Below are 72089 nucleotides of genomic sequence, written 5' to 3' on the forward strand. Positions count from 1 at the left end.
GACTGGAGACAAGACTATCTCTTTTGCTGGTTGTTTCACTCAGTACTTTTTTGCCATCCTTCTGGGAGGAACTGAATTTTACCTTTTAGCTGCCATGTCCTATGATCGCTATGTTGCCATTTGCAAACCCCTACATTACACAACTATAATGAGCAGAAGACTCTGCATTCAACTTGTCCTGTGTTCTTGGTTTTCTGGTGTTTTAGTTGTCATTGTGCCGCATACAATGACTCTGCAGCTGCCTTTCTGTTCATCCAACATCATCAACCATTATTACTGTGACTACATTATCTTACTAAAATTATCTTGTTCAGACACACACTTCATAGAAGTGATTGCCTTTGTCACCTCTGCGGTTACCCTCATCTTCACATTGATGCTAGTAATTCTTTCCTACACATACGTCATCAAGACAATTCTGAGAATCCCCTCTGTTCAACAAAGAAAAAAAGCCTTTTCTACATGTTTCTCTCACATGATCGTGGTCTCACTTTCTTACGGAAGCTGTATCTTTATGTATATAAATCCCTCTGTTAAGGATGCAGCGACTTTTAATAAGGAAGTGGCTGTTTTAAACACTTCAGTTGCCCCTCTGTTGAACCCTTTCATCTACACCCTAAGGAACAAGCAAGTGAAAATAGCCTTCAAAGATATGGTCAGGAAGATAATTTTTTCAAGAAAGTGAAACTGTCTGAGGTTTATTATTACAATAAATAATAAATGTTTGGATGTCCGTAGATGTGCATTATTATAATTTAAAAATATTTCCTATATGACATCATTAATATCCTATCTGAGCATGGAGACAGTAAAACTACTTATTTAAGTAAGCTGATTTTCTCATCACTTTATTGTTCATAAAAATTTAGAGGGGTGTGTGTAGGTATGTGTATGTGTGTCCTCTAAGAATTTCATACTTTTTTCTTCATTTGTACTTTACTTCTAAAGAAAAGATTGGAGAGAAATTCAGAATTGCAAAAATGACTTCTAATAATTTGTTTTTTTACAACTGAAATTTTCTTATCTTATCCATTGCCATATGGTCTTCAATATCTACACTTGTAACTGAATAATTAAATACAAATCCCAAAGAAATTTACTTTAGTTTGTTAATAACAGCTTAAGTAATATATTAGTGAATTGATGCAAAGTTGGTTCTTTTCAAATTATAATATTCATACTTAAACTTAGTCTTTCCACAACGATCACTTAATGAGAACATGGGCATATTCGGTTTTTAAGGGGAGAAGCTCTGAAGAAGAGAAAATCGATATGTCTTTGTTTCATTATTGATGGGAAAGTGCTTCAGGATGATTTGTACACAGATTAAACTCTTTGAATGAATCCATGAAAGAGGTAAAGGGATGATTCGAACTTAAGCTAATTAGAAATAGGTCCTTATAGTAAATTGCATATGATTTAGTGTCATGCCTAGTGACTGTTCTGGCTCTCATTTACAAGAATATGAAGTAAAACTACATTAAGATTGTCCACGGTGTTAATGATATTGTAGCCTTAAGTTATATTCTTTCTAAACTTCATACTAAACTTTAAGAGTTTATAATTTGATATCCTTGGGCAGGCTTTCCATCACAAGTAAAAGCTGACATTTTCTGAACGTTTCTTGTCCATATGAATTTTTCAAAATGAATGACACAGATTTCTAGCATAGTTAATTTTAAAATTTAAAGAGACTATAGATATTTCTACTCCAATACTTTCAAGATACAGATGAAGAAAACTGAGTCCTAAAGACGTTAACCAGCTTCTATTAAAGCCTGTAGTTAATTAGTGCCACATTTCTACTCTTGATTCTTTATTCATCTGTCTAATGATGGCGAATCTACTAAGTAGCAGAGATCCTGAAAGGGTACCCGGGAAACCATGAAGGAGAAAGATGATTGAAAATGTACAACTTGTCAGTTTCTATACACCTAGTTATAATTATATCAAAAAACACCTCAATGCCTAAAACATAATTGATGTTAACAAGTAAATGTTTGTTACTTTGTTAGTTATTTAGATCCACAGATCTTTGATTCATTAGTTCACTCGTTTGAACTAAAATAGCTGACAATCTGGAGCAGAGAGAAAAAAAGTTAAAGTCTACTAAAGATCAAGGTCAGGGAATCCTAGGACATCCAAAGGGATAATAAGAGGGAATAATAATTCAGTCCTTCATTCAACTAGAGCACGAGTTGAGTTCAGGCTGGGTTGCAGGTTTATTGTTGTTTTTTTTTATTGTTTCTTTCTTTCTTTGTTTTACAGTTTTGTCGAGTTAAAATTCGTGCACAATAAAGCCCAACCAAAAAAGTTTATAATTTGAGGAGATTTGACATAGGTAACCACCTGTGAAATCACTGCAAAATTCAGGATAATAAACTCCAAAAGTTTCCTTAGGCACTCTGGCAATACATTCTTGGACACTTTGTAATGTTTCAACTTGGCTAAGCTGAACTATTTTTCTAGGATTTCCCTTCCATCTGTGTTTCCTGTAAGGGTGAACCACAGGGGAGGATATTTGGAGGGTGGAGTGAAGCGGAAGTCATTTTGTAACTCACACATGTTGTTGCTTATCTGCTGGTTATTTTGTTGGTCTGAGGGAGCTGCCAGGCTTGTAATTATTCCATTTTTGCCTGGATCTTTTTTCAGCTTCTTCAACTCCAGATCCAGGTGTGTATATTGAGCTCCTTGACACAGTGCCTTGGCTTCCGTAGGATACCAGGAAACCTGAGTTCAGAGGCAACAAGAGCTAATACAGGTTTCAGTCCTTCCTCATGTGGTTCTCCCTGTGCTAGACACAGACATTACACTCACAAAACTGGACTCAAAATGGATCGTGGACCTAAATGTACACTGCGAAACTCTAAACCTCCTAAAAGATAACATAGGAGAAAAACTAGATGACTTTGGGTTTGGCACTGATCTTTCAGAAATGACACCGAAGGCAGAATCCATTAAAGAAATAATGGATAAACCAGACTTAATTTAAAGTAAAAACTTCTGCTTTGCAAAAGACAATGGCAAGAGAATGAGAAGACAAACCACAGATTGGGAGAAAAATATTTGCAAAAGACACATCTGATAAATGACTGTTACCCCAGATACATTAAAAAAAAATCAAAAACCTCTTAGAATTCGGCAATATGACAACAAACAAACTAGTTAAAAGATGGGCTAAAGATCTTAACAGACACTTCATTGAAGATGATATGCAGATGAAAAATAAGCACATCAAAAGATGACCCACGGCATATATCATCAGGGAAATCGAAATTAAAATAACAATGAGAAACTAATACACGCATATTGGAATGACCGAAATTCAGAACACTGACAACTCCAAATTCTGCTGAGGATGTGGAGCAACAGGATCGTTTATTTCTTGCTGGTAGAATGCAAAATAGTACAGCCACCTTGGAAGACAGTTTGATGGTTTCTTACAGAATTAAACACTCTCTCCATACGATCCAGCAATCACCCATCTTGGTATTTACCCAAACGGGCTGAAAGTTTATGTCCACACAAAAACCTGCACACAGATGTTTATAGCAGCTTTATTCTTAATTGGCAACATTTGAAGTCAACCAAGATTTCCTTCAGTAAGTGAAGGGATAAATTGTGGTACATCCAGACGATAGTGTTTCTCAGCATTAAAAAGAATTGAGCTATCAGCTGTGAAAAGACATGGAGGAACTGTAAATGCATGTTACTAAGTGAAGGAAGCCAATGTGAAAAGGCTACCTATAGTATCATTCCAACTCCATGCCATTCTGGAAAAGACAGAACTATGGAGAGAGGAAACAATTGGCAGTTGCCAGGGGTTGTGGGGTGGAGGAAGAGATGAATAGGCAGAGCACAGAAAAGTTTTAGGGTAGTGAAATTACCCCATGTGACACCACCATTATGGATACATGTCATTGTATATTTCTCTGCACCCATAGAATATACAACACGAAGAGTGAACCCTAAAGTGAACTGTGGATTTTGGGTGACAATGTTTTCTCAATGTAGGTATATCAACTGTAACAAATACCCCAGTCTTGTGGTGGATGTTGATAATGGGAGAAGTCATGTAAGTATGGAGGTAGGGGGTATAAGGGAAATCTTTGTACCTTCCTCTCAATTTTGTTATGAACTTTAAACTTCTCTAAAAAATTAAAGTCTTAATTTTACAAAAACACAAAGAAAAAACAAGACGCTACTACACACCTATTAGAAAGGCCTTAATCTAAAAAAAGACCGCACCAAATGCGGGCAAAGATGCGGAGCAACAGGAATTCTCATTCATTGCTGGTATGAATGCAAAATGGTGCAGCCACTTTGGAAGACAGTTTGCTGGTTTCCTATAATACTAAATGTGCTTTTACTACATGATCCAGCAATTGTGCTCCTTCATATTTAAACAAAGGAGTTGAAAACTTATATCTACACTAAAGCCTGAATATTGATATTTAGTGCAACTTTATTCATACTCATCAAAACCTGGAAGTAACCAATATTTCCTTCAGTAGTTGAATGCATAAATAAAGTGTAGTACATCCAGCCAATGGAATAATATTCACGACTAAAAAGAAATGAGCTATCAAGTTGTGAATAGAAATGGAGGAACTGTAAATAAGTATTATTAAGTGAAAGAAACCAATCTGAAAAGACTACATACTGTATGATTCCAACTGTATGACATTCTTTCAGGTAATGTACCTTTGAATAATAGAATAACTTTTAAAAATTATTTCTATATATTTTTTCTTGTTTGCTTTTTCATTTTTAGTGTCTTTGCTGGACTATTTTATTGAATTCTGTTTGCTCTGAGAAGCCACTGGTGTCACTTCTCTGAGGCACAGCCTGAGGCTTGTGTACAGTTACTCTTGTGCATAGTTACTCTTCGATGGCAGGGGTTTAATCAGGGCTGCCTTTGGCTGTGTCTTCTGTGATCATTTGTGCCTCTGTAAGTTTCCAACCCAGCAGATAGCCTCCACTACTTCTTCTTGTTCTGTGGTTTTGAAAACATCTGGGAAACATATTGCTGTATAGCCTGATCCAATTAGATTTGGTCCCCTTTACAAGGAGAGTCTTTAAGACCAGTCTTTGAGGTTTGTTCCAGCTGCAGGATGGCCCTTGTTAGCTATTTTCTTCCCCAGTTCTCTCCAGTAATCTAGTTGATCGACAGTTAGCTTTTTGCTCTCATGGAGCTACCAACATCCTCTTAATTGCTTATCACCAAATACTTGTTATGTTTGAGAGTTTACTTATGCTTAAACATTCCCATATTTTGTTCCAAATAAATTCTATGCACTTGGGTAAAGCTTTGGAGCCTTCTCTTATTATGGCCTGCCTTTCATTCTGGGTAAAACCTACGTTCAACTTTTCTGGAACTGGAGCAGGAACAGTGGCCCAGGTCTTTCAGAGTGACACCCCTGCTTTATGAGCAGGTTTCTAGGTGAGGTCAGTAGCCTATGGCCTTCGAAGCTTGTCTCTCTTAGCATAGAACCTCTGACCTCTGAACTGGGGCAACTGAAATTGGGGCCCCATTATTCTTATCCTATCATGCCTGGGGTAAAACGTCTACCTATGAGTGGGGCCGAGTAGAAGAAGAGATCTCTAGACATTTTAGCTGCAGTTCCTTTGAATAGAGCTTCTGTGACATGGAACTGGAGAGGATAAGAAATGTGTGCAGCCTGCCACTCTCAGGGTGATATGGTAGACTTTGACTGGAATCTGGGTGAAGAGGAATCCCTCTATTCTTGTCTATAGTTGCATGAACAATTGGACCTTCTATCGTGGTGGACTGAGAGAGGGGAGAGATGGAGTGGCCTCTGACTCGAATACAAATATGTGAATTTTCATACTGACTTTATTCAGAATAGCTAAGAACTGAAAGCACCTCAACTCTCCATCAATTTAAGACTGCAGAAACAAAGTCTGGTATGTGTGTACAATGGTAAACAGAATACTACTCGATACTATGCAATAAGAAGAATGAATTATTTATACATATGACAAAATGAATGCATCTCAAAATCATTTTACTCAATGTAAGAAGACTGACAGAAAAGAGTACATACTGTGTGTATGTGTGTACGTATACGCAAAAAAAAATTACCTAACTGGTTATCTGAGAATGGAGTTGGAAGGAGGCATGGACTAAAAAGGGTCAGGACAAATCTTTTGGAGGTGATGGAAATATTCTGTATCTTGATGTGGTGATGGTTTCACTGATGCATAAAACTGACAAGATACACAGAATTGTACACTGTGAATGAATACAGTTCGTTTCAGATAAGTTATTCATCAATAAAGTACTTGAGAAAAAATAATGAGCCAAGCTGCTTTTTTAGATCCAAAGACTTGCATTTGTCCATAAGGACTGCAGTAGTGTCAGATACAAGCAAATAGTCTAATAATAGCCCACATACAAAGAACGTTTTCTTCTCTGGTTGTGTTTATCCTTGGGAAGTTTCTTTGCACTTTATTTTCTTTATAGACAAAGAAAAACTTTGCAGTATTTATCACAGCAGACATATTGATAGGCATGGAGAAACAGATTGAAAAGTTTGTACACTACGAGAGAAGTTTTAGATAAATGAATATTTTAAATTAATTATGTAGTAAATTACATTTGTTATGATTTTAAAAGGACAAAAATTTATTCCAAATCAGTTTACCTGTATTTCTTGAAGCACACATATTTTGTGATATGACAAATGTCTTCTAAATCACAAACTCAGTCAGATAATGTTTTGCTAATTTTATGCTTTTCTATGTTTAAATACTAAACAATTAGAAAATATAGTGGAGGAAATGATGGCATTCCATAAAATTACTTTAAAAATCCTTAGTAAAAATATTTATGAGCAATCAGGACCTAAATTTAAAAATTCTTTAAAAACTACTGTGTGACTAAAAGACTATATTTAAACCAGAGACATAATACTATATTTGATGAGCCTAATATTATAGGGATGTCGTTTTTTTCTCAAATATTTACAACAGCTAATTGTAATCCTATTTTTAAAAATTCCTCTTTTAATGAAAAATTATTTCTAGAATTTTTCTGGAATTTTTTTTTGGAGTATAGATAGCAAAATGATATGAGGCCAGAGCTTCTCCTTCTTATAGTACAATATTAGTAAAAGTTTAGTCAGTGTTGGAAGGGGAAGCAGTTTAAATATTTTAAACAGGAAAATAGTAATTAAGGTAATATGAGGCTGATCAAATTTGGAAAGGCTGGAGGAACTTTTGGATGACAGCTTTGTAATGATGCTTAGAGTAATATAAGAGTAATTCACAAAGAGGGCTACCATTGGAGGTATGATTTAAAAACATAGCACTACAACTCTGATCCAGGGATCAAATACATAGACTCCAAAAGATGTCACTACTTCCTCAGCCATCAAATAACTTCTCTAGGAAGTTTAGGACTCAACAGTGCTGCAGAAAAAGCACACATCTTTCCACAACCTTCCTAAATGATAGAAAAAGAAGAGAAAAATAATTCCCTTCTGAATTCTGTTTGTATGGATCTAATTGGTAGAACACAGTCTGTGTCAAGAACCCTAGTAGTAGGAGACATTTTAACTTTCTAACATCCCCAAGTAGAAAGCACATGGAGTGGAGCTTGGGTGCCTAATCTATAAAATGTACCAGATTCCAATATTCTGTTTCTCATGTTTGAACTTCTGACAATAACATCAGTAACAACAACATGCTACTGCTTATAAATATGTAAGAAACACTTACTTGCATTCACAACAGATGGGACATAAAGAAACTCTCAACAAATTCAAAGATTGAAATCATTCTATGTATGTTCTTTGATCAAGTCAACTCAATATGGAAATCAATGACAATTAGATAACTACAAAAATCTATGGGTATGGACATTAAAAATTGCCTTCCTAAAAATCCATGGATAAAAAAGAAAGCAAATTGAATTACAATAAATTATGATAAATCTAAGCTTCTGGGATGCAGAAAAAGAAGTACTTTGAGGGATATACCAAGCTTTATAGGTAAATATTATAAAGGAGGAAAACAGCAACATCTAGATTAATCTTCTATCTTAGTAACGTGATATAGAGAACAGCAAGTCAAAACAAAAAAGATAAAAGGATGTAAACAATTTAGATAAAAATTAGTTAAATAAAAAAAATATGGATAATATAGAATATTCACCTTGGTTCTTTGAAAGGTTAGTAAGGTGTATAGAACTCTAGCCAACTTAACAATGATAAACCAGCAACATTAAATCATAAGCATCAGCAATGAAAATGGGAGATCACTACAGATTGTCCTGATACTAAAAACAACATAGTAAACAATATTTTTACCAAATATTGGTAATTTTTAAATAAAAATATTTAAAATGGAACAAGATGTATAAAAAAAGAAATGTGAATTTTAAAATATCTATTAAAGTCATTAAATTTTTGTTAATAATCTTATAAAGAATGATCTTTGCCTAAATGGCATCACCAGTGTTTACTTTCACATGTTTAACAAAAGAATAACACCATTCTTCCATACACTCTTTCAGGAACAGTCATAAAGGAAACACTTCCTAACTGCCTTTATGAATCCATCATGAATCTCAAACAGACATTAAAATAAAAAGTTATAGGGGCCAGCCAAGTTGCGTAGGGCTTGAGTTTGCATGCTTTGCTTAGGCGGCCCGAGATTCACTGGTCCAGATCCTAGGCGTGGACCTACGCATTGCTTACTGAGGAATGCTGTGGTAGGTGTTCCACATATAAAGTAGAGGAAGATGGGCATGGATGTGAGCTCAGGGCCAGTCTTCCTCAGTAAAAAGAGGAGGATTGGTGGCAGATATTAGTTCAGAGCTAATCTTCTTAAATAAATAAAGATAATTTTCTAACTTCAAAAATCTTTAACAAAATATTAAAAACAAAATAGTCCAAATATAAAGAATTATAAAATCTCACTGAAGTGTGTGTTTATACTACAAATATAAAGACCATTTAACCTTTAAAAAATAATGAATTTAAGATAGTTTCCTATCTTCTCATGAAAGAATAACTACTACAAGATTTCCCTTCCATAGCAAAAATCTAAACTCTGGAGAAAATATTTGAACCAACTATTTTTGGATGCCGTACAATAAGCAGTGAAAGACTGCAATTTCCAACAAAAAGGAAACAAATCCAGAAGAAAAGATTTTAAGCTTGAATCCATAGCAATAGAAACAAAGATAAGCACAGAGTTAAAAGGAAAAAAAATGAACATTCAATGAGAACTGAGAAAATGTTGGAAATGGAAATGGAAGGAGAGGGGCCAGAAAAATATTCGAAACTAATGGGCCAAAATCTTTTCAGGGTTGGCACCAACTATAAACACGCATGCAAGAAAATTCACGAAATCCCAAGCAGGATAAACAGAAAGAAAAGCAGATGAAGGAATAGCAGAATAAGATTTCTGAATATGAGTCAAAAAGCAAACATTAGCCACATAGCCAGAGGGAAAAGGAGATGCTACACATAAGCAAATACAAGTTAGAACATAGATTTTTGTCAGAAACAATTCAAACCAGAAGACAATGGAATATCTTCGAAGTGCCTACAGACAAGAGGGGAGACCAAACCAAAATGTTATATCCGGGAAAAATGGACTTTAGAATTGAAGGCAAAATAAGGAACTTTTCAGGATCAGCCCCGTGGTGTAGTGGTTAGTTTCAGCATGTTCCACATCAGTGGTCCAGGTTCGTGGGTTTGGATCCCAGGCCCAGACCCACACCATTTATCAGTCATGCTGTGGCAGTGACTAACATGCAAAATAGAGGAAGATTGGCACAGATGTTGGCTCAGGGAAAATCTTCCTCAATGACAACATCAAAAAATAATAAGAAGAAGAGATGGAACTTTTCAGATAAAGAAAAATTAAAAGAATGCATTATGCCAAATGTGTATTCTACGAAATGCCAAAGACAGTTTTTCTAGCTAAAGGGAAATATTATCAGAATAAATTAGGGTCTCTAGGAACATTTTGAAATGCACAGAACATGATTGTGGAAAGCCTTGAAAATTTTCATGTAAGACTCTCTTTCCCAAAATGTTAGTTGAGGAACCTTTGCACATTCTAGAGTAGTGGTCATCAAACTATAGCCTGTGGGCCAAATCCAGTTGCCCCCACTCATTGACCTATTGTCTATGGTGCTTTCACAAGACAATGGCAGCACAGAAGATGTAAAAAGAGAGGGAATTTCTTTCTCTTTCAGTATGCTTCTTGTGATGTTTCTCTTTTTGGTTCCAGCACCTGGTAGGCACCATGGTTCTTACCATGGATCTCATTCTTGAAGAAACTCCCAGACCGCTGGCATCTTTTAACACCACCTCTTCTTGTGCCTTGAAATCATAGATGGAGTATGACTGCCTCCTTTTACGAATCTCTATGTTACTTCAAACCCCCTCCCTTTTTTTTTTGACTCTTTCGTTGACTATTTAGATTATTCTCTATATTTATTTTCTTCTTGTGCAAGCATGATGTATTTACAGCAGAGACAAGAAATGAATTTCTAAAATTAAGGGTTGCAATCTATTCAAAGGAAATATCACAAATGTCCCTCAGTTTAAATCATGAAAATAAAATAGGAATCAAGTACTTCTCATCCAAATGTTTTTCTATTACATTGTTTTAAAGTAGAAGTTTAGTTCTCATGTCCTCTAGATAGCCCTTCTAACTTTCTAATGGTCTTGTGAGTTTACTAATTGATAACTTTTCTCATTTTTCTTTTTGCATTATGACGCAAAATACATTACTAGTGAGAGAACCCTTGGTCCTGGTTAATAGCTTGCAGAAGAAATTCCAACCGCTCTGATGTCCCTCTCCATGAGAAGGTTTCTCTCAGTACTTATTCCAGGTCTCTTTCTTGGTTTAATCAATGAAAAAATAAAGTAAATTTTAAAAAAAAAGAGAGAGAGAGGGAGATAAGCTACAATTTTTGCTAGTACCTGTTCTCAGCAATTTGAGTCATGATACAAGCCGTGAGGAAACGCAACCCATGTTGCAGAAAAACTTCACGCTAAAAAATGTTGTTGATTTCTTTTCATACTTTTATTTCTTCATGGGTGTATTCTTTTTCAAATATAGTGAGAGTGTATCAAGATAAGAAGTAGTATTTATCCTTGAGATTCTCTCTCATACTTAGTTTATTCTCAACACTCTTCTTTTATATAGTTTTGGTTACATCTTTCTTTTTTCTTCTGATTTTTCTGTTGAAACTAGAAACTCATTTAAAGCAAGGTAGCATTTTTTCAGTTAATGGGCCCTGTCAGAGATTATTTTGATCATTCCTATGCCTTCAAAAATCAGTCAACATTTCTGTAAACTTTTAATCTTTTCCAGAAAGTAGATATTGTAACTGAACCAAATTGATTCTAATGTACTTTCATAGCCCCAATCTATCTTAAAATAATCTCAAAATTATTGACACAATAGCAATGAGAATAACAAAAATTAAATAGATATTATGAGACATTTTATAATTTATATCACATAATTTTATTTTAATTATCAAATTTGTATAAAAATTTATATATACAGAAATATAAATTTTTATAATTTTAAAAGACATGTCCTTCCTAAGTGAATTTTTGAATTTGTTGTCTGTCATTTTTCTTTTATGGTAGATTATTGAACAGTAAAACACCATGTTGCTCAATCTCATGACTCTAAGTCTCTTATATCTGCTTTTGTCTCAATTTCCCCATTAATAAAATTAGAATAAAAATTTCTTCCTTTCTCTAACTCTCCACTCTGCATTTTATTTAAGAACATTTTATAGTCATAATAGTAAAAGCCTAAATAAATACAATGCGAACTTATTTAAACACATTTCTCTTTTTTCCCATTTGTAGCTGTCTTTAAATTGTCCCATGCACCTTCTATCATATGGACATTGTTCATATGGACAGGTCTTTGCATTTGCAATTAGATTTGTCTGTTTCTGAAAAGACAGAAAAATCTCTACTCAAGATTTTAGAATTCTCTACTTGCATTTCAATCTGCAAAATCCAAAGAGAACGAAAGAGAAAGAAGAAAAGAAGGAAGAAAGGAAGGACAGAAGGATGGAAAGAATGAAGGATGGAAGAAAACAAAGAGGGAAACAATAAAAGTCTGATTTTATTGTGTTTAGGAAATACAAGCAAGTGTCACTTTGGATTTTAGCAGATGAACTGTGCCACTAAGAGTGTATGTTGCCACAGGGACCAAAATAATGAGAAATAAGGATATGAGGTTAATATGTAAAAGGATGAAACTTTTGTCAGGATCTGAAGTCTTTCTCCAAATGTAAGAAAGACAGATACAATCTTTGCATATTATTTTTCTATAGTAGATAAAGAAACTAAATAATCATTTAAAAATAAAATAAGACCATCAATTGAATTGATTTTTACTCCAAATAAAATCTTAGATGAATTATAATGTCTGTGAGAAATTATTCCCACTAAAGTCGGCAACTTTCAATGTCAGTAAACAGATAATAAATAAAGAAAATTAATGAAAAAGCTTTTGTTTGTTTCTAGGCATTTTCCTAGAATCTCCATTTCTCCAAAACGCTTAGAGAGCAAACGTTATTATTTGCAAATAAGTATCTAAAAAGGCTGACCAAGCAGACTGAACTCTTCACTAGGCAGACTGTTTAACCATTCTTTATGGTCATTGGTATTTTGTAAAATTTTAGGTAATATGATATGAAATAATTTTTTTCCATGCTGGTTTCTAGTGGTTTTTACTAAAACAAGTATTCTAATCATTCATTTCTTTCATTTTTACCATCTCTCCGGTTCCACCCGTAGTTCAGCTATGAAGAGAAGGCCTATTAGGAACTACTCAGAGGTCACTGAGTTTATTCTGCTGGGGTTCAGGACCCCTCCAAAGATACAGATCCTCTTATTTCTAGTGTTCTTGCTACTCCACGTGGTCACTGTGGTGCGAAATATCAGCATGACAACTGTCATTAAGATGGACTCCAGACTTCAAATCCCTATCTAGTTCTTCCTTAGAAATTTGCATTTATGTCTCTGCTACTCCACAGTCATTGCTCCCAAAAGTTTAGACAACTTCTTGGCTAATGAAAAGAACATTTCTTACAATGGCTGTGCTACTCAATTTTTCTTCTTTGCCCTGTTTGTCACAACTGAAGGCTTTCCACTGGCTGTCATGGCATTTGATCGATTTTCGGCCATTTGCTCCCCTCTCCTTTATCCTGTGCACATGTTCCAGAAAGTCTGTGTTCTTTTGGTAACTGGATCCTATATCTGTGGATGCATTGACTCCATGATACAAACAAGGTTCACCTTCAGTTTGCATTTCTGTGGAGAAAACAGATTGGACCACTTTTTCTGTGATATCCCAGCCCTGATCAAGATCTCATGTGCTGACACCTTTGTGAATGAGATCGTACTGTTTATTCTCTCTGCTCTCATCATCATCACCACCACAAATGTCATTCTTGCTTCTTATGCTTCTATCCTCTCCACTGTCCTGAAGATCCCTTCCACCCATGGCAGGAGTAAGACCTTCTCCACCTGTGACTCCCATATAGCTGTGGTGAGTTTATTCTACGGACTGTGTTCTTCATGCATGCCCAGCCTGGGGCCGTCTCCTCACCAGAGCAAAGCAAGATTGTAGCTGTGCTCTACACACTTGTAATACCAATGCTAAATGCTCTAATATATAGTCTGAGAAACAGAGATGTGAAAGATGCTGTGAAAAGAATATTACACAGGAAATGAGTCTCTCACTATTATTTGTAAAACCATTATACAATGGACAAATTTTGTTTTCTATGAGTCCTAGTTATGTTCTTGTAAAATTATTATATCAAGATACTTATGTAAATAGCAGCAAATATTTTTCAAAGTTTACAAAATAGTATTTCTAAGAGTATAGGTATGTGCATCTTTATTTTATTTGCTTAGAATATATGTAAGCATATATGTTTCCAAATAATGATGTAGTAATAATATTTTCATTTTTACTTTGCCTTGACTAGAAGTAAATATTAATTTATTATTAAATTAATAATATTTTTTATGTTATATAATAATTAAAATAATATTATATTTGTGTGAAGTATTCTTTAATTTTTATCCTACAAAGCAAATAAACTGATATCTGTTCGGAAAAGATAACAGCCCCATTGTGAAGGTGGCTCTTAAGATGGGATGGTAATGGTTACACAGAACACTTTTGAATAAAGGTCTTATTCTTTCCCAAAGATCCAAGTCTGTATTCTGAGAGAATCATCTTTAGAGTTATTGCTCCTATGAAAAGGGGGCCACAATGCATTATTTGGGAAGCAATTGTTCAGATAAAAAATGTGTGTCAATAACATTCTACTAATTTTTATTTTCCCATTTTCTTCTTAATATAAAATAATACGTTTTGTAATAATAAAAGCTGATACTTAAAGAATGATACATATACCATTATTATCACCATTTTCAAATAAGGAAATTGAGGTACTAGGAGACTAGGTAACTTGATGCATCTCAAACTTGGTGCTTCATTAAAATTAAAAAAAAAAAAAAAACTTCTAGAGTCCGGCCCCGTGGATACCTTAAATATATGTAATAACATACACAGATTCATAATTAACATTACTCATTTATTTTTCACTTTCAAGTTAGTCTTAAAAACATCTCAGAATAATATAGCTGCTTATTATTATGTTATAGATGTAGAGTCTAAGGAACACAGTTTGTTCCAAGTTGAATAATGAATAGCTGGGAAAAGTATCAAATGTGATCTCTCTAGGCTGTATTTTATTTTTAACCAAAGTTACCTAGATTTAGTACACACATTTGATTCAATGTCTATTTACTTATACATAATAAAATATAGCATAAATATAACATACCTTATGATTTTTTTATTACACTATGATGGTGTGATTTTTTTTAAGTCTCAAGACAAAGAATGACATGGATATTTTAATCTCAAGTTCCTACTTTCAAATATCTTTATTTAAAAGCAACAGGGAATGTGTATAAGGGCATGAAAAGCCAGGGAAAAACAAAATCCCAAAGAAGCCACATCATTTAATTGTTTGGAATTTATTAAGATTTTACAGAAAATCAACTATAAGAGAAAAATTTACTGCACATATATGGATATAATTAACAGTCTTCATGAATTGATACATAAAGTTGATTAAAATAACCTTTCAAATATTTGGAACACTTAAATGAAAGGAGAAGAGAAGAAAGGGTCAAATTTAAAAATTCCTTATAATGGAACAGAAAAATAAAGTTTTGAGATTTTGAAAGGGAAGGCATTATTGAGAAACAATAGCTAATGTAAATATCATGACACTTCAGAAAGAAGTTAAAGGACAAATAGGATTATCTACTAGATAGTGCAATAGGAAAGTTGGGACCTAATCCAAGCACTTCCCTTGCAAAATTCCTTAATAGTTAATTTCCCTTATAGATCTCATTATGATTCTACTTGGATAAAGACAGGCCTTTTTGTACCAAGTTCTTAAATGCTTGCTTCACCTGCTGGTTCCTTAGAGTATAAATAAAGGGGTTCAAAAGTGGGGCAACGGAGGTGTTGAGAATTGCAACTCCCTTCATCAAGGATATCCTCTGTTTGACCGAGGGTTTAATGTACATAAAGATACAGCTGCCATATGAGACAGAGATGACAATCATGTGAGAAGAACAAGTGGAAAAAGCCTTTTTTCTCTGGTTGGAAGAAGGAATTTTTAAAATTGTGAGCACAATATATATGTATGATAGAATCACTAATACCAGAGTGACCAAGAGAGTCACCAAAGCTAAGATGAAGCTCATCGTTTCCAATGAACGTGTGTCTGTGCAGGAGATTTTCAGGAGAGGAGCAATGTCACAGTAGAAATGATCAATGATATTGGAGTCACAGAAATCCAGGCTTAAGCCTAAGATGAGTCCTGGAAAAATGATGAAGAAACCAGCCATCCAAGAGCTAAGGACCAGCTGGATACAGATTTTGCTGCTCATCATGGTTGTATAATGCAGGGGCTTGCAGATGGCAACATAACGATCATAAGACATGACGGCCAGGAGGTAAATTCAGATGCACCAAGAAGGAAGGCAAAAAATAACTGAGCTGCACAACAGTTATAGCAAATGGTTTTGTCACCAGTTGCCATGCTCACAAGCAATTTGGGGATACAAACTGTTGTATAAGAAATTTCTAAGAAGGAAAAATTTCGAAGAAAGAAATACATAGGGGTCTTCAGATGAGAATCCAGCAAAGTGAGGGTAATGATAATCAAGTTGCCTGAGATGCTTAGCAAGTAGGTGAGAAGCAGGAAAATAAATAGCACGATCTTCAATTTTGGGTCCTCTGTCAATCCTACTAAGATAAACACCGTCACTGTTGTACGGTTTTCCATTGTTGCCTCCTGATCTGCTTCCACTCTGGTAAAAATATTAAGGAAAAAGTTAAGAAGAGGTACTGAAGGTACAATATGAAAATAACAATGTTAAATATTAGTAATTGCTATTGATTATATATACCGATGAGGCACCTTTTTCAAATGATTAAAGTAAGATAAACTCTAGCCAAAATTGTTACTTTTTACACACTGAGAAAAATATTTTCTAAAAATCTGATGAAATAAAAGAATATCTTATAAATCATCTTTATATTCTGGTTTAGTTATATTTGTGGCAATGAGGTGAAGAGATGAACATGTATGCAAAAAATTAATTTCCTCTTTTCTCAATATGTAACCCCTAAAATGTCACATTAAATACACTCAGCCTGATTGATGACCATGTAAATATCATTGCCTCAAGGAGCTGACTGTCAGTGCAATAGACAAGAAAGATGATTTATAAATGTTCATGATGGTTGAAAACAGAAATCCAGCTTTAGGCTTAAGATAAATACTTGAATTCAATATAATCATGACCATAGCTCTTCAGTTGTCTGGCCTTTTGTCACATCTCCCATAGCTAATCACCACTCTTTGTCTCAGTCCTTCTGAGTTCTTATTTCTATAAATAAGCATGATGTGTTTTGTCCCTATTGTCGTCTCTTCATATCTTCTGCCACTCTTCACTTTTACCATCTCTTATTCCAGTATTAAATCGACCTGATTGCATAGTAAACCGGACCTGAACTGAGTTAAACAGATTCAGTGTTTCTTCTGGTTATTGCTCTGAAAATGGGAAGGGAATAATAAAATTAAATGCAAAGTAAAGTGAAGAAGGAGTCAGAAAAAGGGAAAAATAGAATAGGGAAGAAGAAAAGAAAGAAGACAAAAGTAGAAAACAGTTAAAACAGTAAGGGAAGACGCTGAAGAGGAAAATCTACCATTAAGGCTGGACTCTTCTTCAGAGAGAATCACTTCTATTTAGCCCTTTGCTTCTTCACTGATGTATTGACAGGATTACCGCAACACTGTAATTTACCTCCACCTGGGAGAATACAGAGGAGAAACCCTAGTAAATTCTACTTGGATGATCAATCACTGGGCAAGTGTTCAGACACTTGCAGGTAATACTGATGGCTCTAAAATAGTACAGTAAGTTAAAAGCCAGGCTAATTCAAATGAAGTTAATTGTGGAGGTGAGAATTTTATAAACTCCCACAGAGCTAATGTTGTGAAAACTCCTAGGTGTAAACATTTCATCCCTTGCGGGAAGATTTCTTCTCTGATGAATAACAAACATTTATTAAACAATTTTTATAAGTCCAGGGAGACTGCATTGTTATACACCAAGGAATCAAATAAGTATAAGATAACTCCCTGACTACTGCAGATTACCAGCATATTGAGGAGACAGGATGCATGCCTGAATGTAACAATGTCCAGTGTGCCATAATCTCAAGGGTAATGAGACTCAGTTTTACTACGTGGCATGGGAAATGAGGAGAGGAGATTACTCTGGAGCTTGGGGCAGTGGGGGAAAATTTATATGAGAGGATGTTATAACTGAGGATATATCTTCAGCTAGACATTGGCGATAGATTAAGAACTAGAATAAGGCATTTTAGGAAGGAAAAACAGTGTGAACAAATGTATATAAGAATGAAAATTCATGAATTGATTAAAAATTCATCACAGAGAATATGGAAAGTGTTTTAAAAATAAAAAAAGAATAAAAGTTTTCTCCAGAGAATATTTAAGGCTCTGGAGATTCTGACTGTTAGTCCCAAAGTGTAATAACACCTTCCTAGTATTTAAAGACACTCTCCCAAAACCTAGGGGCAATTTCTGAGGAAATGAATTGTATTATAATAGCCAGAGTCACTTCTGTCAGTAATAGACCTCTGCTCGCCACAAATCAGAATTTTATCAAGTCAGACTTACATTTCCTCCTCCTCCCCAACCCCCTGCATATACACTGGAACAGTGTTGCAATATGTATAGAGAGCTTATTACTTTTATTTGTATTTACATTAAAAACTGAAAGGAAATTTTCCTCCCAATTGTGGGAAGCATTCCCCCAATCTAGCTGCCATTGTATTGTGACAAGGTCTGGCAATGGAAGGAGAATCGTGCAGGGCACTTCTCCAGGGAACATAATTCTTTAAGCGGAATCCTTTGTCCTCCTTTCTAAAGCCTATTACTGATTAACGTCTTCCCTCTGTCCTGGAAGCCTTGTAAAAACAGGCAGAACTAGCAATAAACATATCTCAAAGAACAAACAGCAGCCCCCAAGGATGCGGGGGTCTATATTCCGTTCATTATGTACTCGCTGCCCTCCTAACTTCTTTGAAGACCCTGAAACTATGTAACCTCTTCCTAAACAATCGATATGTATGCTGCACATCTGGTATGTAGACAACCACCTTTGATGATTACCTTTAGTCACGCACTGCCCCTCACCTATTGTTCCCATGACGACAATAGTTAGACCACCTCGTGTGATTGTTTCCTATATAAGTGTACCCTGTCCCCGAAATAATAGGACTTGCTTGCAACTGCATCGAGTCTCACGTCTAGCACTTACACTTTCGCCGACGCCGTCTCTCCCGCGGGAACCTGGACTCTGCCGAGGCTGGACCCCGGCACCCAATGTCATGAACAAAGTTTTACTCAAAAATGGTGACATTTAGTGAATCAGTTTCAGATCTCCCACAATTAATATCAAATCACTGTAATTAAATTTAAATCTATTAACATAAATGAAGTTCTCAGAATTTTAGGGAGATTTATTTTCAGTCATATGTGGATTTATAAATCAGTCTGCAAAATACACTAAAACTTCCAGACTGTTACTCTTAAAGGTATAGACACAGAATTATTCAGGCAAAGGATTTTGTTTGTTGATGTTCATATTCTTTGTATTCCTCTTGCAGGATGAAGAAATCAGACTTTTTTTCCTTCCCAGGAGTCACACGGAGATGTATAATTATTTAAAACTTTTAATACTTGTAGACATGTTGTGTTTAGCTATTTCAATCTCAGATCAGCAATTTGGACTATCCAACTGTCTCCTTTATTCCTCATATTCAAGAGTTTTTAAGTTAATACAATAATACTAAAATGAGACAACTATTTACTCCATTAAGTGATGACGATTTGCTTATTTCCAAGGAATCCCTTAAACAGCGTACGAATCTCTCCAAGGAATTCCAGTCCAAAGCAGACATTACCCTGAAGATCTTTGCTTTTATTACTTTATGAGAGATGCCAAAATGCACAGAGACTTTTCTCTGTTTCCTTCAACTATGTTCTCAGGAGATTCTATACAAACTATACTATGTTCAAGTCACCATGTACTCCTTTTACCCTCATTTATTTATTTATTAATTCATTCATTCCTTGAAACCTAGTTATTGTGTGCTTGAAATGTGTCGTCTATGTGTCAAGTTCTCTGTCCTGGACATAAAAGTGAAATCAAGATGCATGAATATGCATGTGAAATTGAGAATATAAAGGGCTAAGAAATAAGTTCAGAGCACATCTGGAGGACTTCTGTCTTCTGCTCCAATATGTAAAGATCTGGATCGTCACTCCTGTACAGACAATAAGAAAAAGCAGGAAAACAAAGAAAATTAATGACTTTCTTGTACTCAGCAGAGAGATGATGTTGCAAGGCAAATCACCACACCAGAATCTGGAGAGACAGGTTCATCCAGAGAGACTCAGCCAAGATCTGCCCACCTGTAGCAAAAGCGGCTGAAACCATAAACTGGTGGCAACACTTCAGTGGTGACTTTGATGAATTGCTAGATGCTGAGTGTGGGGTAATGTGAGAGTGAGAAACTCTTGGAGGCTGAATTCTCAAAGGGGTCCCTACATTTTCATGGGTTTTGCTTCCAGCATTCCACCAAGTTCTCAGAGTGAAGAGCCAAGAAAGATCCCCTTTTGTGAGGAAGAAGGAGAAGAGTAATCATGAAGAATGACCACAGCATTCTCCATACAAAGGCTAGATTCCAAGGGATAAGACTTTACCAGAACATTATTGCACCTGATGCAAGGGCATTTCTCGCAGTCCAGCCCCCAGTCCCCTTCTTGTCTCACCCGAAATTGGAAAAAATTTATACCACTGGAGAAATACTGTGAAGATCAAAGCCCTGAGACATAGGCCCACCAGAGCTGGAGGTTTAATCATAAAATTACAGACTGCTTCCTCTACACCACAGATTGATACAACATCAACAGAGCTCCAGTATAATAAGTGAATTACAGCTGAAAGAGCTGTAAGATGCAGACTCCCTCTGAAGAGGAGTGCTTAGGGGAACCTAACGTCAATAAGAGAGCCACAAAAAGGACACAAAAGGAATTTGAAGCCACTGGCTCCAATAGCTACAGAAAACATTAAGCACAACTCATCTCTTAGGGTGATTAACATAAAACCTCACATTAAAGGCCTATTCATCTCAGGTCCTATTGCTTGATACATCATTTCCAGCTTTCAACCAAAAAGTACAAAGTATGCCAAAGGGCAAGAAAAGTCACAGGTTGAAGAGAGAAAGTAAGCATCAAAATCAGAATCAAATATGATATAGATGTTATAATATGTTAAAGGCTATAACAGAAAACATAGATAACATGCAGGAACAGAAGGAAAATGTAACCAGAGAGAAGGAATCCAAAGGAAATGTGAAAATTAAAAAAAAAAATAAAACTGTAGCTGAAATAAAGAATGCCTTGGATGGGCTCATTAGTAGACTGCACACAGCCATGGAAAGAATCGGCAAGCTTGAAGATGGATCAATACAACATTCTCAAACTAAAATGCAAAGGGAAAAAAGATGAAGAACACAAAATAGCATTCAAGACGTAGGGGATAATTTCAAAAGATACAACGCATGCTTAATTCGAAAACTAGAACTAGGAAAAAAAGGGAACAGAGCTGAAGAACTGTTTGAAGCAATAATGACTGAGAATGTTCCAAAGATAGATAGTCTCAGACACTAAGTCACAGATCAGGAGTCTAAGACAATGCCAAACAGGGTAAACACTTCCCCACTCCACCTAAAAATCCTACACCTAATCATACCATATACAAGTTGCAGAAAAATATAGCCAAAAAGAAAATTATTTTGGGAAAAGTCAGAAAAAAATTATCTCCAGATAAAAAGGGATAAAAATTATATCAAACTTCTTGTCAGAAACCATGCAAGTGGGAAAAGTCCAGTGAAATATTTAAAATAGTGAAAGAAAAAAATCCTACCAACTTAGAATTTTATACTCACCAAAATATCCTTCAAATGTGAAGGAAAAATGAAAACATGCTGAGAGCAACTGCCATAGATGGAATGTCTGTGTTACCTCAAAATGCATATGTTGAAACATAATCCCTAATGGGATGATATTTGAAGGTGGGTCGTTTGGGAGCTGATTAGACCATAACAGTGGAGCCCTCATGAATGGCATCAGTGTCCTTTTAAAGAGGTCCCAGAGAGTTCCCTTGTCCCTTTCTGCCAAGTGAGTGTATAGTCAAAAGACTATGAAGTCTATGAAGGAGATTCTCACCAGACACTTAATTGGCCGACACCCAGATCTTAGATTTTCTGGCCTCTAAAACTGTGAGAAATAAATGCTTGTTGTTCAAGCAACAAAGTTTATGGTATTTTGTTACAGCAGTCCAAATAAAGATAGAAATTAAAACAGAGTATTCATGCCAACAGACTTGTCATGCAAAGAATGTTAAATTTCTTTAGGAAGAAGGCAAATGATCCAGGTGAGAAATTCAGATCTACATCAAGAAAAGAAGAGTTTTGAAGAAAGAATAAAATGGATAGGTATATTCAACTGGATTTTCCACTGAACTGACTGAGTTTTTCTAAGTAGCACCGACTCTCTATTAATTACCATTTATTAAAATTAATTACAACTCCAATGTTATTAGTGTGGTTCTGTCTTTAATAGATGGCAATATTATGAGCCCTAAATTAGATTATCTCAGAATGCCTGCCTGCTCTATTGCTCTCTCTCCCTCCTTCACTCCTTATTTTCTTCCACTTTACTTCCATCATTCCTTCTTCTGTGTTCCTTTCCGTCTTCCTTTTCCCTTCTTTATTATTTCTTCTTTTCTTGCAATAAAAGAGTAGAGGTGTAATGTCCAAAAGAGTCAGAAGCCAACTTGAAGAGTTTCCTTCTGGCTAAAACACTCCAAAGGGGTAGAGATGTCAATTTAAATCTCCCCTGAAATATTTGTGTCAATCACTAGTGTGACCTACAACAAATAAAACATTTATAAATCCATATAATCATAAAGATAGTAAGAAAAAGATACCATAGAACACTGAACACTGAGAAAAGAATAAAGAAGGCATTCATCTGGGCTTTCCTGTATAAACTATAATGATGAATAAGCAATTGGTAAATGATAGACTAAGAATATAACCATTTTGCAGCACATAATGAATGAACGGATCCAACCATAGATCAACAATGGAAAAAAATAAACTAAACATGTATCTCCTGTCAGAAATTTAAAATTCCATTTCTGGAGAAGTCTTGCCAAAAAAAAAAAAACGTTTCCAAACCTGTATTAAGACTCTAAATAGCAATTACGGGAAACCACGAGGATGAGGACGCAATGACGGGTAGCAACACTGCACACTTGCCTCCATTAATAATGACAGTTTCTTGTGGTTTATTAATTGGGCTTTTAGAATAAAAACATAACACCATTTCCCTATTGCCACGAAACTGATCGATAAGAATAAGATATTATATACCTTATGGGGAGTTATTAGCGAGTAGATCTTAAATGTTCTCAACACAAAAAAGAAATTGTAACTATGTCAGTGACAGATGTATTAACTAATCCCACTGTAGCAATCATTTCACAATATATAAGTGTATAAAATCAACATGCTGTATTCTTTAAAGATACACAATATTATATGTCAATTATGTGTCAATAAAGCTGGAAAAAACATGAATGAAGTGGACAAGGGTCTCACTCCCCCGATATAAAGCCACATATGCCAAAAAACTCCTTTACTGAGTTAAATAAACCCAGTATAAGCACTGACATAGATTTGAGTTATGCCTACCTTTTTCTTCCATTTTTTTCCACAGTCTCTTCTAATTTCTCTCTTCCAGTAAGTAATTCCCAAACAGACTAGGATTCCAGCTGTGGTTTAGCTCTACATTGGTGACTGTATCATTATTCGATTACATAAATTTATTATTTTATTTTTTATGTTAAATGCATGTTTTGTTATTGCATTTAAACATATAACACTTATTAAGTAGTTATATAACATATCATTAGTTTAGATAATTATACAACAAATATGCAGCTTATTATTTACTGATTACATTTAATATAATTTTTTCTTATCATAATACTTGGACACATAAAGAACAACAATAAAAAAAGTGATTAACAATTCACTAACCAGAATTTGAAATAAACAAAAGACTAGTATTTTGTGATACTTTTCATTAGAATGTTGAAGATATCACTTTTTTTGTTAGTGCTGTTGAGTCAGTTCTGAGTCCTAGTGATCGCGCAACAACAGAGTGGAACTCTGCCCAGTCTTGTGTCTTCTTCTCACCTTTCAGCACTATATCAGACAATGCTCCTGTGCTATTCACCGGGCTTATTTTTCAGAAGTGAGTGGCCAAGTCCTTCTTCCTAGTCTGTCCTAGTCTGGAAGGTCCCATGAAACATGCCCACCATGGGTAAACCCTACTGGTATTTGAAATATCAATGGCATAGCTTTCAGCATCCCAGTGACATGCAGCCTCCACGGTATGACAACTGACAGATGATAGATGGGTGCTGTGGTTGTCTGACTGGGACAAGAACCCAGGCTGCAGCAGGAAGAGAATTGAATCTTGACTACTAGACCACCAGGGCTGGTGAGGACATGATAAATAAATGTAAAAGCCAAGAGGAAAAAATAAGATGGACAAATTTACCACTGCAGTTAAATATTGCTCTTGGTAATGAGGATAAAACTAGTTAACCTATGTAGTAGCATTTTTAAAAATTATGAGTACCACATGTGCCTTACAACAGTTATAATTTAACAGAATAATCTTGCTTCTTGATGCTCCACAACTAACAAGGCTTATTGATAAGCAACAAAAAATTCTATGTAGAAAACTTTTATACTTCAAGAAGGTGATTAAATATAAATTAGATGGAGTCCTATTTTTGTAAGGAAGTAGATGTCACAACTATTTTGATTACTTCTTAAATATTAAGCAATTGTGATTAATGGAAGTAATTATTTTTTAGAAGTCAACATTTTATGTCCTCTGTGGGATACAAAGATGCACATAACTGTTCTGAAGGGAGGTTCACCATGAGGAAGAGTTAGGTGGCTAGTGAGAAATCCAAGGATGGCTTTCAGAAATCCCTCATGGTCTGTGATAGAGCAGAGATGTAATTCTCTCTTTAAATATTGCTTTCTTAAACTTCTAGATCAACATTATGGAAGAGGACTGTGGTATATTTCCACATCTCAAGGTTTCTGACATTCCATTTTTATTTCTTGAACTATTTCCCTGGAGTCATCATAAAATACAGAAAAAATAAAATCTAATTTGATTAGTGTGAATTTTGTGAGTGTCTGGCAGAGAATCAATAATTTTGCCCTCTACCCTTCACAATAAAAATGTGACTCTCTAGGGGCCGGCTCCGTGGCCAAGTGGTTAAGTTCGTGCGCTCCGCTGCAGGCGGCCCAGTGTTTCGTTGGTTCGAATACTGGGAGCGGACATGGCACTGCTCATCAAACCACGCTGAGGTGGCGTCCCACATGCCACAACTAGAAGGACCCACAACTAAGAATATACAACTATGTAGCGGGGGGCTTTGGGGAGAAAAAGGAAAAAATTAAAATCTTCCAAAAAAAAATTTGACTCTCTAAAATATGGTGGAGGTAACTGTCAAAATTTTAGCAAATGAAATCTACAAGTTAGTGTATCACGCACAGCTGGGAATTAGCTGAATAGTTTAGGATGAATGGGAGAGGTTTCCCCATACGTTCTGAAATATCCTTAGGGATCAGCAGTCTCATGTAAAAGATAATTGTGGAAATGTGGGGCAGAATTACAAGGCAATAAGCATTTTTTCCATAAAGCTTAATAGCTCAGAAAGAAGAAAGTTCAAATGGAAAATGCAGTGGGCTACATTCTTGGTGACAGAGCTGCTAAGATCTGATGCAAGTCATTACTTTTCCAATTTGTGCTTCAGTGCAAAATGAAAAACATAAATACTGAATGTCCCTTTAAGCTCAGAAAAAAAATGTTTCTATATATACGTTTCTAGCAAGTCATGGAAGATGTCAAACATGAACGGTTTTGATGGAATTATAAAACAAACCAATCAGTAAGTGATTATGTTCTCTACGCATTAAAAATTAACTAATTTATTCTACCTTACAGTAAATGTGCATATTACTATATAATATGTATATACTGTTATACTATTTTGAAAATTACATCAATAAATATTGATATTAAAACAATATTAATAATTATGTAATTAATTAAAAATAAAGTCTATTTTATTTGCTAAGAAAATCACTAACTGATTCTTATAAAAAAGAAATAAATACACTGAGAAATATACTTTCCATAAAAAGTGTAATGGGTTATTACTTTAGTCTCCTGAGTTTCACTTTTACCTTTTTATGGAGTTAAGATCATGCATTTCTGTTTTTAGATGGTAGCATCCTCCAATAAATACATTACAGAAAAGAAAGAAAAATGAATATTATATATGATTGTTTCAACAAAAATATATTTATTTGCATAAATTGGAAAGAGCAAGGATTACTGATTTTATTTACCATTTCTCCATGATGTGACATTGGATGAAGATTTCCTAACTTCTCCTGCTAGATTTAAAATAAGAGAACTAATAAAAACACCAGGACACACAAATGTGTATTAAATCATAATGCAAACGAGATTGTCAAAAGGAAATAAAATTGGCATGGATTACATAAAATGTTTTAGAATTGTGTTAATAATGATGATATTCATCTTGATGAAATACATCTTTCCTCTCCTTCCTTTAGCACTCTTCTTTTCTTTCAAAGAAGTAAAAATGAGAGAAATAAACCACACAATTTGTCCTCCTAGGCCTTTCTGATGATCCTGACCGTCAGATTCTGATTTTCCTCTCTTTATTGATCATATATGTATTAAGTGTCACTGGACATAATCACTATGGATAAGACTATTTCCTATACCAACTGTGCAGCCCGACAATTTTTATCTATTTTCATGGAGGTGACTGAATTTTACATCCTAACCACCATGTCCTATGACCGCTACATTGCCATCTGCAAGCCCCTTCACTACACAACCATCATGAACAGGAAACTCTGCAGCCTGCTTGTGCTCTGCGCATGGCTGGGCTGGTTTCTGACCATTTTCCCACCTCTTATGCTTCTCCTCCAGCTGGATTACTGTGCTTCCCCCAATGTCATTGATCACTTTGCATGTGACTATGTTCCCCTTTTACAACTATCTTGCTCAGACACCTGGCTTTTAGAAGTAATTGGGTTTTACTTTGCTTTGGTGAATTTGCCATTCACTTTGGCATTAGTGATTTCATCTTATATGTACATTATCAGAACTATTTTTTGAATCCCACCTGCCTGTCAGACAAAAAAGGTTTTCTCCACTTGTTCCTCTCATATGGTTGTCATTTCCATTTCTTATGGAAGCTGTATATTCACGTATGCTAATCCCACTGCAAAGTAAAGGGAACATTGCCCAAAGGAATAGCTACTCTCAACACTTCTGTTACCCTCATGCTCAATCCCTTCATTTTCTGAGGATGTTTCTTCTCAGACTTGTGTTTGGAGATTCCTAATTAGAAAATTTTGTTCAATTCTTTTTAAATGAAGCTCGTAATCTCTTTCTCCCTCTGTTTCTGTCTGCTGCAACTCAGCACAGCAAAATCAGTACTAAGAGGGAGGTTTATAGCAATAAACATATAGTAATAAGTCATTTTAACACAATATATTCCAAAATTATCATTCCAAAATCTAATACATATATATATATTTTTTTCTTTTTGAGGAAGATTAGCCCTGAGCTAACTACTGCCAATTCTCCTCTTTTTTCTAAGGAAGACTGGCCCTGAGCTAACATCCATGCCCATCTTCCTCTACTTTATAGGTGGGATGCCTACCACAGCATGGCTTTTTGCCATGTGGTGCCATGTCTGCACCTGGGATCCAAACTGGCGAACCCGGGCAGCCAAAGCAGAACATGCAAACTTAACTGCTGTGCCACCAGGCCAGCCCCAATACATATTATTAGTGTGACCATTTTCCCTTTTTTCTGTACTAAGTCTTTGAAATATGATGTGCATTTATATTAACACCACTGCTCAGTTTGACTAGCCACATTTCGAGTTTTAGTGGCTACCATATTGGACAATGTAGACATAGTTAGACAAAGTAAACTGTTTCTGGTCTACTTCTTCATTTTAGCTTTTCAGAAACTTCAGAGGTGATTTATAATAAGTATAAGAAAATGTGGAAATTAAACAACACACTCATAAACTACCAATGGGTCAAAAAAGAAATCATAAAGGAAATTAAAAAACACTTTCAGAGAAAGGAAAACAAACACACAAGATACCAAAACTTATGGAACACCGTGAAAGCTATGTTCAGGGGGAAACTTATAGCTTTAAACATCTGCCTTAAAAAACAAAGGTACATCTCATATCAATAATCTAACTTCATACCTTAAAGATCTAGACAAAAAGAGAGCAAAATGCCCAAAATCAGAGGAAAGAAGTAAACAATAAATATTAGAGTGGAGATAAAATAGAGAAAAAGAAATACAGAAATCAACAAAACCGAAAGTTGGTTCCTTCAAAAGATCAACAAAAACTTGTAAACTTTTACCAGATTGAACAAGAAAAAAAGAGAGAAGGCTCAAACTGCTAAAATCAGTAATGAAAATTGGTTCGTTACTATTGACCTGACAGAAACAGGAAGTAGTTTAAAAATATACTATGAGCAATTGTGCACCAAAAAATTAGTGTAGCTAAAAGTACAATTTGTAGAAATCCACACATTACCACTTAGTTAAGGTGAAATATAACAAGACCAATAACTATTAAGGAAATTGAATCGTTAATCCAAAACCTCTGAACAAAGAAAATTCAGGACCAGATGAATTCTTCCAATGCTTTAAAGAAGGAGTAATGCTAATCCTTCTCAAACTCTTCTAAAAATTGAAGATTACAAAATTCTTACTTGATTGTATGAGGGCAGCAATGCTCTGATAGTAAAGCCAGATAAAAACATCACAAAGAAGGAACAACACAGATCTACACACCTCATGAGTAGAGATGCAAAAATTCTCAACAAAACACTAGGAAACTGAATGTAGTTGCATATAAAATATTATACATCACAGCAAAGTAAGATTTATGCCAGAACGTAAGGATGATTCAAGTTTCAAAAATTAATGAATGTAATATACCACATTAACAAAATGAAGGGAAATTAAAGAAAACAACACAATTATTGCCACTGATGCAGGATGAGCTTTTGGCAAAATTCAAAACCCTTTCATGATGAAAATACAGCAAACTAGGAATGGAATAGGACTTCCTCAACCTGCTAAAAAGCATTTATGGAAAACTCACGGCTAGCATCATACTCACTGGGGAAAGAAAGTGTTTCCCCAAAGATCAGGAACACAACAAGGATGTCTACTTTCTCAACTGCTATTCGTCATTCTAGTGGAAGTTCTAGCCAGAACAATTAGGCAAAAATAAACAAATAAAAGCCATTTGATTTGGAAAGGACTTTCAATTCTACATAAAAAAATGGAATAGAATTGAAAGTCCAGAAATAATCTGATACATCTATGGTCAATTAATTTTCGACTAGGGTACCAAGATCATTCAATGGGCAAAACAATATTCTCTTCAACAACTGGTACTGGGACAACTGGATAGCCACATGCTAAGAATGAAGTTAGAGCCCTAGCTCACACTGCCCACAAATTTACTCAAAGCATATGACTGACCTAGATGCAAAGGCCAAAACTGTAAGATTCATAGCAGAAAATACAGAGGTATAGCTTAATGACCTTTGATTTGGATTTAGCAATGGGTTCTTGTAAATGATACCAAAAGCATGAGCAACAGAAGAAAATAATTAATTTGGGCTTCACCAAAATTAAAAATTTTTGTGCATCAGAAGATGTTATTATGAAAGCATAGGGAAAACCTACAAATGGTAAAAAATATTTTCAAATCACATATTTGATAAGATTCTAGGGTCCAGAGTATAGAAAGAACTATTACAAATCATCAGCAAGAGCAACACACAAAAAACCCACAAATAACACAACTAAAAAAATATGTCCAAAGGATTTGAACAGACATTTCTCCAAATGGCCAGCAGGTACATGCAACGATGCTCCACATTCTTAATCATTATGAGGATGCAAACTAAAACCACAGTGAGTTACGCTTCAAACTCCCTAGGATGGCTATAACAAAGAAAATGTGCATGTGGAGAAATTGGAAAGCTAGTATACTGTTGGTTGGAATGTAAAATTATTTTCCAGCTGTGGAAAAAGTTTGGCAGCTCCATTAAAACGTTAAGCATAAAATTACCTATGACTCAGTAACTCCATTCCTAGGTATTTACTCAAGTAACTGAAAACAGGCCATCAAATATTTATACACTATCCTGTTGTTCATAGCAGCATTATTCACAATAGCCAAAAGGTGGAAACAAGTCAAATGTCCATCAAAAGATAAATGGATAAACAAAATGTGATATATGTGTATAATGGAATATTATCCAACCAGAAAAAATGAGGCATTAATAAATGCTTCAACGTGGATGAACCTTGATATCATTATGCTAAGTGAAAGAATCTAGACGTCAGAGGTCATATATTGTAAGATTCTACTTATATGAAATATCCAATATAGGTAAATCCACAGAAACAAAACCAATTGGTGTTTACCACAGGCTAAGGGGAGAAGAGATAGAAAATCACCACCAAATGGATGCAGTTGTCTTTTGCTGTGATCAAATGTTTTGGAACTTAATATAAGGGGTGGCTGCAGAACATTGTGAATGTACCAAATGCCACTGAATTGTACCCTTAAAAATGGTTAATTAAGAGAAAAACTACGGAGATATCATCAGAAAATAGAAAAAAATAAGTAAAAAGAGTATTAAAGAATTATATCCTATACTTCATGCAAATTTATTTTCTGCCTTTTATGATTTTAAAAGCTTAATTAAATTTGTGGTTTGTTATGGTTTTCCTCACTCTAAATAGCATTCATACTGATTCCTAATTCCATATTTATAAATTTTGCGTTCATAATTTTGTAAAATGTTTTCTAAAAAGAGGGCACTGTGATGTGAGGGAATTTAAATATGCTCAAAACATATTCATGCTTGATAGCAGGTGTAGGGTAAAACTAATCTGCCTGAAGATAAGGAACAGACAGCCCAATACAATAGTGGAGCATCGGACCTAGAAAGCAAGCAGTTCTGACACTGCTGGGAGGAAAAAGAGTTCCAGGACTGACAGTGCTGAGAAAGAAGAAAATGAAAGAGAGAATTTGCCTAATATATTTGAATCTCTTGAGGGTTAGCTGCACTTCTGGAGGCCAGCCTGGGGAGGGAAGACTGGAGTATGTAAATAGCGATGCAACTATTTTCACGAGAAAATTAACCTCAATGGAAATAAAATCGTTGTTAAGGAAAGAAACAGAATACAGGCAAAGATGAGGCTCAGATAGAACAAAAAAATTTACACTGTCAAAATAATGTAATTTAGAATAAAAATCTAACCAATAATTGTAATAAAATTATTTTAGAAACATAATTAAAAAAGGAAAAAGAAATGTGTGTAGGAGAGATGGGAGATATACGAAAATCAATGCTCATCTTCCATATCATAAAGCCAGTAACTGGTGCACAACTGAATATGTTATTTAAGAAATGAAAATATATATATAATAGGGGAAACAAACCCTACGAAGGGTGGAAGTCTCTGGAGAACAGGAGTTAGGATGGAAGAGGTTTGGAGCAGTAGGCTACTAATTTTCATTAACAGAGTTCTAGAATTGATGACATTCTGAACTTTGTATATGTATACTTTTAATAGAAACTAGCACATTTACTGAAATAATATTTTGGGGAGGAGGAATAACACAATAATTAAGTCACGTTGTACACACAAAATTCCTTAGACAGTCATAATGATGGTAATTTGTATTCAGTTTCTCAGAGATAAGGAACGGAACTAAAGAGAAATTGAAGATAATTTTATTCAATTCAAAGTGAACCCTGCTTTGTGATATAAAACTTGGATTTTTTCCTCATATTTGTTTCATTTATTAACTAAAACTTTATTATTATTATTATTTTAGAGTAGGTTTAAGTTCATAATAAAATTGAGAGGAAGGTACAGAGATGTCCCATAACTTTTGCACCCACACATGCAGAGTCTCCTCCATCATTGACATATCCCATTACAGTGACACACTTATCAGAGTTGATGAACATACATTAAGACATCATAATCACCCGAAGTCCATAGTTGACATTACAGTTCACTGGTTGTACACTCTTTGGGTTTGAACAAATGCATGACATATATCCATCATTAGGGTATTATACAGAGTATTTTCACTGCTCTAAAAATCCTGTCTACACTTATTCATCCCTCCCCCTCCACCCACTCTGGCAATCATTGATCTTTTTACTGTCACCATAGTTTTACCTTTTCCAGAATGTCATATAGAGTCATACAGTATGTAGCCTTCCAGATTGGCTACTTTGACTTAGTAATACATATTTAAGATTCTTCCATATCTTTTCATAGCTTGGTAGCTCATTTCTCTTAAGATTTACCTTTCTCCTTTTAAAACATTTTATCTTAAAGTTATTTTCAAATGCTTCCAGAGTTGTAAAAGTTTGAATTATTAGTTTTCAGTGTAGATTATTTTACTTGAAAATTGAGAAGTATATCAGAGATTTTTATATAGATGACATCCTGAACTGAATATTAAAAATTTCGCTCATCAGTACTCTCTGTGTCCTCCAAATTTCCTCCATGCTCAATGCCCAGGCTTCCTCCTGTCATGCTCTGTCTTAGTTAGTGACAATATCTTATTTCTTATTCCATCTTGTTCGGAATTTCAGAATAACTTTCAATGGCTCTCCTATCCAAAAAAATTTAACTTTTTTGTTCTTTAACACGTATTTATTCAATTTCTAATTGGTGTCAGAGATATTCCAGATCCTGCGTATTGATCAATTCAATAATTGAATTCTCAGATAGGGTTCTACTCACATAGGGTCTACTCTCAAAATGACTTTTTGTGGAAATGATATTTAATCTGAGGTCTGGAATTTGGTGGAAGAGTGAGAGCAGACATAGGGATAGAGATGACAAAAACTTTGAGGAATGGACAGAAACTCAGTGTTACAATTGATAATGGAGTAAATAAAGAAAGAGTTCAATGGAAGGATGTGAAGATAGACTACGTAGTGGAGAGCTATACCAAGGCTTCTTTGCCGGCCGTGCATTACCTGCAATTCAACTAGTTTTCATGGTATAATGTTAGCAAAGATGTAGAGAATTGTGAACTAAATTTTAGAGAACATAACTTTATCTTCTCTATAGAAAATAGATTGGATGAGGGAAGGAAGCAAAGATTATTTGGAAGGCTACTACAAGCTACTGTTAAGACCAGATGAGTTGGATTAGAATGATAGCAGTTGTAGCAGACACTGGTCACCTAATCACAAAATATTTCCTGTTTGACACCCTCTAGACAACCTCTGGACAGCCTCTAGATATCCCCAACTTTTTTGCATTCTGCTATATCTGTATAACTGTGCTCTTATCAATGGAAAAAGAATGGAAATTACAAAAGCCACTTCCGTGCCTAACAATATAAATCTCCCATGCAACTCATTACTGTCTTTTTTCCTTCATCTGCCGGTTGACTCTAGATATATGCTGAATATGGCAGAGCCTTAATCAGCTTGAATCTCTGAATGATGCATAAAGTAGACAGCTCACCCCACCCTCTTAACAACCAAATAAAACCCCTGCCATCCATTCTACTTGCTTAACGTTAAATTTTTTTTTTTTACTCTTTTATTTTTTTTTTTTTATTAATGTTATGATAGATTACAACCTTGTGAGATTTCAGTTGTACATTTTTGTTAGTCATGCTGTGGGTACACCACTTCCCCCTCCGTACCCTCCCCCCACCCCCCCTTTTCCCTGGTAACCACCGATCAGATCTCCTTCTCAATATGCTAATTTCCACCTATGAGTGGAGTCATATAGAGTTCGTCTTTCTCTGACTGACTTATTTCGCTTAACATAATGCCCTCGAGGTCCATCCGCATTGTTGTGAATGGGCCAATTTCGTCTTTTTTTATGGCTGAGTAGTATTCCATTGTGTATATATACCACATCTTCTTTATCCAATCATCAGTTTCTGGGCATGTAGGCTGGTTCCACGTCTTGGCTATTGTAAATAATGCTGCGATGAACATAGGGGTGCAACGGACTCTTGAGATATCTGATATCAGGTTCTTAGGATAGATACCCAGTAATGGGATGGCTGGGTCATAGGGTATTTCTATTTTTAACTTTTTGAGAAATCTCCATACTGTTTTCCATAGTGGCTGTACCAGTTTGCATTCCCACCAACAGTGTATGAGGGTTCCTCTTTCTCCACAACCTCTCCAACATTTGTCGTTCTTGGTTTTGGATGTTTTTGCCAATCTAACGGGGGTAAGGTGATATCTTAGTGTAGTTTTGATTTGCATTTCCCTGATGATTAGCGATGATGAACATCTTTTCATGTGTCTATTGGCCATATTCATATCTTCTTTTGAGAAATGTCTGTTCATGTCCTCTGCCCATTTTTTGATCGGGTTGTTTGTTTTTTTGTTGTTAAGCAGTGTGAGTTCTTTGTATATTATGGAGATTAACCCTTTGTCGGATAAGTGGCTTGTAAATATTTTTTCCCAATTAGTGAGCTGTTTTTTTGTTTCAATCCTGTTTTCCCTTGCCTTGAAGAAGCTCTTTAGTCTGATGAAGTCCCATTTGTTTATTCTTTCTATTGTTTCCCTCAACTGAGGAGTTACAGTGTCCGAAAAGATTCTTTTGAAACTGATGTCAAAGAGTGTACTGCCTATATTCTCTTCCAAAAGACTTATTGTCTCAGGCCTAATCTTTAGGTCTTTGATCCATTTTGAGTTTATTTTGGTGTGTGGTGAAAAAGAATGGTCAATTTTCAATCTTTTGCATGTGGCTGTCCAGTTTTCCCAGCACCATTTGTTGAAGAGACTTTCTTTTCTCCATTGTAGGCCCTCTGCTCCTTTGTCGAAGATTAGCTGTCCATAGATGTGTGGTTTTATCTCTGGGCTTTCAATTCTGTTCCATTGATCTGTGGACCTGTTTTTGTACCAGTACCATGCTGTTTTGATCACTGTAGCTTTGTAGTATGTTTTGAAATCGGGGATTGTGATTCCGCCGGCTTTGTTTTTCTTGCTCAGGATTGCTTTAGCAATTCGCGGTCTTTTGTTGCCCCATATGAATTTTAGGATTGTTTGTTCAATTTCTGTGAAGAATGTTCTTGGGATTCTGATTGGGATAGCATTGAATCTGTATATTGCTTTAGGTAGTATGGACATTTTAACTATGTTTATTCTTCCAATCCATGTGCAAGGGATGTCTTTCCATCTCTTTATGTCATCGCCTATTTCTTTCAAGAGAGTCTTGTAGTTTTCATTGTATAGATCCTTCACTTCCTTGGTTAAGTTTATCCCAAGGTATTTTATTCTTTTCGTTGCGATTGTGAATGGGATAGAGTTCTTGAGTTCTTTTTCTGTTAGTCTATTGTTAGTGTATAGAAATGCTACTGATTTATGCACGTTAATTTTATACCCTGCTACTTTGCTGTAGTTGTTGATTATTTCTAATAGTTTTTCTGTGGATTCTTTGGGGTTTTCTATGTATAAGATCATGTCGTCTGCAAACAACGAGAGTTTTACTTCTTCGTTACCTATTTGGATTCCTTTTATTTCTTTTTCCTGCCGAATTGCTCTGGCCAGCACCTCCAGAACTATGTTGAATAGGAGTGGTGAAAGTGGGCACCCTTGTCTTGTTCCTGTCCTCAGAGGGATGGCTTTCAGCTTTTGTCCATTGAGTATGATGTTGGCTGTGGGTCTATCATATATGGCCTTTATTATGTTGAGGTACTTTCCTTCTATACCCATTTTACTGAGGGTTTTTATCATAAATGGGTGTTGGATCTTGTCGAATGCTTTCTCTGCATCTATTGAGATGATCATGTGGTTTTTGGTTTTCATTTTGTTGATGTAGTGTATCACGTTGATTGACTTGCGGATGTTGAACCATCCCTGTGTCCCTGGTATAAATCCCACTTGATCATGGTGTATAATCTTTTTGATGTATTGCTGTAATCGGTTTGCCAAAATTTTGTTGAGGATTTTTGCATCTATGTTCATCAGTGATATCGGCCTGTAGTTCTCCTTCTTTGTGTTGTCCTTGTCAGGTTTGGGGATCAGAGTGATGTTGGCTTCATAGAATGTGTTAGGGAGTTCTCCATCTTTCTCAATTTTCTGGAACAGTTTGAGGAGAATAGGTATTAAGTCTTCTTTGAATGTTTGGTAGAATTCTCCAGAGATGCCGTCTGGTCCTGGACTCTTATTTTTGGGGAGGTTTTTGATTACCGTTTCTATTTCCTTACTTGTGATTGGTCTGTTCAGATTCTCCATTTCTTCCTGATTCAGTTTGGGGAGATTGTAGGAGTCTAGGAATTTGTCCATTTCTTCCAGCTTGTTCAATTTGTTGGCATATAGTTTTTCATAGTATTCTCTTATGATCTCTTGTATTTCATTGGTATCTGTTGTGATTTCTCCTCTGTCATTCCTGATTTTATTAATTTGCGATTTCTCTCTTCTTTTCTTGGTGAGTCTGGCTAGGGGTTTGTCAATTTTGTTAATTCTTTCGAAGAACCAACTCTTTGTTTCATTGATCCTTTCTATTGTCTTTTTTGTTTCAATATCGTTTATTTCTGCTCTTATTTTTATTATTTCCCTCCTTCTACTGACTCTGGGCCTTGTTTGTTCTTCTTTTTCTAGTTCTGTTAGGTGTCGTTTGAGGTTGCTTACGTGAGCTTTTTCTTGTTTAGTGAGGTGAGCCTGTATTGCGATGAATTTCCCTCTTAGGACTGCTTTTGCTGCATCCCAAATGATTTGGTATGTCGTGTTCTCATTTTCATTTGTCTCCAGATAATATTTGATTTCTTCTTTAATTTCTTCAATGATCCATTGTTTGTTGAGAAGCGTGTTGTTTAGTCTCCACATTTTTGCACCTTTCTCTGCTTTTTTCTTGTAGTTGATTTCTAGTTTAATAGCGTTATGATCAGAAAAGATGCTTGATATTATTTCAACTCTCTTGTATTTATTGATGTTTGCTTTGGTTCCCAAAATATGGTCAATCCTTGAGAATGTTCCATGTGCACTTGAGAAGAATGTGTAACCTGCTGTTTTTGGATGAAGTGTTCTATATATATCTATTAAGTCCATCTGGTCTAATTTTTCATTTAATTCTATTATTTCCTTGTTGATTTTCTGTCTGGATGTTCTGTCCATTGGTGTTAATGGTGTGTTGAGGTCCCCTACTATTATTGTATTGTTGTTGATGTCTTCTTTTAGTTCTATTAAGAGTTGCTTTACAAATTTTGGTGCTCCTGTGTTGGGTGCGTATATATTTATAAGTGTTATGTCTTCTTGGTGGAGAGTCCCTTTTATCATTATATACTGTCCCTCTTTGTCTTTCTTTATCTGTTTTGCTTTGAAATCTACCTTGTCTGATATTAGTATAGCAACACCTGCTTTCTTTTGTTCATTATTAGCTTGGAGTATTGTTCTCCATCCCTTCACTCTGAGTCTGTGTTTGTCTTTGGGGTTGAGGTGTGTTTCCTGGAGGCAGCATATTGTTGGATCTTGTTCTTTGATCCATCCTGCCACTCTGTGTCTTTTGATTGGGGAGTTCAATCCATTTACATTTAGAGTGATTATTGAGACGTGGGGGCCTACCACTACCATTTTGTGTCTTGTTTTCCGGTTTTCTTCAGTTTCCTTTGTTTCTCGTCCCATGGTTTAATCTGTTCTGATGTAGAGCTGCTACTCTCTGTTGTTGTCCTTCTACTTATCTCCTCTGCTCTTGGTTTTGTAGCCCCTTTCCTTTTTTGGATTTTTCAGGAATGAGGGTTTTCCTGAGGATTTCCTGAAGAGGAGGTTTTGTGGCAATGAACTCCCTTAATTTTTGTTTATCTGGGAAAGTTTTTATTTCTCCATCGTATTTGAAGGATATTTTCGCTGGGTAGAGAATTCTCGGCTGTAGGTTTTTGTCCTTCAGATTTTTGAATATATCATTCCACTCTCTTCTAGCCTGTAAAGTTTCTGCTGAGAAATCTGCTGATAGCCTGATGGGGGTTCCTTTGTAGGTTAGTTTCTTTTGCCTGGCTGTCCTTAATATTTTCTCCTTGTCGTTGACTTTTGCTAGCTTCACTACTATATGCCGTGGAGTTGGTCTTCTTGCATTGATAAAGTTTGGAGATCTATTGGCTTCTGTCACCTGAAGATCCATCTCCCTCACCAGATTTGGGAAGTTCTCAGCCATTATTTCTTTGAATAGGTTTTCTGCCCCTTTCTCCTTCTCTTCTCCCTCTGGTATACCTATAATCCTTACGTTGCATCTCCTAATTGTGTCTGATAATTCTCGGAGAGTTTCTTCATTTCTTTTAAGTCTTGCTTCTCTCTCCTCCTCTGCCTGCAACAATTCTATATTGCCATCTTCCAAATTGCTAATTCTTTCCTCCATATTATCGGCCCTACTGTTCAGAGCATCTAGATTTTTCTTAATCTCCTCTATTGTGTTCTTCATTTCCAATATTTCTGTTTGGTTCTTCTTTATCGTATCAAACTCTTTTGTGACATAGCTCCTGAACTCGTTGAGTTGTCGGTCAGAATTCTCTCTTAACTCAGTGAGTATTTTAATGATGGCTGTTTTGAAGTCATCATCATTTAGGTTATATATCTCATTTTCTTTGGGATTGTTTTCTGTGTATTTGTTACTTTCTTTCTGTTCTGGAGATTTAATGTATTTTTTCATATTGCTTGATGATGTTGATTTGTGCCTCCGCATGGAGATAGAGTTTAGTTGCTCCTTTCACTTGTTTCAGCTGCTGTGGTGGGGGGAGCAGCTGTTTATACTTCACCAACCAGGAACCCTGTCCGTAGTTGCTAACTGGGCCTGGGCCCCTCTTCGTAGCCACAGTGGCCCTTTGGATTCCCTCCTCTGCCGTGGGGGCCGTCACGGGGGGCTTCAGGCTGCAGGTGCCTACTGTTGTTGCCCACCTAGATGCGCTCTCTCCTTGGGGTCTGCAACGGTGTTATGGGCTTTTCCAGCGGCCAGGGGTGGGATCACTTATATTTGTCGCTCCGTTGCTGTCGGCACCCACCAAATCTCACTTGTCCTCTATGGGTCGCAGGAGAGCTATTGGCATCTTCTACAGTCAGTGGTTAGTACACCTAGCTATGCTGCTTTTGCCCTGGGGTCTTCCAGCCTTGTGGCTGGCGGCTGGGTGCCTTCTACTGGTGCTGTGCAGAGGCTTTCCCTAAGGCTTCTGTGAGCCTGTAGGGTTTCCCCCTAGGCTACTAAGCTGGGTCTCTGGAACTCTCTCCAGCCCCAGTCCTCTCCGAGATCTCCGGCAATCCCTAGCCTCACCGGGTGGGCAACGGCAGCTGGGGGTCGCCCCGTCCTCTGGGCTTCTCTCCGGGCCTCTGCCGGGAGCTCTGAATGCTCAGCGTGGCCCCTCTGCTACCGGCAGACAGAGAGTTTTGTCTGCTGCCTGGCGGAGCTCCGGCGCTTCTCCACCGGGTCGCCGGACCGGCCTTTGAAAGTTCCCCCGCCCCGGTCCTCTCCGAGATCTCTGGCAATCCCTAGTCCCACGGGGCGGGCAACGGCAGCTGGAGGTCGCCCCGCCCTCTGGGCTTCTCTCCGGGCCTCTGCCGGGAGCCCTGAGTGCTCAGCGTGGCCCCTCTGCTAACGGGAGACAGAAAGTTTTGTCTGCTGCCTGGCGGAGCTCCGGCGCTTCCCCACCGGGTCGCCGGACCCGCCTTTGAAAGTTCCCCCGCCCCGGTCCTCTCCGAGATCTCCGGCAATCCCTAGTCCCCCGGGGCGGGCAACGGCAGCTGGGAGACCCCCGTGCCCTCCGTGTCTCTCTCTGGGACCCTCCGGGCGCCCCGAGCACCAGGCTGGGTCTCCCCGCGGGCTCAGGTGTGCAACTCCAAAGTTTCCCTCTGCGTTTAGGAGTAATTGCGGGGGGTTTAAGTAGGGTTCTGGTCACCTGTTTCCACCGTCGCTCCTCTGTTGTGTTCTCGCTCCTGCCCTAGATGTGTGTGGATCCTCTGGGGGCGTCCGTTGGAAGAAAGCCGCTTGCGGGTACTAGGCTGCCCGTCGGGGTCGGAGAGTTTTCACCTATTTCCACATCCTCCCGGAGGAAAGTCCGTCCGCCTTCGGATGTATAGTCGCGTGGGTGTCTCAGACGTCCTGAGATGCTGTCTGGATATCCTTTGTCAAGCGATAAGTGTCCAAATAATTGTAGACTCGAAGGGCGAGAGACAAAGAGGACTACTCACAGCGCCATCTTGGAATTCCTCTCTTAACGTTAAATTTTAAGGAAATAACTTCTCATTGCCATTGCATTACAACTGACAAAACCGATCTGATCCCCTGGAAGAAAGGATAAAGGCTAAGCCTTGAGAGGGATAATGATCAGAAGAGGTTAAGAGCAAAGACTCTGGCGTACTGGTAACATTCTCTTTCTTCATCTGAGTGCTACTTATGAGGAAATGTTGAGTTTGTGAAAAGGGATCAAGCTATATAATATGGTAATTGCATATTCTATATGTATTTTTTACTTCACTACAATATTTTGAACTATCAAATGTGTAGTGTTGCCATGATTTTAAAGTTTATCTGTTATAATAGATAATATTAGTTTCAGTACTTAGCAGTGGAAATGGAGAAAGGTAAAAGGAATCAAAATAAAATTTTATGGAGAAGCCATCAAATATCCTGCAGATTGGATATAGACACTTAAGAAAGTAAATGCAAGCATGTTAGACTCTCATTTGTCTGTCTCAAGAAACTCAGGAATCTTCAGTCCAGATCTCCACGATTTAGATCCTTAAATGGTAATCTCACACCAGTTAATACTTTCTTTGTCAATGATGACATGTCTTTGCTTTCTACATCCTAAACCTGATTGAATCTCTAAATCTGCCGCTCAAGAGGATGGCCTTCAGAGGCTTAATTGAGGTAGGTATAATATAAACCACTGATTGAATCAAAGGTCAAAATTTTACTAATCCCCTTAAGATCTTCTCACAGTATAGATGAGTGAGTTTCATTTTTCTTGTTTGGGATGTATATTTGTCATGGATATGAAAGTTAAGTTAAATTTCCTAAAACTCCTTGTGGTTCACAGCATATATCTACCTCAAAAAGAAGTTTTTGTATACTTAATATTTTGGATTATATACATTTTTCCATGAATAATTGTTCATAAAATATTTTTAACATCTTTGTACAATAGTCTCCAGGGAAATTTTTTCTTTTTTAAAAAAATTGTTAAATTAATTAATCCTCTTGATACCAATAGCACAGTGTACAAAAAGGGTTACTCTTCTTGTAATTTTAAAAACTAGAAAACAAACAATTTTGCTTCTCATGTGGGCCAGAAGCATCTCAAAGTAAAAAATGAGTCTAAACTCTTGTCTTTTTACCAATCAATTCTAAATTTTTTAAAAAGGAAATACATTTATTTTGTATGTAATGCAAAAAATGTGGTACAAATTTAATACAACATTAATTGGAGAAAATTGTCTTTGTAAAAAATGTAAGAAAAATTGAAACTAGATAATTTTCTTGTCGTGATAAAATTTTTGAGCTTACACGGCTTGAGTGTGAGGTGCCGGTGCTAACGTACTTAAGGATGAGAATGGAAGATGGAAGTAGACTGAAGCAATGTAAAAAGCATATCGTTTATGCTACATTCTGAAATTGCCTCTGTTCTGGTACTCATATCAAAATGAAATTGCTACTAAAGACATTAAGGTTTGGAAAAACATTTTCATTTTTATTTTAATCATTTTAATTTTATTATATGAAACTGAACAAAAAAATGATTCATTTGTAAACCATTGAAATATGTTGCATGAAATTAGAACTATATCTTTTACAAAGCAAGCAATTAGCCAACCGTTTTGAATTCATGTATCAATTCATATATGAATTCACTCTTAACTTTATAAGCTGGCAACCTATATAATTCATCCTTTGTTGACTGAAGTTTTCTTATCTTTTGATCTTTAAGAATAGACTAATCTTGGGTTTCAAAAATCTCATTAATGAGTATGAAATTCTTAAATGTGCAGAATACAGACATTTTCAGAAATCTGGCAAAGGACAGAAAAGAAAAGAAAAAATGAAAGTAGTAAAAGAGGGAAGCAAAAGAAATCTTAGTTGTATCATAAATATTTAAATCATTGGGAATGTTTGTGCATTTTTTAACCCCTGAACTGGCATATATGAAGTGTAATAAGTTTAAAATACAATTTAACATATAGCATAATATTCTTCTTAGGGAAAGTATTATCATTCTTTATATATTTTTGGTGACAGACTTTTGGGCTGATAAACATGAGAATGTCGGTGTTGTCTGAAAGAAGATGGATAAACAAGAGAAAAAAAGAAAAGGTTAATATAATTTTGAATTGTGTGCTGAAACAGAAGGAGAGGTTTGTCTTTAATAAGAGAGAAGAGGCAAGGGTACCACGGCAAAGGGGCAAGCATGAAGACCAATGACACTAATGTGAGCTACCAGGTATGTCTAGCTAACATTTTATTTTTAAATACCATTTTTTCTAGACTCCCTCTTCAGTCACTGCAATTAATAAGTAAATTCACGCTACATAACCAATGCAGATATTATTCATGAGGATACACTTTTTATCTGCCTGGTTAAATATCAGAGAAGAGGAAACAGAGTGAGTGAGCAGAAAGAAAATTCAAGTCTTCGGCAAAGGGGAAAACAGAAACAAATGTGGTCATGAGGATTTAAATCTTAAAGAGTTTTCAGAAGTTTGGTGAAAGCATTAAATTCTCACTGTAAGTGGGTTAGAGATGTTTAAGTGTAGTTTATGTTATTTTAAAAGGCCGAGTCCTCAGCTACAATCTGATTTACTGAATAACATAGTCTGCCATAAGGAGGAATACATAGAAAAAGAGAGGTGTTTACCAAAGGAGAATGAGTCACCTGATGCTGTAAAACAAGTTAATATGAACTAAATAGATCGGAAAAAACTGTAAATATGGAAGATACGAGTTAAAATATTATGATAGCTTTTCTGTTTCTTTCTTTGTTTCTATTTTTATATGACATTATCAATGCAATATTTTATCCTTTTGGAAAGCCTGTATTTATGATACTTGAGAAAATAAAAACTCAGAGAGCATCACTGAGTTAGTGAAATTATGAGTAAAAATTATGAATGAAGTTTTATAAGCTGTTACTGCTGACTTGCAGAATATTGGTAGAGGTTGGGTGTGCGTAGCAACATGTTTATGGAGGCTCTCAAGACAATAGGTATTTCATGCAGCCTTTTCCTCTTTAGTTCTCATTTTTTCTTATTCTTTATTTTAATATTTTTTTACAGAAGTCAACCGAGAGAAATCACACAACAGTGACAACCTTTATTCTTCTTGGACTGACTGATGATCCAAAATTACAGGTGGTCATTTTTCTTCTCCTTTTTTCACATACGTGTTGAGTGTCATTGGGAATCTAACCATCATCACCCTTACCCAACTGGATTCTCATCTAAAGACACCCATGTATTTCTTTCTCCGAAATTTCTCATTTTTAGAAATCTTGTTCACAACTGTCTGCATCCCCAAATTCCTTGTCAATATGGCAATAGGTGATAAGACCATTTCTTACAATAGTTGTGCAGCACAGCTGTTTTTTACTATTCTCTCGGGTGCGACTGAATTTTTTCTGCTGGCTGCCATGTCCTATGACCGCTGTGTGGCCATCTGCAAACCCCTGCATTACACGACCATCATGAGCGGCAGAGTCTGCAGCTTGTTGGTCTTTGCTTCATGGTTGGCTGGTTTCATAATAATTCTTCCATCACTCCCTGTGGCTCTCCAGCTAGATTTCTGTGCAGCCAACACTATAGATCATTTCTTCTGTGATCTTTCACCTATACTGCAGCTCTCTTGCACAGACACAGATTTAATAGAATTAATGGCGCTTCTCTCAGCCATTTTGACGCTCCTGGTTACACTGATGTCAGTGATTCTCTCCTACATAAACATCATCAAGACTATTCTGAAGATTCCTTCTTCTCAACAGAGGAAGAAAGCCTTTTCTACGTGTTCTTCTCACATGGTTGTTCTGTCCATTTCTTATGGCAGCTGCATCTTCATATATGTAAAACCCTCTGCAAAAGAAAGAGTGTCTTTAAATAAAGGGGTAGCTCTGCTCAATACTTCTTTTGCCCCCATGTTGAATCCCTTCATTTATACACTGAGAAACAAGCAAGTGAAAGATGCTTTTATGCACATGATCGAAAGAATGGAATTTTTCTCGCTGAAGTGAATCACTTTATTAGTGTCATTATGAGTAAAGTAAAACAAAAAGTGTGGGCATGTATCCCAGAGTGCTTCAATATTTGTATTCAAAATTATATTACCTATCTTTTTCTACATAATTTTCATTGTGGCTTGCTTAATCTCAAAAGCCTAATCCTCTCCCATATTTTTCCTTCATGTAAGAACGCATGTAAAAATCTTCCCTGTTTTGGGCCAAAATCCTTTGCCTTTTTGTTTGGTGTTTTTATTGATTTCCTCTCAAAATTGTCAGGGGGAGACAAAGTTGGACTTCAATTTCCCCATGTTCCTTTCCATTGTTCTGGAATTCAGACATTCAATTTGACATATGTTCTACCTAGAGTTAATATACTACCTAGATTTTTAAAACTTAGCTGAAAAGGACTTATGTACAGAAGCCCACAAATTATCATTGACTGAAGACAAATTACAAAATGGGGACAGACCTATAACTGTTAAGGAAATTGAGTCACTTATCACTATGCCCTTAAGTATTATAAATTTGTTTTCTGTCTGTAAATAGAGATCCTCAACTGATGTTTATCATGGTCTATCAGTAAAAACCAACACAGAACACATTTAAAAAACTATGTTTTCACATTATATGAATATATATTGGTTTATAAGTTATATATTTACCAGAGTATAGAATATTTTGAATATTTTTATAGAATAATAGAAATTAAGGGAGAAAATTAGGCAAAAGACTCTACATATTTTATAATAAAACTTCCAATTTCATTTATTAATTGTGCAAATAGAGATTCAATTTGATCAAACATAATTACTATATTTGCAAATATTGGTTTAATTCTGTGATAAATCATCTGAAGGTCTTATTCCAAGTTTATTTTATGCTGGGACTAAGTTGGCAGGGCTGCCAAATGCAAATTCAGTGCTTCACAGTGACATGCTGATCACATCCATGAAGTGGAAATCACACTAATTATTCTTCTGTCCCATTCAAATTTGTTTTTGATATTGAGCTACTATATTTGGCTCCTCTGATGTTAATTAGCTATCTAAGTTTTTATAATTACATAAATATTTTTGAAGTACACAGAAAGTTTATATTTGGAATATTTTAACAAAGTGTGAAACAGTTTTGCCTGAAGTCTTCCAGTGGGGGAGGAACATTTTCATAATTAATAACACTATACTTTTCAGTAAAAATAACCATATCAATAATTTCAAACAATCAACTTCTAAATTTATTTTTCTTATTACAGCTTTCCTTTGAAAACCGGTTACTTTTTCATTTATTGTTAAAATACCGTCTATTTCAGAACAGAATGATAGGGAGATATCTTCTTGAAAGCAGACTATTAACAGGTAGTTGTTATGGTAGACACGGGAAAATTGGATCCGTCTATTTGTAAAATAAAATTACATATTTCACTTTAATTTGTCTTTTAAAAATATTTTTTCTGAAAAGTTCTGATTCTCTATATGATACATTTTTAAAAATGACTTCCTAGCATATCGTCACACGCTTCCTCCATCCTTCTCTCGTCCTTCTCCCGTTCCTCCTTCCCTCCCCTCCCTCCTTCTTCTTCTGATAACCCTTTAAATGTAAAAACTACTTCTAGATGGAAGGCTGTACGAAAACAAGCCGTGTGCTGCTTTTGCCCTGTGGGCTGTGGTTTGCTTGCCCGTGGTCTTACTTATACCAAAAGGCCAGAGATAGCCCTAAAGCGAGTATCAGGGTCTACTATTTTACCTGACAGACAATGCAAACTACTTGCGTTATTATCTATTAATCCATACAAGTGCACTCACAAATTGATAATTCGAGATTTAGTGCCAGGACTGTTTTGACTTAAACCAAAAAATGGGACATAACTGAAAAGCCAGTTGCAATTGAAGTTACCACCTGATTCAGTCTATGAAGTTACTGTTACCCTGTAAGATTCACCTGTGTTAGGACAGGTAAGCAGTTTAATTGAATGGCCATGTGGAATGGATCGCCACTACTGCATTGTTTTTTAAAATATTTGAAAGTAACACAAAATACTGCAGCTCCCCCTAGGAAACATGCTTTAGTGTTACTATGTGTTACTCAGAGAGAACTCCATGATTTTCTACTTAGCCTTGAGTTTCTCTCTTCTAACAATATATTCAGGATGATTTTTCACATGCAGTGGGATCACTGTAAATGAGACTAGAACATGACGGCCACTGATCAATAAACCTTCCTCTGTTCCCATTATCCTCCACTCTAATAAGTGTATATAGTGGCATTCCATAGTCATTGGAATTAAGATTAGCTCAGAAATGAGGTCAAACAATCCCTGAAAGTTCCAGGTTTCACTCTCTTTAGTGGACAGTTTTCCTGGCAAAGCAACATTTATCCTTTCAGGAAGACTGGAGGGATATTTAGATATTAGTATCAATCATCGCCCTTCCTCAAGGATAACTTCCTTAATCGATTCTGGCTCCATGAACTCACTGAAGTCTTTAATTGGATAAGGAACTCCAAGTGCATTATGATGGATGAATCATTCCTCTCCCCTCCCCCCCACCTGGAGGACTTTCAATTATATAGACCAATTAAGAACTTAATGGATTACCTACTTATTTCAGTCTTGGGACCGCCGTGATCTGTTATCCACTACTAGGGTGCATCATGTAATTTGGATCACACTAACTCTACTGACTAAAAAGTAACCACACCCATATGCCAATGTCAATTAAGCCCTATGATGTAGTCTTTGCCTTTGCATGATGCCATCATGTCTACTAGAATCAGGGAGGTCATTTTAATGAAAGCATGTCCCCCCTTCATTTCAGGCCAGCAGTTATAATACTTTTGAAAGCTGTTAGTACCCCCTTGTGAATACATCAAAACCTTGAAGAAAGAATTCTCCTCTGGTTCTTCCCCAGCAACATAGTTGAGTGATATGTAGGTGGATTGCACATGATAAAACTGTTCCATATCACTATCATTCTACATTGGATTTACTTTTATTCATTAAAATGATTTCTAGTATTTCAAATTTAATCAAGAAAAATCATTCAAGTCCAAGTTATTATCCAATAGAACGAGAAATTACAGCCACCATCAGAAGCTTGAACTATTCCATTAAATCCACAATAACTAAAAATACATCAATAAATTTACTCCAATGTTAAATTATATTTACTTTTGCTCTGGAATACTACCCTTAGAATCTATTCCCACATATATTCCCCAGGATGTTGTCAATGAAAATTGATGAATTACTACTATTGTCTGAATGTGTCCCCCAAAATTCATATTTTGAAATTCTAACTCCCAAAGATGATGGTATTAGTTGATGGGGACTTTGGGAGGTACTTAGATCATGAAGGTGGACCCTCATGAATGGGATTAGTGTCCTTATAAAAGAGGATCCAAAGAGATCTCTTTTGCCTTCTACCATGCCAAAATATAGAACAAGAAATCTGAAACCCAAAAGAGGTACCTCATAGTACCATGATGACACTCTTATGTCCGGTTCCAACCTCCAGAACTGTAAGAAATGAATTTCTTTGTATATAAGCCATGCAGTCTCTGGTATTTTGTTATAGAGGCCCAAAGGAACTAAACACTCCCTACAATACTTTTAGCATACAGGTCTTCTCCTTTGAGATTTGATTTTTATTTGACCCTCTCTATCATGCTGGGCATGACTATTTTTTAAGATGGGGGCAATGAATTTTGGTAGGCACAGGTCAAGAAGACACATGGAGCCCACTTTAAAGTTAGCTACCTCCTTTCTGGTCATTATTATTTTAAACGAAGTACCACCAATGTTATAAGACATGAGGGGAGAGAAGAGCATAGCTTGTGCTGTAAATGAATTACTGTCTGATTTTTCCTTAGGAAAATTAGAAATATATGAAATGTCCCAAACATATCTATTTTGATTTTCTCCTAACCCCTCTCTATTTCCAATCTATGAACTTTCTCAAGAGAAATCTGGTAAGGATGTAATTTCAAATGAAGTTGCTATTTAGCAACCTGAAAGATCAGAGTCTACCTTTGTTTTCAGCAACAACTGACACAAAGCTATAAAGAGATAAATTTATTTCGGGCAGTCATGAGAACTTCATAGTTTGCTGATGATAAATCAAACTAAGAATTTAAAGCCACAAGCTTGTCATTTTCTTCCTTTAACTCTTCAATGTCCTGTATAGTGCTACAGTGATTGTATTTCACACACTTACCATATTTCTCTGTATCCCCTACATTCAGTGTGAGAAAGGTCACCCTTTAATAAAAACTTCTTTCTAAGCGATGATCTAGGTAATTCTGTCAATACTTGATGCCGTGGACTTCTAATATCCCATCTTCTTACAGTCCCAGCACTGTCTTCAAACTCTTCAAAGTCAGAAAACTAATTCCAAAAATCCTCCTTAAGTGTCAATTTATGCAACTACCTGTGCACTCATGACTGTTGGGTGACAATTCTCCGTGGTCTTTCTACATATCTTGTATTAGCTCTTGTTCTGGATTATTTTTACACAATGTTTTTATATCATTCAGCCATGAAGAGTGAGATAATATCTCTTTCCATTTAAGAAGGCAGATTTCTTTTTCCTGATTAGGATTGTAAAGATAAGGTAACCCCGTTAGGCAAGTTGGGCAGATTTGCCAGCAGCTTCTTTAAAATATTGAGGGTTTTCTAAGCTCAACCTCTCTGTGTCGTTTTGTGGGGATTGGGAGGCAAGGGGAACTGATGCAAACACGGAACTCAAGCCATCTGCTATACTGTGAGTAATAATGTCTGTTATCTCTGACTTAGGAGTTTTACACATTCTTCCAGAATCTATGAAACTGTTGGCTGACCTATTGTACCCCTCCCAGTCTGGACAGTTTTCTTGAAGGGGGTGAATTGCTGGAAGAGATAAATTTTTCTGGAAGAGGAAGGCACAGTCCTTCCGTATGCAAAGTTAGGGATCTTTTACTCCTCATATTCAGTTGTGGATCGTCCTGCTGAAGTGCTGAGTGAGGGAATATGAGTTCCCAACCCTCCCACCTGTTAATGAGCCTGAGGCCCAGGATGTAGGATTTAAACTAGCCACCCAAGCTTTTGGTTGCTGCCCACTCTTCTAGGTAGAAGAAGGAGGAAGGGTCAAGGATTCCTCAAACCTGGCTTTGGGTGTAATGCAATAATGGGTGTTTCTTTGCGTGACCCTAAGCGGATATCTGGCTGCTTGTAATGATAAGTTAATGCGTCAGTGACTTCCAGTTTTAATTCAAACATATAAAGTGCTTGAAAGGTGTCACTTAGATCCTTATGACAAGAAAAGGCTTCACAAATGTAAACAAACAAAAGTTATAAGAGGTTGCTCATGATTAAGTGAACGCAAAAAATAAGTTCATGAAAAATAACAGTACTTTCTTTTCACGAATATATGCCTATATTATTAACATGATTTTCATGGTTGATCTTATTACTTTATCTTAGAGTTCCTGTAAATTGCTCTAGATATTACTGAAAACAGCTTTTATTTGTCATTATATGTTTATTTTTATTTATTTATATATGCTTTTCTAATAATAATGAATCTATTAGAAGTTGGAAATAATGATATGGATATCATCAAGACAGAAAACATTGTCTGATCTAGGGATCACCAAAACTTAATCATTTCATTTTCTTGATGATGAAGATACTGAAGAAGGAAATTTTCCTTATAGATACCATTAATCTTTTTTTCTTTTTAAAAATGTACTATAAAATGTCCTATAATTATTTGTACAAAAATGTTGTACTTTTAAGAGGACAACTTTGGAAAATACACTCTTTCAAACTTAATCCTAGTTTCCAATACACTAACTGTACAAATCTGAGGAATATGACTGTCTCGATGTATGCTGGGTGTTGAGAATAGTGTTCTAGAATCAGTATTTCTTTAATTATGAGTTAGCCAATCATTTGAATATCCTTACGGTAGGGAAATGTATGCCTCCTAAAACTTGTGTCACCACTGCTATGAGATTCATTATGTGTTGAAATTTACCAAATACTCACCCTCATCTCTTTTAGGACATGCTGATCTCAAAATTGTTTTTGTTTCCATTCTGTATTTTAGACAAAGAATAAAATGGTAAGTGCAAGGAATAGAAGTCGATGGAGAGAAATTTCATTGTTAAACAATTTTTCTCCATAATTTTTATTTACTAATTTTTACTTACTAAGTTACATGGTTTTACTTACTAATTTACACACTTTTAATTTTTAAAAATTTTAGTTACCAATTTACAGCTTTTAAATATTCTTTTAATTTTTTCTACAAACTCACTATCCATTTACTAAAAAGCCCTTCTTCCCTTTGCTAGGTTACCATAGGCTTAATTTATTTTTCTCTTCTCTTCTCCTCACAACTCATACAATTTCTTGATTATGTTTATATATTTCTATCTGCTTCTGTATCCTTTATTCTCTATTTTCATTTTATTTTACCTCGTCCATTCTCAGAATCCTAACATGCATAGGAAAACTGAAATTTCTTGTTACACACATTGCAATCACAAACTGTTTCTGCTGATTGATTTTGCTTCAGGGTACAAAGTGGAAAGTGTCCGGTGATAACAGAGATTGAGGCGATGGAAAAACTAACGAAGACAGCAAATAAATATATTCTCCACGCCTCATACTCACTTATCTGAAATTGAATTTCATTAGCCATGAAAGTAAATGACACAAGAATCAGCCATTTGAGTTTGATTAGTTGAGTTAAATGGTAAATGTGTACTAGCCCTGTTTGTTGATGTTAGCTAAATTTGTAGGTATGCATGTGTGTGTTAATGCAAAATATGGGCTGATGTACTTGTAATGACAGGTATCATTTTGCTTCTAGTATGCAAACCTCTTAATTGAACAGAAAATGACATCCATCTAACTCATGCATAAAATCAGGAGAAGAAAAAGCATTTTCATATGCTTTAAAAATCCCTCTGATTCATTCACATAAAAACAATCAACATTTATATCATTATCTAGGTCACTCTGTGGTAGAATTACACACTCAAGATGGAATTCTCTGTCCAGATGCTCTGGAACTGCAAATACTGTTCTTCCAGGCAGAACCATCTTTAAAACATGAATGTTCATTGTGTTAGTCTGTCTGAAACATCACTTTACTAACTTTACCTTAAAAACTAGTTACTATTACTTTTCAATTGAGATCATTGTTTTCTTTCTTTCATTCTTCTTCTTCTTTTCTTTTTTTCTATTTTGACCTGAAGAAGTAGAGGGCAGTAATGGGAAACCATAAAGAAGTGACAGTGTTCATCCTAGCAGGTTTGACTGATGACCCACAATTGAAAGTTCTATTATTTATCTTCCTGCTTCTCATCTACTTGCTAAGCATCACTGCCAACTTAACCATCATTGCACTCACCTTGGTGGATACTCATCTCAAGACCCCCGCGTATTTTTTCCTTCAGAATATTTCCTTCTTAGAAATTTCCTATACGATTACATGCATTCCTAAATTGCTGGTTATTATGGCAACTTGGAACAAAACCATTTCCTATAGCAGTTGTGTTGCTCAAGTGTTTTTTGCCTTCCCTCTGGAGTATGGGAATTTTACTTGCTGGCTGTTCTGTCCTGTGACGGCTGTGTTGCCCTCTGTAGGCCCCTGCATTACACCACCATCATGAGGACTCAAATCTGCATACAGCTTGTCATCAGTTGTCGGCTTGCTGGGTTTTTTTGTCATCTTCCCACACTCTTTTTTAGGCTACTCCTTTGTGGCCTTTTAGACCTTGACTTCTGTGCCTCCATCATTGTCGATCATTTCTACTGTGACACTAATCCCCTCCTGCAGATCTCCTGCTCAGACACACAGCTCATCAAGATGATGGGATTCATCTCAGCTGTGGTAACACTTGTGGTCATGTTGATAATGATGATGATGATAATGATGATAATATCATATACCTACATTACCTTGACCTTTCTAAGAATTCCTTCAACTGGTCAGAGGAAAAAAGTCTTCTTCAACATGTTCTTCTCATGATTGTGATATCCCGTCCTTATGGCAGCTGCATCTTCAAGTATGTTAAGCCATCAATCAAACAAAGAATATCTTTTCCCAAGGGAATTGCAGTGTTCAATACCTCCATTGCTCCATTTCTGAATCCTTTCATCTATACTTTACGGAAGCAACAAGTGAAAAAAGCCTTAATGAATATGATATATGGGTTATTTGTTTCTCAAACAAATGAATACCCTATTGCATTTTATATAGAGGAAACAAACAAATGAGTCTCAAATAATACCAGTGTATCCAATAGTAGTTGTTTAATTTCTGTTAGAGAATTGTTAATATTTACAAGTATTTCAGTCATAGATGAAAGTATTTTATAATGATTTTAGAAATTAATAATGAAATACAATATTTATTTGTTGTCCTCATGCCCAAAAATCTCCCTCAGTAAGTTGGGAGAATTCTGAAGCTAATTGGAAACTGCTTGTAAGTGACTATTGAATAGGGAAAACACTAAAGTCAAAGCATTTATCCTTTAAAATTGTCATAGATATAGCTAAATACGTATGTAGCTATGTCTCTTACCAGTGAAGCTAAAATAGTAAGATAAACTAACCATTTTCTTAAAGAACTTTGAACTGTAGGTCATACTCTGATATTTCAGGTACTCAAATCAATTTCTGTGTTGTGACCAGAAGTTAAAAATATTAATATAGTAAAAAATGTTTTCACATATACATGTTATATTTCATGATATTTTTTCCAGAAATGTGATGCATTAGGCTAAAATTTCTGTTTTCATTTCCTTTTAATTTTTACTTTGGATCTTTATTTGAAGAAAATACGTTAGAAAACACTGTCTAAAAGAGCAGCATATAACATAGCCAGAGAAAAAAATACGTAAGTATGTAATTGACTGGACAATTATGTAGGTTTTGTACAATTTCTTAATGAACTAGATCTTAAAAGATATTTGAGTCATAAATATGATTTCATGAACAATGGTTATTTAAACAATTGATTACATTTTTTCCCTGATCACTTATGTATATACTTTTCCCATTTTGAGAAAATAGATCTAATAATCCTGGAGCATTATTTAACTTTTAGAAATTTTAAGAACACAGAAAATAAAAAAAAATAATCTATTGAGACAACCTAATAAATGTAAAACCCAAGACTCTCTCAGTATTTATTTTCATTTTGATTCTGTTATGTGTCAACCAGGATGAGTTTGCTTAAAACATTCTATCCAAGTTAAGCCACTAATTTATCACTGAGCTATTCCGAATGCTTTATTTATATATTTTTAAATGTCTGTCATCTACTAGTCCTTTACCATAAAGGATGTTCTGTGACTCTTAATGAGGGTCCAGCTCTGCTACACTAAGACTTCCCATTCCCACTCCTGCCCACTCCCAGGCGGATTAAAGTTGCATCATCTGTCTTCTCTGGTACTTCAGTTAGTCTATGACATATCACCTACATTATATCTAATGGAAGCACTACAAATTCTGAATGCAAAAGAAAGTTATAGAAGGCTTGTGTGAAAGAAAGTCTGAAAAGAGTTTTATGCCTGGTCAAGTTGGCTGAGATTGAAATGAATCTAATTAAGTAAATGGATTTTACTATGAAAAAGTAGACTGGTACAAAAATTAGAATTTGGCTGTCTGTCTTAAAAGGATAATTTTCTTAAGCTCTTAGTCTGGTCTTGATAAAGAGATTATAAAACGTTTTTCCTTCTGAGTAAGTTTACAGAAGATCTATGTTTTGTTAAGATAATTTCCCAGGTGCAAAAAGACAGAGGTCTCTCTATTAAAGTTTTTATTGCTGTTGTCACTTTGATTAAATATTATGAGCCTTGCTTCAGTGACCCTTGCTTTACAATGACAAGATCAGCAACCTCTTGATCTTAAGTGTTTTAAAATCTTTTGATATTTTTGACAATCTATGTGCAACAATCTAAAATTAATTGGAAATTACATGACCTATGAAATGCTTACTCTATTAATACATATACTTCCATGCTTGTCTACTATTTCCCCCCAATATGGACGACTAGGCAAATAAATGAGATAAAAGCCTAGCACCAAGGGACATGATGGACTAAGGGCAGGCAGCAACCACCCTGGCGCCGAGGGACAATATTTTGATCATCAATGCTTTCTATCGAAAGATTATAGATCAAAAAGGGAAAATGGCAAATAAAAATGGCAAATAATAGGATATATTGGAGTACATGAGGAAGCCATTTGGTATAAACCTAATTCGGCCTGACCTTGTCTTTCCAAAAGGGCCTGACCATGGCTGTTGAGCATGCATTGTACATCTGCTTTAGATATTCCCTATGGCAAGAACAAAGGCCCTTGAGATAAAGGTGCAACTTCCCTCCTCCTCCCAATGTTGGCATTACTTAAGGATTAAGCATCTTTCCTTAGGCTAGGAACTGATTGCTGCGCTCACCTGTCACCACCCAACTCGAGACAATAGACTTGCCTCCTGCTGCACCCTCCAAGACAGCAGACCCACTACCTGCTGTGTCCATCAAGTGCTGTGCCGACAGGGCAATCTTGTGACTATTGTGGGAGGGACATTTCAATCATATGTAAAGCACCCTCTTTGGGGGTATATAACCACTCTGTACACCTCATTTCTTTGGTATCCTTTCTTCCTTTGGAAGAAAGGCCCCGGGCTATGGTCCTCAGATTTTAGCTCAGAATAAACTCACCCAAATTTTCATTTATAGATTGGTTATGGATTATTTTTGTCGACAGGCCTTTTCAAGGCTTTATGCCCTCCAAAGATTTCATTAGAATATTTTGGAATCATTCCCACTTTGCTAATTTGTAACTATTTTGTTTGCATTTATTTATGAGTTGCTTCTACAGCTAATATATTACAATAAAATAAAGTGATTTCCACAGTTTTCTTAGCTCATTCCAAAACACTTCAAAGAATAATGTTATGTCTCTGCCTTCTCAATTAAAATAGTCTCAGAAAATCCAAGGATAAAACTTTCTAAGGATTAAAAAAAAAGAAAAATCACTTACTGCTTTATGGCATTGACCATGTTGGACATAAGGTACTGCTTCCACGAAACAACATATGAATCTTGGTGCTTTTTACAATGTTCTCATAGTAAAACAAATCAATAGCCAAAATATTTAAGTATAAGACAACAATAAAATACAACTAATTATCAGCGTAACTTGATGTGGTTAATCATTTAAAAAATATTATTATTAGGAAAATATGTTTAAAATTTTAAAAATAAGATTTAAAATCATATAAGTTTCAAAAACACGATACACATTTCTCTTATCTATATAGGACCAAAACTACCCCACAAATAAACAAATTTTCAGGAGAAAACTAAATTTTATATTCCTCACATAGTTTTGGTATCTTAATAGTTATAATCCCAAGGGACTTCACCAGTGTGCCCAATAGACCCAACAAAGAATATCTATTATTGAGAAATACTTATTGAATTGCAGTCATTATGACTTAAAGAAAATATAACCAGTTTCGTGAAAATTCTATATTTTCCCCTACGAGATTAAAAGATTTGTTTAATTAACAGTAGTCCCTTCTAATGTCCTAGGGATCATTTCCCCTAGGCCAGTCATACTTTTTTATATTGTTACTAAAATATACCAACCATTTAGTGCCAATGCAAAGCAGGTTAGTCTGCCTAAGGTGTTTGCTTAATTCTGAAGATTTGAGATAATCAACGGATTTCAAGATCAGTTAACACTTCTCTCAAAGTATTCCTTCTCTTTTAAGAAAATCATTAAACTTTTAATTAAAAAAGAAATATGAGGATGTATTTGGTAAGACATATTAAGATATTTCTTTATGATTTATTTTGCTCCTCAACTTTTTAAAAAAGCAGTTTTATCTGTGTATCTATATATGACAAAAGCATTTTAAGAAATATATATAGGACCTTGTTTATGGAAAAGGGAATAACTTTGTGCTTTATTAAAATAGAAGAAAGCAAAAACAATAGGACCCTGCTCTGGCTAGAAAGTTATAGAATGCTAAGGAAAAGAGTATTAAGAAAACAATAGTTGTGTATTTAAGAAATGCTGTGGAGTATAATCATACAGAATACTTTCAATTCAGCTACTGAGATTAAGTGCTCTCCAATTTTTACCAATTTATATTTCTGGTTGTTAGAAGTGCTGTTCCAGTGAGAGAAATTTAATGATGATCTCAGCTTCAGGTTGTGCTCCAAATATGATGCTGTAATTGCATTGACCCATAATCATTTTTATGAGAAACCATATATTTGTGAGAAAGCTGGCAGAATGAGAGATGAAGTCTATTTTCTCAGAAAAGGTTGAAGTTGCCTTGCTGAATGGGAAATAAATCTCTTTGGCCTCATCAAGACATAGCCAATTAAATTATTGAACTTAAGTAAATGTCATTAAATTACCAAATGCCATACTACAAGTAAAATAGTACATTCTCTAGAGCTATGTAGTAATCATGGCAACTCAACCACAGTTTGCAACTTTTTAAAAAAGACATCAGTGTAAATCTGTGGTAGTGATTGCATGTCACCGCTGGTGAATCTCTTTTTTAGAGGATACATGCAATGTAATCAGTAGTTCTTTGAGGATATGGAAAGACTGAGAGGATGTTTTTTATTTTGGTGAGGAAGATTGGTCCTGAGATAACATTTGCTGCCAGTCTTCCTCTTTTTGCTGAGGAAGATTGGCCCTGAACTAACGTCTGTGCTCACCTTCCTCTATTTTGTGTGTGGGACGCTGCCACAGCACGGTTTGGTGGAGCAGTATGTAGGTCCGTGCCTGGGATCTGAACCTGAGAACACCAGGCTACCAATGCCTGGGAGCAGGTGAACTTAACCGCTTCGCCACAGGACCAGCCCTTGAGAGGGATATTTGCAGGTACATCCTGTGACACTATTAACCCTGAGTTCTCCAAAATTTTACTAAATTTAAATGTGCCCATTCAAAGTAGAAAGTGTGCACCACTAATTATCAAAAAACTGGTAAATTTCTTGGGTAGCTTTATTCATATTTCACAGTGGAGACCATAGATGGTGCGCTATAGAGACTGATCACTCAAAGACCAGCCGCTCAACCTAGTACTGCTTTCTGCCGTGGCAACATCAGAATTCTGAGAGGTGGTTATGGTTGAGCCACTTTAAGGATACACAAAAAATTGTTAGTCTATTATAAAATCTTGATACCTTTGTCAACTCTCACGTTGTTCTTTTTTTCTCAAGACAGAGCTACAGCAAGTTTAGAATTTTTGCAAAATGCTGGTGAGCATAATAATGCATATGAAGCTTTTTATAACTTTTGCTAAATGTGCAGGAATAATGTTTTTGCTATTACTGATGATGGGAATGGTATTGAAGCAGGTTTTGCAACAGTCATGAGAAGGTAATGGTCACAATCACTGTCACACCTGTTACCTATTATTCTGGGACGTCGAGGGACACAGACTACCTGGGATTGCCAGAATTCCTTTCGTTATGCTATTGACAATATTGATTTGAGAACTTAGGGTAAGCAAAATAGACAGGTGAGATATTACCAAAGTATGTATCTTTAGAGTTACAATTAAAACATAGAGTTCTTCAAATGGGCTACTTATCTCATGTTAAATCAATAGGCTGTGAGTTTTCGGCTCCTTACTTTCAGAGGGTAAGTCTATTTTAAATAAGAAACAGGAGCCCAGTGAAGTGAAATTATGGTTCAACGGACAATATCAAAAATCACATAAATTAGCAGTCTCATGAAGACTACAGAAAAGCGCCAAAATCATAAACATTTATTATGTTTATGTCTTTGTTTACTCATGTTTATTTACTGAGTTTCTCTCATATATACATGTATTTGTGTGTGAATGTTCATGTAGATATAAATGTATATATGTATGTACATAGTGGATGGGATGGTGTAAAATGCACTCCATTCAGTAGAAACATGTCATTTATATAATCAAAGATTAGAAAAGTCCAACTAGTTCATAACTTATCTTTTGGCAACCTGAAATTCTTTTTAAAAATTAGCAAATGTTTCTATTTTAATGATTATCTTTCTATACTATCTACTTAACCCTGAAAAATACCATGCCTCAGATGAAGAATGTGAGCCTCAGACTGTGACCTCTGAAGAGAAAAAAAACTTCACCTGGATGGTCAGCAATTACTAGGATTCATGCAAAATATTTCTTTTCCTTTGATTTTATCTCATCGTAAACATTCTTTCTGGTTCAGAGAAATAGAGTGGTAAGACAACTGAGAATAGAGATGTGTTTATGGATTTTTTGAGAATTTTGAGATTATATCTATATTTAAAGACTATCCTTTGATGCACATACTTGGATTCTTAGAGAGAAACTAGTCTCAGACATGATTTGTGAAAATAACACCCGAGTCACTGAATTTGTTCTTCTCGGCTTTACAAACAACCCTGAGATGCAAGTTTCTCTTTTCGTCTTGTTCCTGCTCGTCTACACAGCCACCTTGTTTGGCAACTTCCTTATTGTCTCAGTTACCAGTGTGGATCCTGCCCTTCACACACCCATGTACTTCTTTCTCCGAAACCTATCACTTCTTGAAGTCTGTTTCACCTTGGTCATGGTGCCGAAGATGCTGGTAGATCTAGTGTCCCCAAGGAAAATCATCTCTTTTGTAGCCTGTGGTACCCAGATGTACTTCTTCTTCTTCTTTGGCAGCTCTGAATGTTTCCTTCTCTCTATGATGGCTTATGATCGCTTTGTGGCGATCTGTAACCCTCTCCAATATTCAGTCATAATGAATAGGTCCCTATGCTGGTGGATGGCCATAGTCTCTTGGATGTCTGGCATTCCTGTCTCTATGCTACAGACAGCTTGGATGATGGCCCTTCCTTTCTGTGGACCAAACACCATAGACCACTTTTTTTGTGATGGTCCCCCAGTACTGAAACTAGTCACTAAGGATACAACCACGTATGAAATGCAAGCACTTGCCTCCACACTACTATTTATTATGTTTCCCTTTTCTCTCATTTTGGTCTCCTACACTCGCATTATCACAACTATTTTGAGGATGCCCTCTGCTACTGGTCGCCAGAAGGCATTTTCCACTTGTTCATCACACCTCATTGTGGTATCCCTTTTCTATGGAACAGCCAGCTTGACCTACCTACGGCCCAAATCCAACCAGTCTCCTGAAAGCAAGAAGCTAGTGTCATTGTCCTACACTGTCATCACTCCTATGTTAAACCCCATCATATACAGCCTAAGGAACAACGAAGTGAAGGGGGCAGTCAAGAGGACAATCAGTCGAAAAGTCTTGCAGAAGTTAGATTTATTTTGAGTCCTATTGTGTAGAGTTTTTCTAAACAAAGTAGGGAGTCGAACCCATGAACAAAAGCTTAAGAGGAGTAGAAGATTTGATCTTATTTTGTCAGTGTCACTTACTTTGATGAATGGATCTCAGTGTCTCAGTCAGAGTCCCGGCAAGAAAGTGATGGTGCTCTCAAATTGGAATAATTCAGAGAATCTTTATGAAGAGAGTATTTAAAGATTGGGGGACAGGGTTAGATAATTGTCACACAGCTCATATGATGGAAATTCTATATCTCTTGGCTGGAAAGTGCAAGGAGAAGTATTAACTGGAACCTGGAGAATACTAAACTATGAGAAAAAGCCACCCACCAGGAGTTCTGTTCAAGGAAGAGGAAGGCTGCCATCCCAGCCTTATTCTGCTCTGACTTTCTCACATTTACTGCTGGTGCCTCTTCTTGATCAAGCCAATTCTGTGGCAGATGACAAGAATGTCTGTTGATGCAGTATATAAAGGCCAGCCTCTGGGGCACTGATCAGGATGGAAAAATTCATGAGGGGGAAATGAAAATATCCGACGCAAACCGCTATATATTCTGCAGCTAATGTGATGCAAAGATCAATCATTTAATGTGTTTTAAGTGACTTTTTAAAAGATCTATTGAAAGGTAGGGATTTGTAATTGCCAAGAATTCGTGGTGCAAATTCTTTATATGAGTTGCTGGTTTAAATGAGGTTATTTAATAAAATTACCTTAGTATTAATTTTTGTTGACATGATTCTAGATTTCTTTGATCGTTGGCTAAATAAGCTATTAATTTTTATTAATCAGTTATTACTTCTTAGAATTTATACAGCAGTTTTCAGGCAGATGAGAGGAAAAAAATTATGTCAAACGATAATTCCTTGTGGAACGAAACATACACGCTTGGCAGTGAGATAATCACTAACTTGAATTCAGACCCCAATACTCAGTAACTATTTATCCTCCGTACACCACCATTTTTGTACAGATTTGTGGCAAAGTCACAAGAGTTTTCATTGTACTATTACAATGTAATATATTCAGAAAGCAGGGGACAGTGGTTATTTACGAACCGCTTAGCCCCTGCACTTATTTTGTGAGTCTTAGGAGAAGGCAGGAACCATTTTCCAAGGAACAGATATGAAGACCAGATACATAACTCACCAGATTGCTTTATGGCTAGTTTGTAGGCATGTAACCTAAGCTTAACGAGTTGGATTTTGAATTGCGATTTAGTGGTGCAAAGAATGGAGACAGTGGGGATTCACATGAGCCACAATGAGACTGCAGTAGCAGTGGCGGTTGGCAGCGTCCAGTTCTGCTAGTGTGAGCTCAGGCTGTGGCATCCAAGTTTTAGTTGTGGCCTCAGCAGTATGTTTGCACAGCTGATTCTGGAGTATAAATTCGGATTTTCACCGTGGTCCTGACTGCTGCTTATTCTTGCATTTCCCTTCCCAGTAATATGTGGGGTTCTTCTCAACACCTGTTAGAATGGCTATTATCAAAAAGACAAGAGGTAACAAACACTGGTGAGGTTATGGAGACAAGGGCACCCTGTAGCTCTGTTGGTGGGTATGTAAATTGACATAATTACTATGAAAAACAGGGTGGACGTTCCTCAAAAAATTAAAAATAAAACTACCATATAAGACAGCAATTCTGCTTCTGGGTACATGTCACAGGAAATGAAATCACTATGTTGAAGAGATATCTGCCCCTCATGTTTATTGAAGCATTATTTACAATAGCCAAGACAAGGAAGCAACCTCAGTGTCCATCTACAGAAGCCTGGATAGAGAAAATGTGACATCAATAAAGTGAAGTACGATTCAGCCATAATAGAAGGAAATCTTGATATTTGTGACATGGATGGAAGTTGGGGGCATAATGCTAAGTGAAATAAGTCAGACAGATAATGACAAACACTGTGTGATCTCACATATATGTGTGATTTAAGAAAAAAAACTCATAGAAAAAGAGATCAGATGTATGATTGCCAGAGGCAGAGGGTAAGGGTGGGGAATTGGATGAAGATAGTCAAAAGATACAAACTTCTGGTTTTAAGATAAATAAGTACTGAGGATGCTATGTACAACATGATAATTATAGTTAACATTGCTGTATGGTATACTCAAAATTGCTGAGAAAGTAAATCCTAAAAGTTCTCATCACAAGGAAAAAAATTATTTTGTAGCTATATAAGGTGATGGATGTTAACTAAAGTTATTGTGGTAATCATTTCACTATATATATGTCAAGACCTTATGGTGTACATCTTAAATTTATTAAGTGCCAACTATACATTATGGAAGGAAATAAATAAAAGTAGTAAAATCTGAAAATAAAATTAAAAAAAAAGATGTTACTTCTGATTCTTTCATTGTCTATCTTGGTGACCTTAGTCAAGATATAAACTATTTGAGACTCATTTTGATAATCTATAGAGGAGAAGTTTCTAAAATTATATGATACAAAAATTTGACAGCAATAAGTAATAAGGTATGTATTATAAGTGGCAAAGTAGTTCAGAGATGAGTTAGGAGTTTTCATGGGCTAATCTCAAAAGGAGTTTAAGTTTAAGTTTAAAAAGAAGCATGCCTTGTTTTTGACAGGGGAATGCAGATAGTGGAGGGCAAAAAGCAAGGAAGAAAGTTTAGTTAGTTTTCATGTTAATTGACATTTCCTCTTTTTCTTATAACCTTGTTTAATAGATTGGGCTTTTATAAATTTTATGAATTTACAAGCTTTTGTTTCTAATTATAATCAGGGTATTTAAGTTCTCTTAAGTACTTTCCATAAAGTATATATGATTACTGTTGTAGACTGAAGTGTGCCCCTTCCCCAAGATATGTTGAAGTCCTAATCTGGGGTACTTGTGAATGTGACCTTATTTGAAAATCGGGTATTTAGAAATGTAATTAGTTTAAGATGAGGTTATACTAGGTTAGGGTGGGCCCTAAATCCAATGACTAGGGTCATTATATAAGGAGAGATAGATGTAGAGACTCAGAGATACACAGACCCATGTGAAGATGGAGGCAGAAGCTGTAGCGATGCAGCTACTAGCCAGGAACACCAAGGATTGTTGGCAAGCATTAGGAGCCAGCAGAAAGACAGGGTATATGTCCTTTCTCTCTTGCACTCCCCTGATTCTCATGAGAACAAGGCAAGGCTAGCCTGCTGGAAGCAGAAAGCTCATTCATCCCAGCTGAGGCTATTCTAGATTAGCTTCCAGCCAATTGATTCCCCAAAATGTGGAAGAACCCAGTCCAGATCAGCAGAAATGCCCAGCTGAACCGTAGACTCGTGAGCAGTAACAAACGCTTGTTGTTTTAAGACACTAAGTTTAAGGGAGATTTGTCATGTAGAAATGGCAGTTATAAAAGATGCATAGCTAATTCTAGTTAATGAAACTAAGAATCTCGTCTATCAGATGCGTCCTTGACTCTAAGAGAAATTGTTCATACAATGAAGCACAGTAGAGAGAAGGTGGAAATGTTAACTATGAATTATACCAGAATCAGTTTCTTGTACTCGCTTTTATTGCTACCCGCTTGATTTATTGAATTCTCCCTGCCTTCATCTGCTTGCATCTCCGAATATTAACTTGATCCTCGAGCTTCTAATTTTTTATCTATCTTTTACTTAGACTATCTTACATTTGGATCTGAATACTACATTGATCACAGCATGAACTATTGGTTCAGTCAGGAAATAATGCTAACAACCCCGTTAGCCCTCAAATACCACTACGCTCAGTATAGTCCCTATGAATTACCCTTTAGAAAATAAAACACTCATCTGCTCACTGAGGTTTATAATAAAAAGTGATAAATAATAGCTATAAATAACATTTGCTATATACTGTATTTAAAAACTGCAGAAAAGAAAAAAACGGTAATGCCCTCATATCGAGTATCTGTGGAAAGTACACAAAGGAAACAATATGTTCGAATATCTTTCTTTATCCCTGTAACGTTAATCGGACAAGTTAGAGTTGGCAATTAGTAAAAATAGGTCTTCATCCCTTTTCCTTCTGAGTGGCATTTAACTGCCCAGTTACAAAGCTGATAACTCTTTCCCTAGTGAATTTATCTACTCTGTGAGAGTGGGCTCAGAGGAGACTAGTAGAACTTGACACATACATAGCACTGACCACGTGCCAATCTCTGAGCTAAAACTTATTCATTATGGTAAACCATGGGGTAGATGCTAATATGATCTCCCTTTACAGGTGAAGAAACTGCAGCACAGAGATCGTAGAGATGTTATTGTGATTTTGTTTCTCATTTCCTATTGCAGATTAATTTATCAGTCATTTCCTTGACCCATTTTCAACCCATATCCTTAGGACTTTATCTTCTATCATAAGTGGTTTTCTGTCTTCTTATTAAATAAATTAAGTTCATTCACTAAAAGGAAATATAATGCTAGCTGGTGAAAAATAATCCCTCATCCTACTGCAATTATGTGGCATGGAACGTATGCTGAAAAATATCTTCTATTTGAGAATGCATGCATCATATTCAGAGGACTGCTAGTTTCAGATTCACTGTTTGAGGTGCTAAAATGTTCAAAGTTAACTATTGGCAAAATAGATTTGAAACATATATTTATGCCATAATATAGAAGAATCTGGATGCCAGCTAATGTATTAGAAATAGTAAAGTGGGTAATGGGTTGGTTTTTAAGCAGGGTAGTTACAACTTTAAAATTGGACAAAGGGCATGATGGGTGGTACAAAACACAAGCTTGATTCAGAGAGACCAATTAAGATATTACTGTAGCACAGCTAGTGTGTGATGTTAACCTCCTATTACAGTACTAGGGGAGAGACTGAAAATAAAAGGAAGAATGAAAAAGGAATCACAAAGGAGATACTTGATAATTCGTTGGCTTTATGAAACAAGATAGAAAGAATAACAAGATTATTTCAGACACAGGAAAGTAGTGGACTCAGTCACAGATTACAGATTTCAGTCCAAGGATTTAGAGAATGGATGAGTTGAAAAGACAGCATTTGATAAGGCTTATAATGATGCAATTATGTACATATAATTTTTTTATATAATGCTAACAAGCTTTTCATATACATGCTCATGTCTTTTTTCTTTAAACACACATTGATGTGAATCTAAGTAATGTAAAAATCTGTGAGTGCAAAATTTTTCTTCCTATTCTGGTCACGTATCTATTACTCTGTTCATGGGTTAGAAGACTCAATATTGTTATGTCAGTTCTCACAAAAAATTGTCTGGAGATTCAATGCAATTCTAATCAAAATGCCAACAGTCTTTTTTCAACCTTCTTTTTACAAATTGACAAGATGATTCTAAAATTTTAATGAAAATTCAAAGGACCTTGAATACCCAAACCAATCTTGAAAAAGAGGAGTAACTTAACGCTATCTGTTTTCAAGACTGATAAAGATTAAGTAATCAAGACATTATGGTATTAGTATAAATATAGACATATAGATCAACGAAGCAGATAGAGAGTCCAGAAATAGACCCACACAGATAGGTGAATTCATTTTCCAAAAAGTTCCAAGTAATTAAATAAGGAAAGGATTATTGGATTATTATTTCAATAAAAAGTGTTAGAACAATTTCTAGTCATATATAAAATAATGATAACCTTGATGCTTACCTCACAGTTTTTGCAAAAATTAATTTGAAATAGACCATAGATCTAAAGGTAAGGTTTAAAACTATAAAACTTGTGGAAGAAAACAGGATAGTGATATTCGTCTGTCAAAGATTTCTTAAGATACGAAAAAGCATGAAAAAATTTAAAAACCCAATAAATTGGACTTTATAAAATTGAAAAGTTTTCTTTTTAATTTCCTTGCCAAGAAGACTGGCCCTGAGCTAACATCTGTTGCCAGTCCTCCTCTTTTTGCTTGAGGAATATTGTCAGTGAGCTAACACCTGTGCTAATCTTCCTTGATTTTATGTGGGACGCTGCCACAGCGGGGCTTGAGGAGTGGTGCTAGCTCTGCACCTGGGCTCCAAGCCTGCAAGCCCCCGGCAGCTGAAGCAGAGTGCCCAACCTTAACCACTATGCCACCAGGCTGGCTTCTAAAAATGAAAAGCTTTATTCCTCAAAACACACTGTCATAAAAATAAAAACGTAAATTAAAGACTGAAGAAAATGGTTATAAAATAGATTAAGGATTTTTTTTCCAATATATACGAAGACCTTTTACAGCCCCAAAATAAGACAATCTACTATAAAATGACAGAAAATTTAAACGGATACCTCACTGAAGAACATATACCCATAATAAGCAAGCACATGAAAAGATTCTTAACATCTTTAACCATTAGGGAAATGTAAATTAAAATAACACTTAGATACCATTACAAACCCGATAGAATGACTAAAATTAAAATGACTGATCATAGCAAGTGTTAGTGTGGATGTGGAGAAATGGAACTCTAGTATCCAGCTGTAGAGAATATAAAATGATATGACCTCTTTGGAAACAATTTGACATTTTCTTAAAAATTATATACACCTACCGTACAACCCAGCCATTCCACTTTTAGGTATTTGCCCATGAAAAATGAAAGCATTGCGTTCACAAAGATTTGTAAAAAAATATTCATGGTAGTTTTATTTGTAATAGCCCAAATTGGAAATGTCCAAGTGTACTTCATCTAAGAAAAGTTTAAAACAATTTATGGTACATCCATAAAATGGAAAAATTGCTCAGAAATGAAAAGGAAATAAATAATTGGTTCATAGAACAACGTGATGAACCTCATAATAATTATGCTGTGTGAAATAAATTAGACAAAATATATGACTCTGTGTGTGTAAACTTCTAGGACATGTACATAATTTATGGTTACAAAAACAAATCGATTTTGTGGGAATGGGGTAGGCTGTGGAGAAAGAATTAAAAAGGGATGTGAGGAATTTTTAGGGTTCAATGGATATATCTATTACCTTGATTGTGGTTAAATTTTCACAGGTATATAACATATCTCAAAAATCATCAAATTGTATATTTTAAACATGTGAAATTTGTTATAAATATATTATACCTCAATAAAACATAGTATCTAATTTAGAAATCCAATTTTGTTTAAATAAATCCTCAACAAATGTTTACTGAGGAAAAAGATCATGCTCTATGTCCTTCTTGCAGGGAATATACGTATATAAAAACAGTTCGATGTATCATAAAGAAACTGGTAGTTACCCAAAACTTCCGCAGGCATACAGAGAAGTTAGTAGATATTTCTTACATAACACGTTACAAAGAATATCGGTGTTGAAGCAAACAGCAAAGCAATTCAGTGAAAAAGATCACTGAGAAAGTTTGGCAGCATCCATGTGGCATTCAATGAAAGAAAGGCCCAAGAGAATATAGAGAGACTAGTTATCATTAGAGCAATTCACTTATCATTTCACAATATGAGATAAGTGCTAAATAAATCACATGAGGAGATAATATATCAAAGGAAGGAAGGATGGTACTTACGCGTATATGAATCAAGGGAGGTTTAGAATGAAACGGACCTATTTTCCTGAGAAAATATCGGAATAATTAACATGAATATACGTGGTGTCAGACAAGCAAATAATGGCTATCTAGAAGAAGCTCAAATTGCATCTAATATTTTTTCATATTTCTATTTTGTATATAGAAGTTTTTTATTGATTACAATGATTTTGAGGCATGAATATATTAGCATTTATATATATGATTTATTTTTATATATATCATATATATCTTTATATATCTAAATAATGAATGTTTATATATTATATAGTTTATTTATTTTATATATTTATTTATACAGTGTTTATCTTATAGACCCGATGAGTTTTTTAATATATTGGTTGAATATATTTCTCAGAAAATAAATTGAATTTATATGGAAGATTTATACATGTGAATTGGAGATTACAAGAATCATTTATATAATTCTTTAATCAAAATCCGTCTATATAATTTTTGAAAATAGGCTTGAGTTAGAAAAACAATTATGAAGATGACATTTTATTTAACTATATAATCCTGACATTCCACTTCATTCTTTTTGCATTTACTTTGCTTCTAAAAACTATTAACCATTTTGTTTGTGATATTTGCATATTTATCCACATGATTAAATCAGAAATATTAATCAGAAAATTTTTCAGGAAAAGATTACAAACTTCCTTGAATGTGATTCCTGAATGGGAAATGTGATTGATAGTGAAATCTATTTCCTAACTGATCACTTAGGAAGGCCTTTAAGATTAGTATATTTGAAATACTTGATATAAATCAAATTTTTTTGGAGTTTGCTCAAACTGTTTTGGGCTTGTCAACCTTATCTTTTCCTGTTTTTAGTTATCTTTGGATTGCTTTGAAGAACAGGAATAGTTCATTCAAAGACTTTTGTTCCTTTATAAAAGATTAAAAAGGCAAGCTGATATACTGGAATAGTTCAAGTCTACAGAAAATTGATGTAAAATAAAAGTCAACTAAAAAAATAAGATTCAATTAATATGTATCTACAAGATTCCAAATATGTGCTAGTCACTTTCATAAGTTCCAGAGATCCAGCATTAAATAAAGTCCCTCACTTAGTGGAGCTTACAATTTAGTGAGGATGACAGACAATAAACACACAAGCAAATAAAGAAATGATAGAATTTAGGAGTGATGGGAACAATGAAAAAATCTGCTATGTATAAAATATCAAGCAAGTGAAGGTGTTAGACAGTGATCGAGTAGTGGCTGTGTTGGATAGCACGAGCAGGGAAACTTCCACTGGAGCACGCCCAATTCTGAGATCTGAATGACAAGAGGGAGCTAGTCACGTGACGTCTGGAGAAAGAACATCACGGAAAGATGAAACTGCAGGTGTAGAGGCTTTGAGCTGGCAATGGGCTTGGGTGACTAAGGAATAGCTAGATATCCACTCACATAGAGCAAAACGAATAAGAAGAAAATCGATGGATGCTAAGAGCAATGGAACAGTAAGGGAGGCCTGGCAGGGCATTGCAAGCTGCTTCCAGGCTCTAAAACAGGGCTGTCTTTGTTTTCTTCTTACCTGCTGATTTGACACATCTTTGTTGGAACAGAAAGCTAGATATTCCAGAGCATTTGAAGCAGACAATTTTCATGGCCCAGGGACCATTTCCCAATGGATCCTAAACCTTTATATGCTCCAATTCAGCCGCAAAAGGAGCTGATTTGGAACTAAGGCAGAACTGATTCACCTGCTTGAGGTAGGAGAGGGTTGGTGACGGCACCGTTTAACTAGAGACATATAGTCTCCTTATTGTTTTGTTTGTGTACCTTTCATGTTTGCTTGTTGACATAACTGAACGGACAATTTTTTAAATAAAATTTGGAATGCTTTAAGCACAAACAGGTAAAAAACTCAAAACATAACATGTTAGTACATATATTTTTTTCAGGAAGAAAATATTAGTCCATACACAATTAAGCTTAAAGTGGTAAAATAAATAAATGACAAATTTTCTGTTTTTCCACTATGCCTATTCCTCTTCCAACAGATTCAATTTTCTTAACTTTCTTCTTAACTGTAATCTATAACAGTGCTCCATAAGCTAAGAGATATTTCTTAAAGCTTTGGGGTCCACCACAGAGGGAGACAGGAGCTAAACAGGAGAGTTACATATAATTCATCATGATGATGGTTTTTCTTTGAGAGAGGAAATTCGTAACTAAAGTTATCCAGAAAAGATTGGGGAGGTTCTTCCACACCCTTTGAACTACACATAAGTCTTATTTTTCCCTTTATCAGTGACCTAGCAGCAAATCTTTTTAAGACAATGTATTTTTTGCTGAACAGATTTTCTTGGGATCAGGTATTTATTATATCACCAAATACATACATATATGATTTTATACATATATGTATAAAATAAACATAGCACTAATATTTATTATAAAGGATTATCATATTTTAGTATGATGCAAATATGTTTGATATAAATTTTTCTTCTCATACAAAAATTATCATTTTGCTCATCGTTTATTTGATATGTGATGAGACTACTTACTAATATAAATTTTGTTAAACACATTTATTCATTCATTAAATTGTTTCTATTGAGAATCAATTAGAAATTTTTTTGTAAAAAAATTAAACAATAAAAATTTCAAAATATTAACATTATTTAGTGATTGCAATTCCTTGATTAATTACTTTCTAAGTTGGAATTTTAAGTTAATTAATATTAAGGGTCTCAAAATAGAAGATTACATTGATATCATCAAATTATCTGAATTCTCATACTTGTTTATCTGTACTTATTACAAAGTAGTCAAAATAACATTCAGACATAGATAGCCAAAATTTCAATTGACACAAATTTACATTATTGGTACATTAATGCAGCTATTAATTAACATAGAATTTTTAATATAATAACACAACATAGCTGAACAGCATATTGTAACCTTTAAACATACAATTTTCTACAAGAATGCAAATTGGCTGAAGTTATAATATTAGTAACTCTGAAATTTTCCGGATATCATTTTACTAGTGTCTTTTTTAAAAATTTTTTTGAGGAAGATTAGCACTGAGCTAACATCTGCTGCCAATCCTCCTCTTTTTTGCTGAGGAAGAGTGGGCCTGAGCTAACATCCGTGCCTATCTTCCTCTACTTTATATGTGGGATGCCTAAAATAGCATGGCTTGCCAAGCAGTGCCATGTCTGCACCCAGGATCCAAACTGGTGAACCCAGGCCACCGAAGCAGAACGGGTGCTCTTAACTGCTGCGCCATAGGGCCAGCCTCAACAGTAAGTCTTCTAAACTTGGTAAAAATCCCTTTTTCCTGTATTAAACATTTCTGGAATTTTTACATTGATAAGGATATAACATGTGTGACTATTGCTAAGTTAATATGTATTATAATTTGAAAATACACCAATGTATATAGTGAAACAATTGCTGAAAATAAAAGAATTTTATGATTTTTTGCTTAGGAAAATGCATTCACTTAAAAATATTTCTTCATGTCTGATTATGGAAAATATTAAAAGAAAATTCTGAAGATCTATATGCATAAACTTAATTGGAGCTTCTATTTGCATAAAAATTCTGTAGCATTCAATAAAATAGGGCTATGAGTCTAAAGATGTCAAAAATATATTTTACATTAAAATTTGTACGAAATCTGTACAATTTTCTGGTCTCTGTATAAAAAAATATAAAGGAATAGGAGTCTATTCCTGTGGTCAGAGTGTACATGCTTGATATAACTGGAAAAAAACTTTGCTTTATGACTCAGTGTTATGGTAAATTTTTGTAAAGAAGAGGAGAAACAATTATCTTTGATTGGGATTGTTAGATAAAATTGTATGGAAAACTGAGCTTTAATGGACTTTTTGACAAACCGTATTGTGCTGATAGTCAGATTCTGCGTGCAGCAAGAAAGCACAATCAGTGAGATTATCTTGATTTACTATTTTACCAAGGACTAATCTATATATTTATATTAAATGATGATGGCATTTTTTGAACCTTTCACATGAACAAAGAACTGTAAGCAATATGTATTCCAAACACTTTATTAAGAATTAAGAGAAAAATCTATCCAGGCTTTGAGCTTCAGTAGGTGCACAGAATTATTCTTTAAAATGAGAAAGTTGAAATAAACAAAAAATGCAAAACAGTGAGAAGAAAACAAGCAAGCTCAGTGTTGTTCCTGTAGTTCATACCTTACATTATATTCACTTTGTTGACTGATAAACTGAGAGTTAAAAGGCTAATTTAAAAAAACTCAAATAAAACCTACTGTCTAAATTTGCTTTAGATTTATCTATGCACTTGTGACAGCATACAATAACAAAGAGAGGAAAATCAGGATGAAAAGAATAAGAACAAAAATATAAACAAGTTTTGAGAAATAAATATTGATACTATTTAGAAGAAATGACTGAAAATGTCCCTAAGGAGCAGGACCTTTGTTATTTCTGAAATGAATTAAGAACATGCGTTAATTTTTCACTAAAATATGTCATTTTAAAAATAAAGGGTCGAGGAAGATTCAGAGTTTTGAATTTTACTTTTAATTGTTTTTGACCTTGATTTTATGTTTCAATAAAAATCTGGAGCCTTTTGTTTTATTTCAACATTTATCATTATTACTATTTTCTACTGTAATTAGCCTGAAGTTAAAAATGGGAAACCAAACCTCAGTGAAAGAGTTCATCCTTCTTGGATTGACAAATGATGCTAAGCTTCAAGCTGTGCTTTTCCTCTTTCTGCTGCTAACTTACGTCTTAAGTGTCATGGGGAACTTGACCATCATCATTCTGACCCTGCTGGATTATCGCCTCCAGACGCCTATGTATTTCTTCCTCCGGAATTTTTCCATTCTGGAAATATCTTTTACCTCTGTCTTTGTTCCCAAAATGCTGGTCAACATAGGGACTGGAGACAAGACTATTTCCTTTGCTGGTTGTTTCACTCAGTATTTTTTTGCCATCCTTCTGGGAGCAACCGAATTTTACCTTTTAGCTGCCATGTCCTATGATCGCTATGTTGCCATTTGCAAACCCCTACATTACACAACTATAATGAGCAGGAGACTCTGCATTCAACTTGTCCTG

The 72089-nt window shown here is 35.5% G+C and overlaps 5 protein-coding genes and 2 pseudogenes across 5 annotated transcripts in view; 6 read left to right on the forward strand and 1 right to left on the reverse strand.

Annotated features, from left to right (window-relative positions):
• LOC103556544 (olfactory receptor 2AP1-like) overlaps positions 1-685 on the forward strand; it is a 939-nt gene extending 254 nt beyond the window's left edge. The window contains exon 1 of the mRNA XM_008528706.2: positions 1-685. This exon is cut by the window's left edge and continues 254 nt beyond it. Within this exon, the coding sequence (XP_008526928.2) occupies positions 1-685 (685 nt within the window).
• A 12137-nt stretch (positions 686-12822) lies between these two features.
• On the forward strand, positions 12823-13754 carry LOC139083443 (olfactory receptor 9S13-like; annotated as a pseudogene).
• Positions 13755-15467: 1713 nt separating this feature from the next.
• Positions 15468-16402, reverse strand: LOC103556551 (olfactory receptor 6C74-like). Its single transcript, XM_008528711.2, is given in 2 exon segments — positions 15468-16072; positions 16075-16402. Coding segments are annotated over 2 exon segments (933 nt in total).
• A 25969-nt stretch (positions 16403-42371) lies between these two features.
• Positions 42372-44183, forward strand: LOC103551472 (olfactory receptor 6C74-like). The gene is given in 3 exon segments (XM_008521008.2): positions 42372-42404; positions 43237-43333; positions 43336-44183. Coding segments are annotated over 3 exon segments (978 nt in total).
• Positions 44184-51425: 7242 nt separating this feature from the next.
• On the forward strand, positions 51426-52434 carry LOC103551501 (olfactory receptor 6C75-like; annotated as a pseudogene).
• Positions 52435-58547: 6113 nt separating this feature from the next.
• Positions 58548-59498, forward strand: LOC103551473 (olfactory receptor 10A7). The gene has a single exon (XM_008521009.1). It carries the CDS (start codon positions 58548-58550, stop codon positions 59496-59498), a length of 951 nt encoding a protein of 316 aa, XP_008519231.1.
• Positions 59499-71657: 12159 nt separating this feature from the next.
• Positions 71658-72089, forward strand: part of LOC103551502 (olfactory receptor 2AP1-like) — a 972-nt gene continuing 540 nt past the window's right edge. Inside the window, exon 1 of the mRNA XM_008521032.2 lies at positions 71658-72089. This exon is cut by the window's right edge and continues 540 nt beyond it. Coding sequence (XP_008519254.2) covers positions 71658-72089 — 432 coding nt within the window.

The sequence above is a fragment of the Equus przewalskii genome, chromosome 5, assembly GCF_037783145.1.
Source record: "Equus przewalskii isolate Varuska chromosome 5, EquPr2, whole genome shotgun sequence".
In the NCBI taxonomy this organism is placed as follows: domain Eukaryota; kingdom Metazoa; phylum Chordata; class Mammalia; order Perissodactyla; family Equidae; genus Equus; species Equus przewalskii.

Excerpts from the sequence above, each read along its gene's own strand:
- LOC103551473 (XM_008521009.1), top strand. The coding sequence starts at position 58,548 with ATGATTTGTGAAAATAACACCCGAGTCACTGAATTTGTTCTTCTCGGC.